The sequence below is a fragment of the Molossus molossus genome, unplaced genomic scaffold (genome assembly GCF_014108415.1).
Source record: "Molossus molossus isolate mMolMol1 unplaced genomic scaffold, mMolMol1.p scaffold_m16_p_16, whole genome shotgun sequence".
Classification (NCBI taxonomy): domain Eukaryota; kingdom Metazoa; phylum Chordata; class Mammalia; order Chiroptera; family Molossidae; genus Molossus; species Molossus molossus.
The window spans coordinates 44,682,094-44,754,182 of record NW_023425351.1 but is presented as its reverse complement, the minus strand read 5'-3'; positions in this window follow the sequence as shown (position 1 = coordinate 44,754,182).

Below are 72,089 nucleotides of genomic sequence, written 5' to 3'. Positions count from 1 at the left end.
ATAATAAAAACAAAATTTAAGTGCATTTATCAGAAGAATACAGCTTGATGAATTTTTACAAAGTGAACACATTGGATAACCAGCACCCAGGTGAAGAAATAAAATATTACCAGCACCCTGGTAGCTCCCTTTATGCCCCTTTTGAGTCACTATCCCTACCCCGAGGGTGATGGTATCCTGACTTCTAACACCAAGCATAGGTGTAATTTTTAATGACTCTGCAACCATTTATGGATAAATCATGTTCTATTTAACCATTCTCCATTCCTTTCATTGGACTGGGCTGATGCTTTAAATAAATACATGAGATGTTTTGGACATATATCTTTGTCTCTCTGTTTTCTTAGAATAGATTGATGCCTAGAGATGGAATTTCCAAGTCAAATGGTGTGAAATTGTTTTTTTGGTTTATCCTCACCTGAAGATATTTTTTCGTTGATTTTTTTTTTTTTTTTTTTAAGATAGAGTGGAAGGGAGGGAGAGAGAGAGATAGAAAAAAATCTATGTGAGAGAGACATATTGATTGGTTGCCTTCTGCATGACCCCGACAAGGGCCTGGGATCAAACCTGCAACCCAGGTATGCATCCTTGACCAGAATTGAACCTGCAACCCTTCAGTCCTTGGGCTGATGCTCTAACCACTGAGACAAAACTGGCCAGGGCTGGTGTGAAATTTTTAAAGGTTCTTAATTCTTATGGGTATCCATATTTCTAGAGATCTCCAAGGGATCACGATGTATAACCACAGTGGAGAATCACTGCATGGATTTATGGAGTGCCTCTGATTTATCCCCTAAGGAGAACACATTGAACCACCACTGAGGGTTGCTTGGACTTGATTTCCCAAAAAATTCTTTATGGCCCTGGCCGGTTTGGCTCAGCGGCTGGAGTGTCGGCCTGCGGACCAGAGAGTCCTGGGTTCGGTTCCCGCTAGGAGCACATACAAAAAAAAAAAAAAAATTCTTTATGGATTGAAAAGATGCAGATGTAGCAGTTGGGATGTCTTTGGCAGCAAGGAAGGTTCACCAATTAGACATCATTTTAACAATATTTCCTTTTCTCCCCAAACAAGAAATCTCAGCTAGATAGTAAACAAAGATTCAAGTTAGGAAGAGAAGGAAGCAAACAATATATATAAAGCATCCCCTTTTAAATCCTTTTTAGCACAACATTCGTATCTAGCCAAGGAGAAGGGGGCATGGAGGGGGAGTGGGAGAGAATCTATGTCTTAGGCCAGTATCTAAGTATTTAGAATTTATTATTTCATTTAATTTGACATACAAGAAATATAGAATAGGTATGACTGTCTCTATTTCACATGAGATCCAAGTCAGAGATTTAAATGAAGTGCCCAGGCCCTGGCTGGTTTGGCTCAGCAGTTAGAGCATCGGCCTGTGGACAGGAGAGTCCCGGGTGTGGTTCCCGCTAAGGGCATGTACCTTGGTTGCAGGTTGTCCCCGGCCCTGGTTGGGGTTGTGTGGGTGGCAACCAATTGATATGTCTTTCTCACATCGATGTTTCTCTCTCTCTCTTCCCCCCTCTCTCCCTCCCACTCTATCTGAAGATAAATGCAAAAAATGTCCTTAGGTGAGGATAAAAAAACAAAACGAAGTGCTCGGGATCACATAGTTAGCCAGCAAGGGACAGGAACTCAACGTAGTGTCAATCCTGATGCTGTGGCACTTACCCTCCCCAGGTTGGTTTAGAGATAGTTGCATCAAATGATCTCAAAAATTTATCTCCCAGCCAGTGTGGCTCAGTGGTTGAGCATCGACCCATGCACCAAGAGGTCTCCAGTTCGATTCTTGGTCAAGGCACATGCCCAGATTGTGGACCCAATCCTCAGTGGGGGGAATGCAGGAGGCGGCCAATCAGTGTTCTCTCTCATCAATGTTTCAATCTCTCTCTCCCTCTCCTTTCCTCTCTCTAAAATCAATAAAGAAAAAATTTTTTAATAAAAAATTTAATGTATCCATCGACCTGAGTGCCGTTTTCAGCAGTGTTATATTAACGGTCCACCAGAAGCAGGACACAAGAACAGGTCTGAAACCAGTGACATTGGCTATGGCTTTAGGAACTAGTCTGTGATTAAGGACAATTTGGCAAAGCTTTGAGATTTAGTCTATTAAGACAGACTATGGACTTTGGGATCCAAAGCTATCTTGTGTGACCCTCCCTGGATTCCAAGCCCCCCAGAGTCCCAAGGACACCTTCTTCCCAGTGGGGAGACTGACAACACACTCAATTGCCGTTAGCCTGCTTCATGATGAAACAGCTGTGTCTAGCCACGGCCCTCTTGAGCTCAGAGCCTTTCCAAGAGTGTTTCTCTCCTCCTGATGCTTCTCAGTCATAGATGCCACCCATTTCTTCTTGCTCAATAGCACTAACAAAGTCTTGTCTGTGTCCAGCCAGGAAATGGAGGATCCTTGTAGCTTAACGAAGATGAGCTTATTCAACATGACTCTGAGGGGCGCCTGCATCTTCCCAGTCTGCCAACAGTGTTTTTCCTGACAGTAAAATGCTTTATGAGATGAGCAAAGTAACTTTGCAGTGAGAAGACATTTTAGAGTGACATTTTTTTTTTTAATTTTCACCCGAGGATATTTTTACATTTATCAGACAGAGTGGAAGGGAGGAAAGGAGGGAGAGACAGAGAGAGACAGAGAGAAACATCGATGTGAGAGAGACACATTCATTGGTTGCCACCCGCACAACACCAACCGGGGCCATTGACGAACCGCAACTGAGGTACGTGCCCTTGGCCGAAATCGAACCCAGGGCTCTTTGGTCCACGGGCCGACGCTCTAACCGCTGAGCAAAACCGGCCAAAGCTAGAGTAACATTTTCATTCTCAACCTTTCCTCAACAAAGTATTTAGTATTTAATAAGCTCTGGGATTAGGAGCTTTCTTCTCCAGAAAGCAATGTTAGCTATAGTCCACCAAGATGACAGTGGTCTAAATGTTGAATAAACCTAGAACATCCAGATCAAATTTCATTAAACATTACCTATTTCTCACACTCCCCACAGCTGTTAGCACAGACTCTTCTCCATAGACAGGGGTGGGGAGAAGAGGTTTTCAGTTGCATTGTGACATTCTTTTAACTTAACGAAGCTGTGGTAATGATCATAACCTGCATGTCTTTTGCCATATGAACAACTATAAACCTACTTTTGCCCACCCCTGTATGTTCACACAGAAATACAAAGGAATCTCCAAACATTTCTGAAGTGAGGTTTTTATGGGCCTTTTTTTTTCCCTGGTATTCACAATTTAAAATTTTTTTTCCCTTTACTGATTTTTTAGAGAGAGAGGAAGTGAAAGGGGGAGAGAGATAGAAACATCGATGAGACAGGACATCGATTGGCCGCCTCCCACATGCCCCCCACTAGGGTTCAGGCCCACAACCTGGGCATGTGTCCTGGCCAGGAATCGAACCAGCGACCTTTTGATGCATACGTCGATGCTCAACCACTGAGCCACACCAGCCGGACTCCAGTATTCACAATTTTAAAGGTGAATACAATTGATGTGGTGACTGGAAATGTCAATTTTGGATTTTAAAAATATGACAGTTTAATTAGCTGAGAAACTGGTTATTAGTCTTAAAAGGAGAAAATTTACTTTATGTTTGCAAAGACAAAAATATTTAAAACAGCACATTTCCGGGCATTACTTTGTCCATGTCGTTTTGCTAAGTGGACTCCATCCGTCACCCTCTCTGCTTGGGTAGGTAATGAGAACAGGAATGGAAGCAGGACCTTGGACTTCCAGTCAGCGGAGGTAATAACGGTGCGGCCAGACTATCCAATACATGTTTAGCCTGGATTTTTCACCATTTACCTTTCAGCAACAGATAGTCCATCTATCCAAAGTCGCCAGTGGTGACGGTGCTCGCTTCACTCATAATGGTTTCCATTTACACATTCCGCTGCGATATATAAACACATGAAGGTCAAGTGGAAAATTAAGGAAACAGCTTCACAACATGATAAAGACATAAAAAAAGCTATGCAACCCTTTTATTTTTTTCTATATTAGTTCTGATTAAGGTTTTGTTTTACCTTTTTCAAGTAAAATTTAGTTCTTTATTTGATTTCCTATTAGTAGTGATATTTAAACACAGAAGAACAAAAAAATACTAATTACTATTTTTTTAGAATATTTTTAGATTATATTTTAGATTAAGAGCCAAGGAAAAGGGCCCTGGCTGGTTTGGCTCAGCGGTTGGAGCGTCGGCCTGTGGTACAGAGAGATCCGGGTTCGGTTCCCGCTAAAGGCATGTACCTCGGTTGCAGTTTGTCCCTGGCCCTGGTTGGTCGTGCGGGTGGCAGCCACTCGATGTGTCCCTTTCACATCGATGTTTCTCTCTCTCTCTTCTTCTCTCTCCCTCCCGCTCTATCTGAACAAAAAAGGGAAAAATGTCCTCGGGTGAGGATAAAAAAAAGAGCCAAGGAAAAGGAATCATCTGGTTTCATGAAAAGAGGGGACCCGTTTACATCGTGGGATGCCTGCTGGCATCTCGTGAGCTTCCCTGGTGAGCCAGGCCTACACCTAGAATAACCACTTTTCTTCTCCCAAAACAGTTGAGTGGAAAACGAAAGGACTATTTAACAAATCCAGTTCATCCTTAACCTGTAAGGGTCGGCCAGCCTGCTAGTTTGTGTTCTCTACAACTGTCCTGCCAGTGTTTTCCCTGTGTTGGTTACTTCCCACTGTGTGACCAGCTAAATGAGGACTGAAGGGGTGTCAGCCCAGCCTTCCCAAGGCCGGCCACCCCTCATTTCCTAACAGGCTCTGGTCTCAGATCTCGGGGCTTTAGGCAGTGGTGTGCTGGTAAATATTTAACAGCATGCTCTCTAAAAATAAATGCTTTGTATTTGCTAATTCCCTGAGTGTAGAAAAACCCACGATGGCCGATTTCAAGCTACGCGCGTGAGGTCACCGAACATGGAATTGGGAAGAGATGTGCAGAGTCAGTTCAGCTAACTGGTATGAGCTGCTCGGGACACATCTGGCTCTAGCTCTGGAGACTGGCTCCCTGGTGACTGTGCTGGAGTTCCACACCTTCTCCTTCTGGTGCTCAGGGAGGTGGAGGAGGCGGATCCATTGTGGACTTGGCCAAGGGAAGTACCCGAGACAGATGGCGAGTCTCATGGGCTGTCGTGCCTTATTTTATAACCTTAATGACTTCTGTCTTCTCCAGAGAAAATAAGAAACCAGTGTCACGAAAAATGTAGCATGTTCAATGTGGTAGAAATTACATTCGAAATCAGACAGGATGAGAACTGGCTTGTCCATTTTGATCTAAATTAAAAAGTAAGAATGATTAAATTGTCACAGGAAATAAAATAAAACCTGGAATCCTACCAAATGTCAAGAAGAGCCAAGGAAAAGGTGTTGGTTAGTTGGAAATAGAGAACTTTATCTTCAAACCTTATCTCAAGTCTATAAGTGGAGTGTGGTGTAGACTTAGGAACCCTGTACATCATACATTCATGTTTTTCACATAAATTACGGCCAAATAGTAAATATTCCTTTTTCCATCAGTAAAAGGTGCATTTATGCTGCTTTGAATGGTGGATTTTCTCTGTTTGGAAGGACAAACTGTAAAATAAGTCTTTATTGTGCTTTCACAGTGTTCAGGGATTGTGTGGAGAAATGACTTTAAAGTGATTTGCTTAATTTCTTAACAATCATAGCAGGACTCATGCTCTCTGATCACTGATCCAATAGAAAGAGTCAGCTTAGGAGTGTGTAAACAATCTCATGATGTTTATGTGTTCAGAGGTATGTTTGAAGTATTTCTTTCAAGTTTTGTTAGCACTACGTATGAGCCATATGATAAAAATCAGTCATAGTAATAATTTTATATGTGAATTAAAGTGGCATTTTCCAGAAAAGTCATTAACCAGACTCATTACCAAATTACTTTGGTTGTATCCAAAAATAAAGTCAGTTTTCCATTAAAAAAGAAAAATCCTCATTAAGTTTATAGAAAAGAGAGTCTCAGTCTCTAAAAGCATTTTTAATTGTCTTTTTTTCCTTTTCTTTTTCTTGTGAAAAATATTATACATTCAGGAGAATATAAAGAAAATATGAGCCGTTTAAGGAGTAATACTAAAGTAAACATTTGTTTACTTACCACCTAGATTAATAAATAGAAACTTACCCAGGATTGCTTGCATGACTATAAGGCTTAGTGCAAAATGAAAATGAGCCCTGTCTAGTTTGGCTCAGCAGTTAGAGCATCGGCCCACAGACCAAAGAGTCTTGGGTTCAATTCCAGTTAAGGGCACGTACCTCAGTTGCAGTTTGTCTCTGCCCTGGTAGAGGTTGTGCGAGAGGGAGGCAATCAATTGGTGTGTTCCTCTCACATTGATGTTTCTCTCTCTCTCTCCCTCACACTCTATCTGGAGATAAATGGAAAAATATCTTCGGGTGAGGATTAACAGAAAAGAAAATGAGAAGCCCCTTATTAAAAAAGCAGAAATAAAGTGCTATTAAATGTACTAAAATATAAAGTTTTTTCCTTCCTTTCATTATTTTCCTCCACTCATGCATACACTTTATTAATCCATCAGGCTTCACTTACAAAACACAAGTTCTTTATTAAGAATTTCAAACCACAACATCAGAGACTATTCTAGACCTACTCTAAGAGAGCTAAAAAATAATTCATCGAAGGATTAAACCGATCCAATCTAGTCAAACTGGCTACCATAACAAAGTCCAATACTCTTTAGAGGTATACAATAAAAACTATCAACAACATGATTCACAATGCTAACCATTCCATTAAAAATTAGTAGACCTATAAAGAGGTAGGAAAATATTACCCATAATCAGGAGAAAAATCAATGAATAAAAACAAACCAAGAAATGACAGAGGTGATGAATTTAGCAGACAAGGATGTTAAAACAACCATTTGTATAGCTCCATGTGCTCAAGAATGAAGAAAACAACAGACATAATGAAAGAAATGAAAGATATTTACAAAATAAAATAAAAATTCCAGAAATTATAAAACATAGAGTATCTAAAATGAAATTTTCATTGGATGGGATTAATAGATTAAATATTATCAAATAAAAGACACTGAACTTGAAGACATAATGATAGAAACAAACTGGAGCACAGAAAGTAAAGTTCAAGACGTATATTGTAAATTCTAAAACAACTACTTAAAAAAAACTCAATAGTGAAGATAAAGTGGAATACTAAAGGCCATTCACATTCAACATTTCTATTTAACATTGTACTAGAATACTCAGCCAGTGCAATAAGGAAGGAAAAAAAAATAAAGTGCTTGCAGATGGGAAATGGAAACACTATGTTTATTCTAAGACAAAATAATTGTGTATGGGGTTGGGGATGGGGACAGTTATTAAGTAAATTTGGAAACAAACTACAATTTATTATAACTATGACATTTTTGCTAATAGTTTTAAGTTTGATAATGTTGTTACATTTTATTAAAGTCCTATCTCTTTTTGGTGCACACTAAAGCACACATGAAAGGATATGATATCTAGAATTTGCTACAAAATATTCTGCATTGCAGGGGTAAAGGTGGAAGAGGGATAAAGAAATGTGTTCAGGTATACATGAAAAGAGAATGATTTGAGTTGAAACTGGGTAATGGGTATATGAATTTTCTTTATTATTGTATATATTGAAATTTTCTATATTTTTTTTAAAAGACAGCATAAGAGAATAAAAAGGGCAAACCACTGAGTGGCAGAAGATAAAAAATGTAAACAACAAAGCATATCCTGAATAATCCAGAATATACACATAGTTCTCACAAATCTATTTAAAAAAAGACAACCCAGTAGCAAACTAGGCAAATACCTTTAACAACACTTCACACACACACACACACACACAAAGGAGAAGAAGAAGAAGAATCAGAAGAAGACATTGAAATGGTCAGCAAACTGCTTCATTAGTAAGGCAAAAATAATTAAAGCACAATGATTACCACAACACACCCATTAAAGTTATTGAAATTAAAAGGACTGATGATATCAAATGTTGGTGAAGATGTGAGCCAATGGGAATGCTCACACACTTCTGGTGAGCATAATATTGATAGAATCACTTTGGAAACTAGTTTGGCATTATCCACTAAAGTTAAATATATGTGCACATTATGACATAGCAAGTCTATTCCCATGAATATTCTAGAGGGAAAAAAAGTATGTTCAATGTGGATCAAAATCTACGAGCAAGAATGTTCATAGGCAGCATTATTCATAATAGCCCCAAACCAGGAAAAATTCAGATATTCATCAGTAGAAAAATAGATAAACCAGTGTAATCATACAATGAAACTCTACACAGTAATGAAAATAGACAAACCACAGTTGAATATACCTTCACATACTTCACAAACATGTCATTAAGCTAAAGAAGCCAGACACAAAGAAATCCTACTGTTTTATTCCATTTACATAAAGATCTAAACCAAGCAAAACAAATCTATGGTTAAGTCAAGGAAGTGGTTACTTTTAGAAAGAGGGAATAAACATTAATTGAGAGGAAGCATAAAATGGGCTTTTGGTTACCAGCATAGTTTCATTTCTTGATATACATGTTAGTTAAATGAGTGTTCACTTTGTGAGAATTTTGTGTTGTATACTTAAATTTTTGCATTTTTCTGCATGTGTGTGTACTTCACATTAAAGGGTTTAAAGAATAGAGGTAGGTCATTCATTCATTAATTTATTCATTGACTCATTCAGTAAATCTTTGTTAAGGGATGGCTACAATATAATTGGTAGCCATTAATGGTTTCTGTTATAAGTTTCTCATGGGGGGGGGGGGGATGGTCTTGCTTTGTTTTTGATCCCATGATGCTGTGCAGAGGGCTACATAAAATGCAAGTATTCTGGAACCATTTTTTTCACTGAACTTGGTTTAGTCTTTCCTCTACCATCACTGGCCGATGAGCTCAATCAAGCCCACTCTGCCTCTCTGGAATGTGGCAACCTTTGGAGTAGCTGATCTGATGTACTCTTCCATTCAGCTTTGAAATTTTAATGAATTCCATCAGCTTTAATTGAACCCATATTATCTATGTTCATTTGCTAAGGATTGGGGCTACAAAACCAAGCAATTTAACAAAACATGGCCCTGCCCTTCATAGCCTTGCCAGCAGCAAAGGGACCATTGTGATGCAGTGAAACAGGGCTTTCGTGGAAGTGCGCCCAGAACCCGAGAGAGCACTGGAGGAGCCTCTACCTGGACTCCCGCAGGGAGGCTGCCGGCGGGGACACCCAGCTGGAAGTGCATGAAGTGCTGCTGCTGGGCTAGAGCGTCCCCAGCCCAGCCAGCAAGGCTTCTTTGAGGCCAGGAAGCAGGAGGAAGCTGCTACCAGACACAGAAGCAGAGGAAAGACAACCCAAGAGAAGGCCCTGCGTGAACAAAACAGTTTCTTATGAATATTTTTCAGCATATTGTGGGAAATCTGTGTGATTGAATGGTGGGGAACAGTGTACAGAAGGGGGTGGGAGTTCAGAGCATGGCAGGGCCAGGGCAGGAAAGACCTCAACTGCCATGAACCAAAACCACAAGTCAATATTTACCCCGCGGGAAAGAGCGCTGTCTCCTCCCACCCCAGCTTCCGGGAGTCACTTGCTGGCTGGGCAAGGCCAAGTGCAAAGAGACTCCTAGTGGAGGTGAAAAGAGTTTGGGAGCACCTGGTTGCTGGTGGCCTAGTAATCTTGCTCCAAAAAGTAAAAATTCCAAGGACTCCTCCAAATTCCAAGAAAAGATCGGCCCACTGGGAATGTGGGTCGTTAGCGATGCAGCTGGGAAGTTAGTTGCACATGGGAAAGCACAATAAACCAAGCTGAGAACGTCACCAGATGCCCTGTCTTCAGGGATTCGGGGAGAGATGCCAGAAGTTCCCCTCTGGGCAAAGATCTGTTGATTCTTATCTGACTCTTCCAGAGGCAACCAGTCGTTTGAAATATCTGAAGGGTTGCTTTGCATTTGGGCTTGGCAGGTGTGGTCATTTGCATATAGGTAAATTTTCATATATAAATGTAAAGAGCTAGCAGGTCTTCAAATTATTCAATATCAGTAAGATTGAAATCTAGCCCTAGCCAGTTTGTCTCAGTGGTTAGAGCATCGGCCTGCAGACCAGAGGGTCCTCGGTTCAGTTGGGCACATATCCCACTAAGGGCACGTATCTCAGTTGCAGTTTGACCCTGGTTGGGGTCGTGTGGGTGACAACCAGTCGATGTGTCTCTCTCACATTGATGTTTCTCTTTTTCTCTTTCCCCTCTCTCCCTCTCTCTCTATCTGAAGATAAACGCAAAAATGTCCTCAGGTGAGGATTTAAAAAAAGGATTTAAATCTAAAGACTATTTAGCACCCATCAGTGTAACCAACTAGTAGGCATCAAGATTTATACCAGAGAACGAAGATTTGCAGTTATTGTAACGGTAGGGGATGCTCTTAGAAATGGAGCTTAGAAAAAATTCAGAGAAATGTATTCAAGCCTTGGCAGACAGCTCCAAACCGGTGGCTCACCCTGCCCCCCCCTGAGGGGAGGGGCATTCGCTCCTAGGCCACGCCCCTGTGCACCTGTCTCATTCTACTCTAGTGGGGCTCTTGGTTGTCACTGATGAGGAGGCTCTACTGGCTTTTAAGGGGGGCAGGGCTAAGAGACATCCTATAATGTGTGGAAGTCCCGCTGGATGAAGGACTGTCCCTCCTCCTGTATGACTTCTGAATGTTGACATAACACTTATAAATCACAACTTGGGGGTGCACAAAAATATTTAAACTATGAGAAAAGTGATGAGAGCCCTGGCCGGTTTGGCTCAGCGGTTGGAGCGTCGACCTGCGGTCCTGAGAGACCTGGGTTCGGTTCCCGCTAAGGGCGCGTGCCTTGGTTGCAGTTTGTCCCTGGCCCTGGTCGGTAGTGCGGGTGGCGGCCACTTGATGTGTTCCTTTTACATCGATGTTTCTCTCTCTCTCTCTGTTCCTCTCTCTCCCTCCCACTCTACCTGAACAAAAAAATGGAAAAATGTCCTCGGGTGAGGATAAAAAAAAAAAAAAGAAAAGTAATGAGGAAGGAAATATAGATCATCACTGAAATACTTAAAAGCTGTAGGAAAATAGAAGCCGATTTCCCAAAGTCCAATTTTGATATTAACTTTTAGGATACCAGTGGGGATTAATGGTGCTCCCTAACTTTGAGGCATTGAGTTGGGGTGTGTGTGTGTGTGTGTGTGTGTGTGTGTGTGTGTGTGATCAGTACACTTTAGGTGCTAAGGGACTTCCGATAAGACAATCTGGTGGACAGGTTTAGTACACGGAGCCTGGTGAGCTGCAGTAGGATTCTCATGGTGGGACATCGACGTGCAAGGAAGTGCCCTGGGCCTAGCCCAGGTTCATAGGGTCAGGGTAAGAGCCTTGAGGGGGGTTAGGGCTCTTCCAGGAGAACTCATAGGGCCCTGTTTTGGGGAAACTGTGTGGCATGAGGCCAACAGGTCCTGAGATGCTGGAGATCTTACCTGGATTGGTGGAGGGCCCTGGGAGTTCGAGGAAAGAGAGAGGTAGGGTGGAGCAAGGTAAGTAGATTTCGTGAGTGGATGAGTATAAAGGCCTGGGAAAATCCTTCAAAATCAGAAATTAAAGCCATGCTCCATTGCTCCTCCACGTTCAGTGATCATCAAGGCGTGGAGGGTGTCGTGGGTGGAGTGGTGGCCTCCAAAAGAAATGCCCATGTCCTGGTACCCGTGAATGTGACCTAATTCTGAAAAGGGGTTTTTCAGATATAATTAAGTTAAAGATCTCAAGGATGAGAGCATCCTGGATTACCTTGGGGGCCCTAAATCCAATGACCTAATAAGAGACAGAAGTGAAGACATGGACACAGGGCAGGAAAAGGCCCTGCGGAGACGGGGACAGTGGAGGCAGAAGATGGAGTGATGCACCCACCCAGCCGCCAAGGGAGCCTGAGAGGCAAGGAGGACTTCTCCACTAGAGCCTTCAGAGAGAGGCAGCATGGCCTTGCTGACACATTGCTTCCGGATTTCTGGCTTCCAGAACCACGAGAAATACATTTGAGGCCACCAAGTTGGTCACAGTGCCACACGAAACAAATACAGTGTGTCTAGGAACCAGACATTCCCAGGGTTCTCTTTGCAGACCAGTGTGGAAACCTGAGCTGTCATCAAAGCCACCAGGTGCTAAAAACACTGTCCTGGGGAAGACAAGGAGAGGTGATGTGGGCAGTGAGGATTCCGCCTGGAGAAGGGCCAGGCTCTAGGGACTACCTGGATTGGAAGGACTCATCCTGAGTCCAGTGGGGTCCACGGGGCCGGGCTCGATCTTGCAACATTGGCTGCGCTGAGCCTCTGCTGGAAGCTGAAAGCGTGGGCCACCTGCAATGCGGGCCTCGGAGAGGACCTTCGTAGGATGGACTGGCAGTGTCCAGGTGAAAGGCGGAGGGCCTTCTTTATAACTGGGCTGAGCTCAGTGGCAGCGATGCCCATGGGGGCTATCTGTAGTCCCAGGCCCTCAAGTTTTCTGTTCTTTTCATCATCTTGTCCCCAGTCTTACTACTCTGCTTTCTGAATTTGCGTGCCTTTAAAAAAAAAAAATTTATTGTTGAAAGTATTACATATGTCCCCTACCTTTTACCCCATTAACCCCTTCCTCCCTGCTCCACCCCCCTCCTACCATCTTCACACTATTGTCTGTGTCCATCGGTTATGCATATATGCATGTAAGTTCTTTGGTTTATCTCATCCCACCCACCTACTCCTTCCCTCTGTGGTCCATCAGTCTGTTCCCTACTTCCATGTTTCTGAATCTGTTTTGATCGTCAGCTTATTTTGTTCAGTATATTCCATAAATAAATGAGATCATGTGGTACTTGTCTTTCTCTGACTGGCTTATTTCACTCCGCATAATATTCTTCAGGTCCCTCCATGTTGTTTGAGTGCCTTTTTGTACCTGCCTCTAACAATTTTTCCTTCTTCCAAATAGCTGTTTTTTAAACTGGTATGTATCAGAAAATTAAGTAGCCAGATTAGACTTATGCCTAAAACAAGAGTAAACAGCTCCTAAGAAAGGAGTTTGGAGTCTCTCTCGGGGATGAGTTACATGAATTGGTGCCAATGTGTCAATGCTTGCGGTAACCATTTTGTTGGTGTAAAAGCCCCTCCCCACCTTGTCTCACAGTCTGAATGGGATCTTTATAGCTGACATTATTGGGTTGGGGATCTCTAAAGAAGTGAGAAGTTGCTGTAGTGCCCATCGTCACTTGAAGAACCTACCCTCCCATTAGGTGACTGTGAGCACTGTGAGCACCTGCCTTCAGGAGCCAGGTGCCCCGAGAGCCCAGCATCTCTAATGCACGAGAACGCTGATCCCACCCCTCAGCGAGGCTCCTGGAAGATCAGCCCCATGTCTAAGCTCGCAAAGGAGCTGCCTGAAGTATCCCTTGCTGTTTATGTGAAGAGACGGGATTCAAGGGATACAGTCATAACCCATCATTTTATCTATTTATTTTCTTTATTGATTTTGGAGGGAGAGGAAGGGAGAGGGAGAGAGAGATAGAAACATCGATAAGAGAGAGAACATCAATTGGCTGCCTCCTGCATGCCCCCCACTGGGGATTGGGCCCACAACCTGGGCATGTGCCTTGACCGGGCATCGAACCCGCATCCTCTTGGTTCATAGGTCGATGCTCAACCACTGAGCCACACCAGCCAGGCCCATTATTTTATTTTAAAATACAGCAATTGATATGGAAATAAAATCACCATTTACTTTCTCTGAGTACATTGAATGTCCCTTGTGACACAATGTCGCCACCTGCTGACCAAAACATCACAAAGCAATTTGTGCATAAAACTGCAGAATGTGTATTGGTTTCCACCTTGACACTAAATACAGATGACAGCAATTCGTGTTCCAATCCAAAATAACTATAATATTTCTCAACTTCACTCAGGTAAGCATCAACTTCAGATTACATTTCCTTTCTTGAGTTTTCCAGAAGTATACTTCCTTTTAAAAAGAGAAACCACGAGGTTGTCTTTTTTTTTTTCTTTTTTAACTTACTCTTGCCTTTACAGTTAATAGATAAGAATTGTAAAAAGAAAATAATAATGTACTCCTTATCTGATGATAAACAGAACTGGAGAAAGCATGGCTCATGGACAATGATTTGCACTGAATAACATATCAACAGAATAAAGTTTACTGCAGTAAGGTTATGCTCTCACAAACATCCATTTTCTTGTTGAAGAGAATCTAGCGCTTTGACCTGAGGAAGCGGATGGCTGAGGGTGTGTGTGCAGGGCCTGTGAGCTGTCCAAGCAGAAAGCCTCAGAGCGGGGACTAGTATGTGGGTCTGCAAAGGAAACATGTTTCATTCAGGAAGCAGAGAAAACTCTTCCTAGTTACCTTTTTCTTGGTAATCTTCACCCAAGGATATTTTTTCATTGAATTTTAGACAGAGTGGAAGAGGGGGATGCCAGGAGAGAGAGAGAAACCTCCATGTGAGAGAGACACATCGATTGGTTGCTTCCCACAGGACCCCGACTGGGGCCTGGGATTAAACCTGCAACCCAGGCACATGCCCTTGAGCTAGAATCAAACCGGTGACCCTTTAGTCCACAGGCCGACGCTCTAACTGCCTAGGCAAACTGACCAGGGCATCTAGTTATCTTTATTTATCTGTTATCCTGACACAAACTGCCTCCTTCTCAAAGTTTTATATTTATTTAATTTAATATGTCCATATAGTGTCTACTAATAGTGTACCAGTTAAGAAAGTGGACTCTAGAGTTAGCCTGATAGGCTCAAAGCTCAGTCCTGAGCAAGCTCCCTACATTGCTGCCTCCGTGAGGTGAAATGAATCAGTCAGGTGACATGAACCAGAGCATGCGACTGCAGGCGGCAGGGGAGCGCAGGGCAAGAGAGAGTGTTCAGAAATGTTGTTTGTTTTGTAGCAGAGGAAATGCCACTCTGAGGTTACCTGGATGAAACAAGTTCCCAAATGAGAATAAACTGATCCATGTAAAGTGCTTACCCTAGTGCCTGGCCCATGCAAAGTACTAAATATATACTAGCTAGCATATTAATAATAGTATTATTATGAATAATACATTGAAATAAAGAATCACTTGCCTGGCTTGTGCTAGATGCACAAAGGCCTGTGGGGAAATTTAAACATACTGCTGTGAAGCTTGTAGACTACATACGTGAAGTGGTCTATTATCACCGGAAGGAATCTTATAGCACCGAATACTTATATGGGGAGGGGGGGCTCAACATTAATGGCTTCAGCTTCCATTTTAAGAAACTAGAAAAAAGAGAGGAAGTAAAACCAAAGTAAATAGAGGGGAAAATATAAAGATAAGAGTAGAAATCAATGAAAGAAGAAAAAAAACCACCAGAAAAATAATAGAGAATAATTGATTAAACATAAAGCTTTAAGAAGATCAATAAAATTGATAAATCTCTAGCTAAACTGATAAGGAAAGCAAAAAGACACAAGTTAATAATATCAGTAATGAGAGAAGGGACATTGCTACAGATTCTGCAGACATTAACAGAATAATAGTGGAATAATACGAACAACTCTTTGTCAATAAATTTAATAACTTAGAAAAAATGAACAAATTCCCTGAAGAACACACACTCACTCAGGAATAAATAAACTGAATATAGCCCTAAATATACTAAAGAAATTGAATTTGTAGTTAAAATCTTTTTTCAAAAAAGCCTCTTGGCCCAGGTGCTACATTAGTAAATGCTATCAAACACTCAAGGAAAAAATAATACAAAATCTACTACTGATTTGAGTAAGGAAGAAGTAGAGAGAGGGGTCCAGGTTACAGGCTGTAGGAAACATCGGCCATTTCTGGCCACCCAGCATCCATTCTCTTTTCTTCTATACAGGAACTCTAGCTTCCTTTGGGGATATTGCATGAGCCCAGCTAATCAGAACAGACATCCAACAAGTGAGGAAGACTATCGGCAGGTAGGCCAGGCAGGATGTAACTCTCGAGGATCCCAGGCATACTACCAGAATAATGTTCACATTAAACATCTTTGAAGACAGAAAAATTAGTAAGTAGTCTGGTTGGTTATAAGATGAGCGTATGGTCTCTGTACTTAAAATGTTCTACTCTATGGAATACTACTCAGCCATAAGAAAAGATGAAATACTGCCATTAACAACATGGACGGACTTTGAGAATATTATGCTAAGCAAAATAAGCCAGACGGAAAAAGCTAAGAACCATATGATTTCATTCAATGTAGGATATAAAGCTGAAACTCGCCCTGGCCGGTTTGGCTCAGCGGTTGGAGCGTCCGCCTGCGGTCCTGAGAGACCCGGGTTCGGTTCCCGCTAAGGGCACGTACCTCGGTTGCAGTTTGTCCCCGGCCCTGGTTGGTCGTGCGGGTGGCAGCCACTCGATGTGTCCCTTTCACATCGATGTTTCCCTCTCTCTCTCTTCCTCTCTCTCCCTCCCACTCTGTCTGTACAAAAAATGGAAAAATGTCCTCGGATGAGGATAAAAAAAAAAAAAAAAAAAGCTGAAACTCATGGACACAGACAATAGTATAGTGGTTACCAGAGGGAAGGGAGTGGGTGGTGGTAAAGGGGCCAAATATACAGAAGATGATTTGACTTTGGGTGCTGGGCACACAATGCAATATACAGATCATGTATCATAGAATTGTACACTCGAACCCCATATAATCTTATTAACCAATGTCACCTCACTAATTTTAATAAAAATGAAATTTCCTGCAAATGATGAAGGTGGATCAGAGTTTGGGTGGCTAATGGCTGCATTTCCTCCTGCCTGTTCATGCTGCTCTCCCCTGTAGGGTGGGGGAAGAAAGATCTGATCATCTGTATCTGGTCATCTATTTTAAGGCAAAAGCATTTCTTATCAGTTAGCAATTAACCTGTTTAAAATGTGGCCATATACACATCAACATATTTACTAGTGTGTTTTAAAATAAACTTCCAATTATCCAGAGTGCTAAATTCTAGGAAGTTCAATTGGGAATAATCAGTAGTCTAATGATGCCCTGAGTAATAAACTACCAAGTAATGAACTGATTGAGAAGACCTCCTGAATCATCAAAGAAAGATCCACGAATATCCTGGGTGGTTCTAGGGTTAAGCACACTTTGTGGTAGGTTTATTTGAACGTTGGTCGTCATTGATGCCATTTTGGTAACTTTCACTTAACCTGAAGGAACAATTCACCAGGAACCCCATTTCTCAGTCATTAAAAGAAATGGGAGTTTTCCATGATGTGGCTAATGAAAATTAAATTACCACAAGCAACCATGAACCCGTAAATAGCTAAATGGCTAAAATTATGTGCAAAAAACTTTATGGCTCTGTACTTACTTGCTGGGCATATTATGCATGCATTTATAGCTTCCTATGTCCTAAGAATATTTTTAAGAGATGAATAAGAGTTTCCTTACAAAGAAAGGTCTTTGACTAATCCAAATGGCAAAACAAAAACAGGAAACAGAAAGATTTGTCTTTAAGTTTGGAACAGTCTTGAAGCGCAGTTAAAGAAAACCAAAGTGCCCTGGCCTGTTTGGCTCAGCGGTTAGAGTGCTGGCCTTCGGTCCAGAGAGACCCGGGTTCGGTTCCCACTAAGGGCACGTACATCGGTTGCAGTTTGTCCTCGGCCCTGGTTGGGTCGTGCGGGTGACAGCCACTCGATGTGTCCCTTTCACGTCGATGTTTCTCTCCCTCTCTCTCCCTCCCACTCTATCTGAACAAAAAAAATAAAAAAAGGGACAATGTCCTCAGGTGAGGATTAAAAATAATAAAATAAAATCTTGTGGAGCCCTAAAAGTGTTATTTAAAAAAGAAAAACAGAAAGAAAGAAAACCATAATCTCAGTTGATGGCATTTTCATGCCTTTAAGTGAAAATTAAAGTAAATAAAGAAGGAAAACTCTGAGTAACCCTTCTCTGGTTGGGGCTGCTTCCTGCAGTCTGAGTGGAGACGGGGGAAGGAAGAAGTCGATGGCCTGCGAGACCCTTCTCTACTTCCGAGTCACTGAGCTTGGGGAGGAGGGTGGCAGAAACGGCCTCCGACAGCCGGGGTGGAAGCAGGTTCCAACAAGGAAGATCGCTAGGGACAGGCAGCGGCACTGAGTGGTCCCTGGAATGGAGATCCCTTCACTTGGAGGAGCGACATCTGCCTTCCCAGATCCAACTGTCCTTTCATTCATTTTAGAAGATTTGCAAGAAGATATTGAGGCCTGAAGAGACTTGGGGTCGAATAGAAAACCCAGATCGACAATCAGAGACTGCAACCCTCCAAAGAGCTATTGCAATCTATTTCACAGGAAGCCTTTAAGAATTGCAAGTAAATTTTTTTTCTTATTTTCAGCACAAGGAACATAGAAAGGAGAAGATAGAAGGTACAAGGTAGAGGTTTCCGGAGGTCCCTTGGAATTTGAATTCCTTTGCAGCCCCAGTTTATTTATTTCAGCTGATAACAGATCTCCCCTAAGCACCAGGCCTTGACCCAGCTGGGCTGCATTTGATTCTGGAACAAACCCAGTCTGTGAGTCATTCTCATGACCACTTGACCAAACAAGCTGGCCACATAGTCATAAGCATAAAATTTAGGATTGCAAAGTAAATCTGAACCATTTATGGAATGGGTCTGGAGGGCAGGACCTCTAGATCTGAAGTCTGGCTCACATGTTATGGCTACAAAGTTTCCTTCCTTTCTGCTTTTAGAAACTATCCCACCGCCACCACCTGTCACCACTTTTATTCTTTCCTCCTGGCCTCAGAATGCCAGCCTCTCTCTTGCTATGTGCCCCAGCCACCCAAAGGGGCTGAGAAAGCTCCATTGTTACGAAGGGAGAAGGGAAACTGGGAAACAACTGGCCATCTGCCTGTCACATTGAGTTCTTTTGAGTGCTTCAATGTCTGTCTGTGGAGACGCACCATTTTTAGTCTCTTTGGCATCCCCAGAATCTAGCCCAGTGCTTGGCACATAGTAGGTGCTCAGTAAATGCTTGCCAAAAGATTATCACAGAAGAGAATCACAGCACAAAATTTTCAGTGTACACTCTGTGAGGATAAAAATAAAATGTCTGTGTACGAGTAGTGCATTGAGGATACTTATTACCTGTATTCTAATCTTACAGTCCAGATGATTTCTATTTCGTTAAGGGTGGAAAATTCATATTAGAGCAATAGACAAAAGATGGGAAACAAAAAGACTAATGGACCTAGAGTTGAGCTTAATCTCACTTTCCCGAGTTCTGATTTCACCCTCCTCACTTACTCAAGAACGTATTCGTAATCCCAGAAGCATTAGAAGGAAGCTTGTCTTTCCTTTGCCACCAGAGAGTAACAGGCACGGTTTTCTTCCTGTCCCAGGTGAAGGGTGGCACTAATGAGGAAAGGGACAGGGCTGCCTTAGAGTTGTCCCAAGCTGAGCTGAGTTTTCATGCTCTGCGCAGACTGTGGCTAATGGCCGTGGGTCTGTGGAGAAGGGGACAGGAACTCCTAGGCACCTCCAGTGCTATGTGTATCTTTGTAGGATTAAAAACACACTAAAATACTTTTTTAAAAAACATTTTCTTTTTCTTTATTGACTTTTAGAGAGAGAAGAAGGGAGAGGGAGAGTCAGAAACATTGATGAGAGAGAATATCGATTGGCCGCCTCCTGCATGCCCCCCACTGGGGATCTGGCCCACAGCCTGGGCATGTGTCCTGACTGGGAATGGAACCGGCCACCTCCTGGTGCATGGGTTGATGCTCAAACACTGAGCCACACCGGCTGGGCCTGAAATAATTTTTTTTAAAGGAACCCAAGAGGATTGAGAAGAGGCATGACATCGGCCACTGTAACGGTCACCAGCTGGAAGATCAGCAGTTTGACAAAGGAAAGGCCAAGTGTCAAAGACCCACATTCCAAGTGTAGAAAGAACAAGAGGGACCCATGAAGGAGGAAGAGAGGTGGGGTGGAGGAGCCAAAAGCTTGGGTGATGAAGAATTCAGGTGGTGAAACCAAGCATTCTAGTCTTACAGTGATTTCAGATACCATCCAAACATCAAGACAGCTGGCCAACCAAATATGGCTTGGGACAAAGGGCCATTTTTGAAACTAGGATTGAAAGACCTGAAAATATGTATGGTTGTCATACCTGGGCTTGACATGAGATGGTCACCTGGATGGCAGAGCCTGAGAACCAAGACATATAAGACGAAGGCTCCTATTGCAATTTGCTGACGTCACTCCGTGATGGTTGGCGATCTCAGAACACACTGTTTCCGAGGTTTCCATTCCAGCTACTGGGGAGCTTGACTAACAGACAACACTGAGCACTCTGGTGGTGACTGAAACTTGAGTCACAGTAAAAATAATAATAAAATAAAAACAAAAAGCTCTGATTTCAGAAACATCATCTGAGACAAGAAATCTGTTTGATGTCTGGACACACTCATCTCTCTCCAATCAAACCACAATGTATAACAAAGTGTTTTCTCTGTGTTTTATAACAACTGTTCAAAGATAGAACCATCCAGGAGATCAAAGCTGCAAGAACAAATATTAATTTTACATATTTCTTTTAAAAAGAAATGTGCTTCTCAGAATGATTCCCTAAGGAAATAATTATCCAAGAGGTAATTATTGGATAATTACCCCAAACCATGTAGTCTGCGACTGAGGGGGGCCAGGGAAAATCAGGGAGCTGCCACTCAAGAAGGGGTATTGAATACTGGACTGGCAGGAACAGTGGGTGTGTTTGCAGGATTTGTATTAACTCATTATGACCAGGTATAGACCACCCCTGAGAGACAAATTGGAAGGGCATCTGGGTCTAGAAGAGCAGCCCAATAGACAAATCAACTAGTGACAGTTTGTAAAGGGCTCTCATGGCCGTCAGATCTAATAAGAAATACAAAACACTGAAATCTTACTGGCAGTTACTATTTAAGGATTTACTTGTTAAGTTGCTAAGGAAGTGGCAGAAACAGATGGGACGTACTACTTAGGAGATGAAATCTTAAGAGTTCCTGGGGGTTATGGGGCCCCATTTCCATCCCTCCCTCACTCCATCTGGACTTCGATGTGGGCTGTGGCAAAAATACCACCACTTCCTGCAGAACTGTGAGTTTAAAATATGGCAATTTCATGTAGCTACACTGATGATATTCCTCAGCCGGTGTCTTAGATGTCAGATCTGTCTGAGAATGTTGCTTTCATTTCCTTTCATGGTGCCTGGCAGGTAAATATCTATTAAATAAATAGAAGGAAGTACGAATTAGTAACCAAGTAAGTGGAGTCTATTAAGCATCTATATACACCAAATTCCGGGTTAGACACTTTCTCATGTAATATGATTTTTAAAAATATGTCTTTTTTATACCTGCTCCTAGCAGTAACTAAACCTGGGACTCTCTGGTCCGCAGGCCAATGTTTCAACCGCTGAGCCAAACCGGCCAGGGCTAAAAATATGTTTTTATTGATTTTGAGAGAGAGAGAGAGAACCATCAGCTGCCTCTTGCATATCTCCTACTGGGGACTAAACCTGCAACCTGGGCATGTGCCCTGACAGGGAATTGAACCAGTGACCTCTTGGTGCATGGGTTGATGCTCAATCACCGAGCCACACAAGCCGGGCATATGTAACTTAATTTAATCTTAATCCTTAACTGATGATCAGGGAGGTGTCTTCAAGAAACTTAGCTCTGGTTTGGAAGACAAAGAATAATGGAGGAAAGTTAAATAATAAAAACAACAAGGTACAACAATACAAAGGATTCATTCATTCATTTAATAAGCAATATATCAAGGACCTGTTATGTTTCAGGCACTGTCCCATGTGCTGGAGAAATAATGGTGAGGACCTTACATTCTTCTGAGAGAGACAACCAACAAACAGAATAAACATAGAAAATACGTATTGAGAAGTTAGATGGTGAAAAGTGCTGTGGAGAATTCAGAGCCACCTAGAGTATGAGTCCACATGAACTGCCATGAAGAGGAAGAGGAAGAGATGAACTGGGATTCCCACGGAGAAGGACTTGAGTTTGGTCTTGAAGCATGAAAAACATTTAATTGGAAAGAGAGAACTTGTTGACCATCTAGACATTTATTGGGCACCTACTGTCTGCCAGGCATTTCAGTAATAAGTTAACACTTACTAACTATATACCAGGCAAAGTTCTAATTGCTTTGTATATTTTACTTCATTTCACTCCCAATTCAAAGATGAGGAATTAAACTATAGAAATGAAGAACCTCATAGTCACAAGGTTAGTAGCAGAACTGGGATTTGAACCTAGGCAGTTGGTTCCAGACAACCACGGGGCAGCAAACCATGGCCCATGGGCCAATCTGTCCTGCTGTCTGTCTGTGAAAATGAATTTTACTGGAAGATAGCTGTGCCCATTTGCATCATCTATGGCTGCTTCTGTGCTACATTGGAAGAGAGACCATATGTCCCATAAAGCCTAAAATATGTACTATCTGGTCCCTTACAGAAAAAAAAAATTGTTCCCATGGACTAGGGCACTAGAGAGACAAAGGTAAGTTAAATAAACATTGCCCTCAAGAAAATCGCAGCCTAGTGAAAGTAAGGATCTTCTGCAATGCAGCCTGCTCTCACTGAGTAATATAAAAATAATAATTAACAAAACAACAATGCCCCAATAATGGCAAAACAATAATTGTAGCAAATATTAATTAAGGGCTCATTGTTGTAGGCACAGGCCATACTCTTTTACACACACAAAGTCACCGAATCCTCCCAACGATCCTGAGAAATATGTGCTATGATTATTCTCACTGTAAACAGGAGGAAAGCGAAGTACCGAGAGGTTTACAGCATTTCCCGCCGCGCTAGGATCGCATGGCCCAGCCAGGCCTCTGGATGGGAAAAGAATATGCAAGGGGCTACGAGACAAGCACCAAACGAAGGCAGTGTAGGCTGCAGCTGCCACAAAAACTGATTAGGGCTTTTTCATTTTCCTGGTCGATTATATTTAATCGCGCTGGGATCGCATGGCCCAGCCAGGGCATTTCTTTTCTTAAGGTACCCCATAGTTAGAAATCTACTCGGACAGTCGTTAGCAGTAAATATCCCTGAGAAGTACCCTACTTCCTCATCAAGTCTCAATGGTTCATGAAAGGGAGTCTAAGCAGAGTCTCAGGAAGAAGAATGCTGACAGCTCTGAAGTCGTTGTTGGCAAACATTTTGCTTTGGAATAGCCACTGACATCAGTAGGTGCTCAACACATGCATCTGGAATGGGATTCTATTTCTACAGCACAAGACTCACTTCCTGCACCACTTCAGATGGCTCAGATTGTTCCTGTATTGCTTCAAAATGTGGAGGATCAAAGAAGCTAATTGCTAGGTGACGGGAGACTAGACTTTGGATGGTGAGCATATAATGGAGTATACAGATGTTGTATTATAAAATATACCTGACATTTATATAATGTTAGTAATTAATGTTACCCCAATAAATTTCATAAAACAAAGTAGAAATTTAAAAAAAAAAAGACACTAATTTCTGTTCAAGTGCCAGGTACTATGTTAGGTGCTTGTTAGGTGCTTTAAATACCCAGCACATTACCAGGCTTTATACAAATTTTTAAAATATGAGGATTTCCGCTTCCAGGCAGATTTATTGTCCTGCCTTAAACAACTGAAAAAAAAAGACAAAATAAATGAAACAATGTCTTTAAGACATTCAACGATAGTAAATATAGGACAGTGACCACTGAGAGAAGGAGAACGAATGTGATGAGTTTTATGAGTGCCCTTGCTCAGGATCTGGGAAAAGTTTATAGGCTGCAGTGTACGAAGGTGTCTCCAAACAAAGTCTAGTGGTCTTGCTGAGTTGAGAAGACCATATTCAGAGTACAGGGAGGCAAAAATGGCTATAATTTTCAGGGATAATACTGAAGAAGACAGAGATGCAGAGAGAGATAGAGAAAAGATAATATGTTAGAGTGCTGAAGAGGGATCCCCTTGAATCTTTATATATGTGTAAGGAAACCACCAAGGATAGGGAAAGAATAACTGGGCAAAGGTGGATGGAATAATTCCAAGAGTTCATAAAGTGACACTAGAACAGTTTGTGTACACTAGCCTGAGTGGGAAAGCTTCCTGGTACATGGAGCAATGGGTAGTAATCAGAGGGTCTTGCTTCATCATGGAGCCAAATAAGTCCTAGATTAAAGACTGTTCTGAGCACCCTTTCCTAGCAAAGCTTAAAACCAAGCATTGTAAGGACCAAGTAACAACATCCCAGAACAAAGCCCAACAATAGCTAAAGAATATTTTACAATACCCAGCATCTAACAAATGTAAAATTCACAGTGTCTAGCATCTAATAAAAAGTTACCATGCTTGGAAATAAGCAGGAACATACAATGCATAATTAGGAGGGAAAAAAACAATAAAATGAAACAGAAATGACACAGGTGGTAGAATTGAATTAGCATATATGAATAAGTAAGTATTATAAATGTAATATATATTTTTATTTATTTATTTTAATTTTTTTTTTCCTTATTGATTTTAGAGGGAGAGGAAGGGAGAGGGAGAGAGAAACATCCATGAGAGGACTTCCGGTCAAGATGGCGGCATACGTAAACGCGGTATCGTGTCCTCCCACAACCTCATCAAAGTTACAACTAAACTACAGAACAACCATCATTCAGAACCGCCTGAAATCAAGCTGAATGGGAGTCCTACAACTACGGAATTAAAGCAGCAGCCACATCCAGACTGGTGGGAGGTGGGAGGCTGATGGGCTGGTCCCACACCCACGTGTGGCGGATAAAAATCAGGAGGACACCTCGGCTGGGAAGGTCCTTCCTGAAGACTGAGGGGTCCCCATCCCACACCAGGTGCCCCTCTCAGGGTTCCAGTGCCAGGAAGAGAATCCCCATAACTTCTGGCTGGAAAACCAGTGGGAACTGAGGCTCAGGGAGGCTGAGGCGGCTGGAGCCCCAGGCAGCTCCTTAAAGGGCCCTTGCACGGACTTATAGGACTCACTCCCTCTAAGCTTGGAGGGGAGGCAGCTCGAGGGGCACCAGAGACATACAGGGAAGAACTGAGCTGTTTGGCACTGGAGCGAGGGCTGGAGAGGGGGCTTTCTCCGGGACAAATGTGCTGTCAGAGGCCTTTGTTCCTTTGGTGAGCCCGTCCCTGGGGCGGCAGACAGTCGCCATATCAGGGACTCCAGCAACCTGGCTCACACTGGTAGACCCACCCTGGTGATACCCTGAGACCCTGCCCCGCCCAACTTTCAGGCCCACCCAAGCTGTTGCCACTTGCTTAACCATAGGATTGGCCTGTCTTGAATCCTGCTTCAGGTTTTCCTAAATTCTTTCAAACAAGCAGCATCTGATCTCAGCTAGCCCCATACTTCTCATTAAGTAATACATAGAAATAAACACAGGGAAGCAGCCAAAATAATGAGACAAAAAAAAAAAAAAAAAAAAAACAGGTCCCAAATGAAAGAACAGAACAAACTCCAGGAAAAGAATTAAGCAAATGGAGATAAGCAACCTAACAGATGCTGAGTTCAAAACACTGCTTATAAGGATGCTCAATGAACTTAGTGAGAACCTCAGCGAACTTAGTGAGGGCCTCAAGAGCATAAAAAAGGACCAGTCAGAAATGATGGATGCACAGTCAGAAATGAAGGAGGCACTAACTGAAATAAAGAATAATTTACACAGATTCAATAGTAGAGTAAGTAAAGCCAAGAAGCAAACCATCGATTTGGAATATAAGAAAACAAAAAACACCCAATCAGAAGAGCAAAAAAAAAAAAAAAAAAAAAGAATTAAAAAAAATGAGGATAGCATAAGGAGCCTCTGGGACAACTTTAAGCATGCCAACATTCGCATCTTGGGGGTGCCAGAAGGAGAAGAGCTAGAACAAGAAATTGAAAACCTGTTTGAAACAATAGTGGCAGAAAACTTCCCTAACCTGGTGAAGGAAACAGACATACAAGTCCAAGAAGCACAGAGAGTCCCGAACAAGATGAACCCCAAGAGGTTCACACCAAGACACATCATCATCAAAATGCAAAAGATTCAAGACAAAGAGAAAATCTTAAGAGCAGCAAGAGAAAGGCAGCTAGTTACCTACAAGGGAGTTCCCATAAGGCTGTCAGCTGATTTCTCAAAAGAAACTTTGCAGGCCAGAAGGGAGTGGCAAGAAATATTCAGAGTGATGAAAAGCAAGAACCTACAACTAAGGTTACTCTATCCTGCAAAGCTGTCATTTAGAATCGATGGACATATAAAGACTTTCCCAGACAAGAAAAAGTTAAAGGAGTTCATCACCACCAAACCGTTATTATATGAAATGATGAAGAGTCTTTCTGAAGAAAAAAATAAAATATATGAACAAACAAAATGGCAATGAATCTATCAACAATGGAATCTACAAACAAAATGAACAGGCAGAACAGAAACATTCTCATAGATACAGAGAACATTTTGTTGGTTGCCAGATGGGAGGGGGGTTGGGAGAATGGGTGAAAAGGGTGAAGGGATTAAGAAGTACAAATTCATTGCTTGACAAACCTCAAAGGGAAAGGGGTTGGGGGTGGGAAGAAATAAACCAAAGAACTTATATTCATAACCAATGGACACAGACAATAGTGTGGGAAAAGGCGAGAAGGGGGCTGGAGTGGGGAGGAAGGGGTCAATGAAAGAAAAATGATGAACATCTGTAATACATTCAACAATAAAAATAAGTTAAAAAAAAGAAAAAGAAACATCGATGAGAGAGAACATCAATTGGCCACCTCCTGCATGACCCCCACTGGGGATTTGGCCCACAACCTGGGCATGTGCCCTGACCGGGAATCAAACCAGCGACCTCTTGGTGCATGGGTCGACACTCAACCACTGAGCCACACTGGCCAGACTGTAATCTATATTTTTAAAAAGTTAGAATGAAATGTGAACATGGTAATGAAAGAAATAGACGATATATTGAGGACCCTAGCAGAACTTCTACAGATAAAAAATACATTTTCTGAAAAGAAAATTATACTGGGTGAGATTAACCACAGATTAGATACTGAAGACAATATTAGTGAACTTAAAACCAGTGGATCAGAAACTTTATAAAATGAAACACAGAGAGAAATAAGACCGAAAGTATGTAAGAACAGAGTGTCCATAACCTATATAGCAATATAAAGTGGCCTAATATATGAAACAACAGCCTTCTTCAGACAATGAATGACAGCGATCCCTGTGAGACAGGAAACTAATAAGGTAAGTCCCACAAACACTCCATCTTTTCCCTTGAGAGAGTTTGCAAACCATGGTGCCAGGAAAGGCATTCCAGATGGAGCCCAATGGACTCCATGAATGAGGAGCTGATACCAAACCAAAGACATTATAAGAAAAGCACAAACTAATATCTCTTGTAAACATAGATGCCAAAATACTTAACTAATCAAATACAGTAATATATATCTTAACCAAGTAGAGTTTTTTCCAAGAATAAAAAATTGGTTTAAAAATAAAAACTCAGCCCTGGCCAGTTTGGCTCAGCGGTTGGAGCGTCGGCCTGCGGTCCAGAGAGACCTGGGTTTGGTTCCCTCTAAGGGCACGTACTTCGGTTGCAGTTTGTCCCCGGCCCTGGTTGGTCGTGCGGGTGGCAGCCACTCGATGTGTCCCTTCACGTCGATGTTTCTCTCTCTCTCCCTTCCTCTCTCTCCCTCCCACTCTATCTGTACAAAAATGGAAAAATATCCTCGGGTGAGGATAAAAAAAAATAAAATAAAAAAATAAAAATAAAAATAAAAAGTCATTGTAATTCACCATATTAATTTATTAAAAATAAATTTAAAAACCACAGAATCGTATCAACAAATAAACTAAAATTATGTGACAAAATTTGACAATTCATGATTTTAAGAAAACTAGGAATAGATAGAAATTTTTTCAACTTAATAATGAGCATCTATGAAAAGAATTATGGCAAATCATACTTAATAGTGAAAGACTATTATGCCTAAGATTAGGAAGAAGTCAAGGATGTTTTTTCATCACTGCTATTCAACCTTGTATTTGAGGTGCTAGTCAGTTCAATAAGGCAAGAAAAAGAAATAGCATACTAATTAAATATGAAAAAGGAAAACTGTCTTTACTCACAGAAGATATATTGTTGATATAAAAATTTCTAATGAATCTAGAAAATAGTTACTAGTTAATAAGTTTAGCAAGTTCACAAGATACAATGTCAATATGGAAAAACCTCTTGTATTTTAAATACAATCATAAATTGCTCTGGCTGGTTTGGCTCAGCAGTTAAGTGTGTCAGCCTTCAGACCAAAGAATCATGGGATTGATTCTGGTCAAGGGCATGTACCTCAGTTGAGGTTTGATCCCCAGCCCTGGTCAGGGTTGTGTGAGAGGCAACCAATCAATGTGTGACACATTGATGTTTTTCTCTCTCTCTCCTTTCCTCCTGCCAATTCTATCTGAAAATCAATGGAAAAATATCCTTGGGTGAGGATTAATAAATAAATACAAACATTAATTGAAATTGTAAAAATATCATTTACAATAATATATTAAATTCTTTTATGTAAATCTACAAACTATTTGCAAGACATGTACACTATAAAACATAACTGATAGAAATTAAAGAAGGATAGATATGACATGTTCATGGATCTGAAGACTCAATATTGTTAAGATGTCAGTTCTCTCTACATTGATATATATAGGTTCAACAAAATTTCAATTAAAATCCTAGGGGGCATTTTGTAGAAATTAACAAGCTGGTTCTAGAATATACATGAAAATACAAAGGACCTAGAATATGCAAAGCAATTTTAAAAAAGAACAACATTTTTAAATTATACTACCTGATTTCAAGACTTGGTATAAAGCTACAGCTATCAAGAGAGAGTGGTGTTGATGTAAAGATAGGCATATAGATCAATAGACTAGCAAGAATAGACTAGCAAGTTCAGAAATATTCTTACACATATATGGCCAGTGGGTTTTTGACAAAGCAGCCAAGGCAATTCAAGGGGAAAAGAATAATCTTTTCAACAAATGGTACCAGAGCAGTTGGTTATTCATATGTAAGAAAATGAATCTTGACCCTCATCTCACAGCATATATAAAAATTAACTCTGACTGGATCATAAACCTAAGGATAAGAGCTAAATCTATAAAACTTTTAGAAAAGAATGCAGGAGAAAATCATAGTGACTTGGGTTGGGGAAACATTTCTTAAATAGGACACAAGAAGCATGAACAACAAAGAAAAAATTAATAAATTGAACTTCATGAAATTGATAACTTTGGTTTGTCAAAGGACACTATTAAAATATGAAAAGACAAGCCACAGAAAGGGAGAAAATATTTTCAAATCCCATATCTGATAAAAGGCTGTATCCAGAATATATGAAGAACTCTTACCACTCAGTATTAAGAAAACAAAGAATTCAATTTTTTAATGGGCAAAATATTTGAGTAGACTGTACACTACAGTAGATAAATAAATGGCCCCTGAGCACATAAAAAGTGTTATCAGAAAAAATGAAAACTAAAACTACAATAAATTACCACTACAAACTCATTAGAACGGATAAAAAATTTAAAGATGCATAATACCAAATGTTGGCAAAGATGTGAAGCAACTGGCACTCTCATACATTGCTGGTGGGAATGTAAAATGGTACAGCCTTTTGAAAAACAGATCGGAAGTTTTTTATAAAGTTAAACTTATACTTGCTATATGTCCAGCACTTTTACTCCCAGGTATTTACCCCAGAGAAATGAAAGCATATGTCTGCCCAAAGACTTACACACAAATGCTTGCAATGGCTTTGTTCATAATAGCCAAAATCTGGAACCAACCTAAATGTCCACAACTGTTGAACAGGCAAATACATTGCAGACTATCCATAAAATAGAAGACTAGTTAGCAAGAGAATGGAATACATCCTTGATAATAGCAACAATGTGGATGAATTTCAAAAGCATCGTCAAAGTGAAAAAACATAGACATAAAGATCATAATACAATATAGTTCCGCATGTATGAAATTCTAGAAACAGCAAAATTATAACAATAGAAAACAGATTATTAGTTTCCAGGGGCCAGTTGTGGAGGGAGAAGACTAAGGGGCTTGAGGAAACTTTCTGTGGTATTAAAACGTTCAGATCTTTATTGTGGTGGTTACACAATTATATACATAATTAAAAACAACAACAACAACCTCGTTCAAGTGAACACTTAAAATTGGTGAGTTTTTATTGTATGTAAATTATGCCTTAAAAAAAACTGACCTTGCCCCCAAAATGAAGCACTTATCATCCTCAATTCACAGAGGAGGAGACTGAGTCTTATAAAAAGGTAAGGAAAATGCCTAAGTCACAGGCACAGCAGGTAGCAGAAACAGAATTCAAACCCAGGTGCTTGAGTTCACAGCTCATCTTCTCCCTTCTACATCTTGTTTCCTTCCTTGCTGTCCATTCCATAAGTAATTTTAAAAGAACCTGAAAACTAGCAGAATAAGACTTGTATTATGAAGGTTCCTCACTCAAGAATGAATGGTAGTCTTCCTCATCTAATCTTACTTCGAAGCCCTACCCTCACTGGTTCCTCTCACAGGTGATTGCTTTGTCCAGGGCATGAGTGTCCTGCCTAGGGGACAAGTGTGTTTCTCCAAGGCCTGTCCTTATCCAGGAATCCCACAAGCCCTGCCCTGCCCACACTGCCTGGCCCTCCACCTCCTTCCTCAAAAAAAATGTCGTTGCTTTTCTTATCTCCAGATGTAGATTTACCCCATCTTCAGCACTTCCTCTTGGTATTTACCAAACTCTTCATTATTTAGTGCTTATTTATCTTATTCTTTTGCTCCTTATGAGCCTTGTCACCAACAGGCGTTTCCAGTCCCTAACCTGACCGTGAGCTTCGTGGACCACCGCTCATTAAGTTTGTGTGTTCCCCCAGAGCACCCAAGACAGCATTTCTGACACTGCAGGTGCTCCAACTGGGATCTGAATCTTCGCTCGATTCAGTTCACGCGAGCAAACCCTTGCTTGTAAGGTGCCTGTTCTGTCTCCTGTGTGGTGGTGACACCCACAGAAATGACTGCAATGAGGTCCTAATACTCAGGGCTTCACAGTGCGGCAGAGCAGACGGGCCTTAAGGATGAGATGACCCACCAGTGCGATGGAAACAGTAACAGAAATATGAGCTGGGCCCTGGCCAGCACAGTGGGCGGCGCTCTCACTCCCTGGGTCGGTGGGGGTGGAATGGGGTGGGGGCTGGAGATCTGGGCAGTCTCCACAGGGGAGCTGCCCCTTGTGTTGAGTTTGAAGGATGGAGAGGAGATGTTAAATGCCCTGGGGAGTGATGCACAAGCGAGCACATGTGTTTAGGGAAGCGGTGTTTGGCATTGTGGGGTATGGAGTGTAAAGGCAGAGGGCAGGACTTGAGGTCTAGGAGGGAGCAGGAGCCAGGCAAGACAGGCTTCTTATTGCAAGAATCGGAGCACAAAGCAGCTGGGAGCCAGGCATGGTGCCAACAGAGAGGCCACTTGGACCCAAGTACAGGAGGTAATGAGGACAAGAGCACTTCCTGGGCTTCGACTCTTAGGCCCTGTTGCCACCACTTGACAGGCATTAGGTCACTTAATCCTCAGAGCCTTGTCAGGTAGTAAGCCCGTTCATATGCCCACTTTACAGCTGAGACACTGAGGCCTAGCGAGGTAAGTAATATGCTCACGATATGTTTTCAGGAGATGAACCCAGGAAGTCTGACTCAAGAGCCCAACGTTAACCATGTTGCTACTCTTATCCCAGAAACACGGATGGACTTCAGTTTTTAAATTTCCTCCAAATAGCACTAGGCCTATCAGAGGGAACAGATACACTGTAGGTAAAAATCTAGAATACGGGGCGTAGCCCAGCCAGAGTGGCTCAACGCCCTGGGCACTGAAAGGTTGCTGGTTCAGTTCCGGGTCAAGGTACATGCCTAGGTTGTGGGTTCATATGGAAGGCACCTGATGTTTCTCTTTCACATCAATGTTTCTCTTTCTGTCTCCCTCTCCCTCCCAATCTCTCTCTCCCCTCCCCCTTCCTGTCTCTAAGCATGTCCTTGGGTTAGAATTAAAAACTAATAAAAATAAATAAATAAAACAAGGGAGATAAACCACATTCAAATACCAAGAGAGGGTAGTCCTCCTAGGAAAATAGCAAGACGTTTACAAGTTTACAGATCTCAGTCTCGAGAAGAACAGGGTTACTCTCTGTATAAGACTATCACTCACAAACACAATGAAGTGAAAATCCATTGACCCGTGAATGCAATACTGCGTAGTTTATGCCTCCTGGATGGGTTTTCAAGCATGTTGGGTGAGATGTAGCATCTTTTTGTGTTGCAGCTGAGTTTTGGCTGAGGAGACCCCAGCCATCTCCCCCTTGCCTGTTCCCAGATGTGCCAGGACAGAGAAGACCCTCGTGAGTCCTGACACCCTTCCTTTTGACCACTGGCATCCTGCCGTTCACAGAACAATGTCCAACTTCCTTACCTTGGCCTCCAAAGCCACCCCAAACTACCTTCCCAAATCATTTGTCACCACTTACCTCCTCCACATGACCCACAGTCCTTGAGACTTGACTTGTATATTCCTAGACCTGGGTTTTATTCCCGGCGCTGCCTTGGCCCGGAAGCACCTGCCCGCCTCCTCCCCAGCTATCTCATAAAACAAAATTCAACGCATCCTTCAAGGCTTAAGTCCAGGACAAACTGGTCGTTCCTAGGAGAAGCAACCTCTCTTGGTGCATTCAGTACTTATTGGCATCACTCCTCACTGCCCCCCACCAAGGGCAGGACCAGTCATGTACAGGCTTGTGTGCCCCCGAGAGACCAGAACTGGGCCCGGGCACAGATCAGGTACTCATTTAGTATTTGTTGAACACTGAAGAATTTACCTATTATTTTCATTGCCTCCAATTCCCAAGACTCTCAAACTCAGCAATCTCAAACAAGAATCTGTTATATCCTAAAAAGACACACGAAAAGGGTATTTCACAGCTTCTCTCCATGACTTGGTCTAGAATCTAAGAACTTGCTGTTGGGAAATTCTTCTTGATGGTTAATTCAGTTCCTCCAGCCACACTGTAAGCAGATTTCCTCATTGTTGTGAGCACTTCAGGACTTTGGAGAACAGCTGGCCCACGACCGGCATCATGGTTCTTGGTAGACCTCAGAACTCTGTTACAACATGATTTGCTGTGACACAGGGTAGTGTGGTGTTTCCTGAACAGAACCCCATGAAGTGTAAGCCCCCAGGGTGTGACAAGCCCACACATGTTAGTCCGATCTACCTAATCAAGGCCTGCCCTTCATTTGAAGATTATTTAAAGCAATTTTCTCTCCTGGTTAAAAAAAAAAAATCTCAGTTCTTCTGAGGATTATTTCTGACCTTGTCCAATATTTTCAAGTTTAAATAGAAAACAATGATCTTGTAATGGTCTAAGAGAAGCTTCTAAATATATGAAATCCTGTATGTACATATGTGCGTGATATGTACATGTGGTGTGATGTGTATGTGATGTGGTGTGTGTGTGTGTGTGTGTGTGAGAGAGAGAGAAAGAGTTTTGAGAGAGAGAGATTATGAGCTTTCATTCTGCAGATCAGGTTACAGTATAAAAATACCAGCCCAGTCCAACGTTTAATGAACATAAGGTAAGCATTTGAAAACCCACTTACGCACTTGGAATAGCTCTTTTAACAGCTGGTCATTTTAGCTGAAGGAAATTGATCAAAGACCACAAATTAGACCTTTATGTGGTCACCGTCTCCTCAGATTGGCCTCAGAGCAACAGATGCTGAAACAGAGCTCGAGTTCGGCATTCTTTTTTTACTCTTTAGAGTTATTTGAAGATTCTTAGGTTTGACTTTTCCGGCACAGACCCAGAGATTGTTCACTGTTTGGATCAATCCTAAAAGAGGAGTGGGGTTTGGTTTTGCATTCGTGCATTAGTCGAAATCTCAGTCACTGTCTTCATTCACACCCCCGCACACCCACGCACACCCGTTCACACTCACATCCGTGATGATGTACACCCAAACGAGAGGTGTCCAGCGTGAGGCTTGCCTGCTGCTCTTTTCCAAGAGCTGCTTCGAAGCAACCCTCCAGGATCTTAGACGAAGACACCCAGTTTTATCCAGCAGATGGCGCTGTGCACCGCGCTCTGCAGGGCGATGTAAAGGCGATTTTGAGGGACTTCACCAACCACCTAACACGAGGGTGACCTCCACCCCAAGTCTCCAGTCTGATATATTCTTCTCTATTCTGCAACCTGGCAGACAGTATTCATCCACCACAAGCCTGTGAATAGATCATATCATGTAGAAAAACTGCGTCCTTTTCATGCATTCATTCAGCAACCATTCAGAGCGTCCTCTGCGCCAGGCGCAGTTCTCGGAGCTGGGGATATGATAGTGAGCAAAACAGATGACTGAGTGATGTCCATAACCATGCAGAACTACCTAATTAAGCAGTTAGACAATACAAACACACAGATAACTCTATCATGTAGTGCCAGCTATCAGTAGGTACTCAGAAGAAAAGATAAGCAGACTTTTAGTGGGTTGGTCGAAAAAAGACTTTTAGGGTAGGCAACAGGTGAGCAGAGGCCTGAATGATGCTAAGTAGGTGATTCCAACTTCAAGTGCACCTTGGAATCACTGGGGAGCGTTCACATTGGCGCGGGGGCCCACGCCTGGGCGTGCTTACTTAACTGGTGGGGGTGATGTCTGGGCACTGGGGTTTTAACTCCCAGGTGGTCCTCAGGTGCACCCAAGGTTGAGTACCATTAACTCTGAATATCTAAGCAAGAAAGCATGTGCCTTGGCAGGGAATGAAGTGCTGAATGAAAAGTGCTGGTGCTATTCAGAAGAGCAAAAAGGTGTCAGGGGCTCTTTTTGCTGCCGCCTGACATTTGGCTGACTGCAGCCTGGAGCCCCTGGGCCCCCCAGGGTTTGGGCCCAAGCTGAGCTCACTCAACAAGCCAGAAAACACCCCACACTGCCAGGCCTCCCGACTGGTGAGCATCTCAGTTCTCTGAAGAGCAGGGGAAACCTGGACACTGCCCTGTGCTACCCCCATGTGTGTTCATTCCACTGGCCTGCATGGGAGCAGGGGCTACCCTACCATCTCTCTGTCTTAGGAAAGGGAGCGCCCTTTTTTTTTTGCTCTTAGATGACAACTCCCAGCTGCTTCTCCCATACCCCCACCTCTTCTGACCTGGTGCCTGATCCCTCTGCCCCTCCCCCTCCTGCTCTGGAGCTCATCAGGCATCTTTAAAGAACAGGGGATCTTAGAATTAAATTGTGGAACTGATGAGTGGGCACAGCTGTGCTCTTGGAGTCTGATGGATTCCAGCTGCCGACCCCGATTCTCTCAACCTTGGGATACATGGGACTCATCTCCACTGGTGCCCAACAGACAGGTGAGGACAGATGCTGCTTGGCTGCCCATGAGCATTTCCTGTTTGTCCCTCGGACAAGCTGGAGATTGTGGTGCCCTCTTCTGACATGCTGAGCGGGAGCAGCTCGCCACCTCCACCTTCCTCGGGCGTCTGCCCTAGGGCAGGCGTTTGCTCTCAGACACTGAAATGCCCAAGGAAGCCGGTCTGAGGGTCTAGGCTGGACAGGCATGCTAAGAAGAGATGACCCTCTGTCGTGAGATCACCACGCCCTTTGTCCTGGAACCCAGGACACGGTTCTCTTTCTCTTTACTTTTAATCTGGAAAATTCAAAACATACACAACAGTAGAAAGAATAGTAAAGCAAAACCCCATGGACCCCAACATCCAGTTGCAACAGGTTACAGATCTTATGTCATCTCTTGTCCTAACACTGGGAGGTAGGGATGAAGAATTTAAAGTGTGTTTCAGATGTGTCATTTTACCCAAAAATATGTCAGAGGGACATCTTTAACTGACAGGACATTTTTAAAAAAACATAACTACCATGCCTTTATCATCTAATACCATATTAGTTCATATTCATATCTCCTGCTGTCTCAAAGATCGGTTATCTTAAACTGAGATCAAATTGTCCTTTGATACAGGCAAATAGCTTATTAATTTTCCATTTAACCCACTTCAATTCCCCAGGCATTCTTGCTGGGCTAGGGGCACGCAGTTAGGTGGGGACATTTCCCTTTGACATTGACCTGAGAGATTTAGTGAAAGGCACTTGGGACCCGGACGCTTGAATCCGGGATCTGCTCCTTCATGATTTAGTGTGGGATCCAGGTGAGCCTTCCTTCCCAGTCTGTTTTATTATTACTATTTTTCTAAAATATTTTATTAATCTGAGTTCTTTTTTTTTTAATCCTCACCTGAGGACATTTTTCAATATTTTGTTTAGATAGAGTGGGAGGGAGAGAGAGAGAGAGAGAGAGAGAAACAACGACGTGAAAGGGACACATCAAGTGGTTGCCACCCCCACGACCCAACCAGGGCCGGGGACAAACCACAACCGAGGTACATGCCCTTAGCGGGAACCGAACCCAGGTCTCTCTGGACCACAGGCCGACGCTCTAACCGCTGAGCCAAACCAGCCAGGGCTTCCCAGTCTGTTTTAGCGGAAGACAAGCTTACTTGCTATGAGCCTTAAAATTCACAGAGAGTGGTATACTCTGTGGTCCATGAAAATACTCTTTGAAAGCAAATAAACATTAGTACACAATCTTCAATAGTATTTCTCTGTTAAAAGAGAGAGAGACAGAGAGAAAGATTAGCTGAGCTCTGTTCTCTGGGGTAAACCATCCAGATACATAATTCTTAAGAAATGCATTGTTATGTTCATTGGCCTTCTTAAAAGAGATACTGCTCACCAAGTTAAACCACTCTTTCTAGTTTAGAAGTGTCAATAAAAGCAAAATTCACTGTTCTTCCCACCCTTAGGCATTAGAAGATGGTTAGTTTTCATTCTTTTCCCTGGAAGCATCAAATAGTGTTAACAGAGATTTAGTTGGAGGCAGGATGCTGAATTGCAATTTATCTCTGGGCAGAAATTTTGTTCCATAATATTATTTATGAGGTTGACCTTTTGGTTGATATATAGCCAATGATATGCTGTAGGCAATTTCTTAGCTGTACTTTAGGGGAGTGTATTAGTTTTTTATTGCTACTGTGACAAATTACCATAAACTTAGTGGCTGAAAACAACACACATTTATTGTCTTACCGTTCTGGAGATTGGAAGTCCACAATGAGTCTTCTAGGATGAAAATCAAGATGCTGGCAGGGCTGGTTCTTTCTGGAGGCTCCGGTGAAGTCTGTTCCTTCCTCCAGCCTCTAGAGGCCACCTGCATTCCTTGGCTTGTGGCCCCTCCCGGGCATCACTCAGACTTCTCGCTCTGTCCTCACATCTCCCGCTCGCTCATCTCCGGCCACCCTATTATGAGGACTCTTGTGGTTATAGGGGGCAAGACAATCTCTCCATCTCAAAATCTTTCATTTAAATACATCTGCAAAGTCTCTTTTGCCAGATAAGGTAACAGTCACAGGTTCCAGGAATTAGGATTCAGATGTCTTGTGGGAGGAAGAAAGTGCTGTTGGAAATCCAGGCCTCGCAAACCACCTTAGAACTGTCTCCTGCTTTGAAGTCTTCCTGCAGGTGGTCAGTGAAAAGTCACATACACTGTGCTCTGGGAAATCCAGAGCTGGTCATCGGTCAGACGGTAGGCATTTGTGGACTCCAAAGTAGATAACATATTCTTTTCTCCCCTGTGGATGGAAACTTCTCAAAATTATGAGCATCCACTCATAAATATCTATTGTTATTGTCATCAAGTAGTATCAGCTTGGGCCTGCCTTGTTTAAATGGGGTGGTACAAGCATTAGGTAAATGTGCACCCCCCCCCCCGACTCTGGGTAGGCTCTGTGACTGCTTTTTTTTTTTTATCCTCACCCAAGGACATTTTTTTCATTTTTTGTTCAGGTAGAGTGGGAGGGAGAGAGAGGAACAGAGAGAGAGAGAGAGAGAAACATCGATGTGAAGGGACACATCGAGTGGTTGCGACCCGCACGACTGACCAGGGCCGGGGACAAACTGCAACCGAGGTACATGCCCTTAGCAAGAACCGAACCCAGGTCTCTCAGGACCGCAGGCCAACGCTCTAACCGCTGAGCCAAACCGGCCAGGGCTCTGTGACTGCTTTGACCAGGCCCAGTCCTTGAGTATCAGGCAGCTTTCACTTCCTGTCTCAGAACACTGGCTCCGGGGGCTCCGGTCCTGACATAAGAAATCCAAGTACCTCGCTGGAGAGACCACAGGAGAGGCCTGAAGATCACTGGGAGAAAAATAAGGCACAGCTGAGCCCAGCCTTTCACCTGCTCCTACCCAGGCACCAGGTGTGTGAGCAAGCTGGCTTCGGCCCTCCAGACTGCCCAGCTGAGTTCCACCGAACGGCTCAGTCCACACCACCGGGAGCCAAAGGATCAACCTGCCAAATCCTCCCTGAATTCCTGATGCACAGAACTGTGCGGTATCAGAAAGTGGCTGTCTCAGAGGTTAAACCTCTGAGCTTGGGGTTAGTCTGTCATGCAGCACAGATCACCGCAACAGGATTTGGTGACACCACATACATTGTCCATAGGCTCTGAGGGGAGAAACTGAGGGGCAGCCACCCCTGTATCCCAATCCACAGAATCATCAGGTAGTGTTGGTTTGGGTCTTCCCTCTCTGCGTGAACTGTTAGGTTGGCTCCTCTCTAAAGTACGGAGCGTGGACCTGGGAGTCACAGAGTTGTCTGGGGTGACAACAGGAATAAGAGCTCTGTGGTCTGAGAAAGTCCATTCCAATGTGATTGGTAGTTGGTAGTTATAGTAACAGTACGACAGGAGAAGTTAAACGGAGGGTCATTCTCTGCTCGTTTTCATATTATCTCCAAGTACGGGTGTTGATAACAGGTTTAAAGTATTTTATTTTTCATCCTAAGTCATTTTCAGCATCTAAGAGGGAAAAAGGACAAAGCAAAAGGAAAACAAATTATATTTTCTCCTCCCAGAGAGTCGCTCGCTAATGTGTTATGTAACCGTGGGTTACGTAACTGTGGACAAACGTAGCCTCTTCCTGCCCTGAGCTGCCCCTCCTCCCTCCTGCCTCCTCCCATCCGTGTGCCGTTCTCCGTGCGCCTCCACGATGGTGGAAGAAAGATGTCATTCCGTGCATTTCACTTGCGTCCATGACTACCTACTTCAATCAGTTGTCTTCGGAAAGTTTGATCAAGCCTCATCCAAACAGTGATTAAAGAGCTGGCGTGGGCGAGGTGCCTCTCCAGGGAAGACGGTTCGTGAAATCTAGGGGTGAACGGAGCCCAGACAGCAGCAGCAATGCCTCGCTGCAAAGCTGCCTTTGAAGACGTTGCGTGTTTCATCTGCCCATGTCAGGTCTGTAAAAGATTAGAAGTTGGTATTCGAGGGCTGTCAGAAACCAGACCAGTGCGGCCTCTGGGATCCGAGGCCTCCGGTCACAAAATAGGGGCATCCGCTCTCAGGCTACTGAGCCAGAAAGGCTCACGTCTCTTTCTTGGAGAGTAAGGTTCCTGGACCGAATGTCCAGTTTTGAATTTTAAAAGCGGTTTGGAATTGTCCGTATCGTTTTAGCCCTGTGAAAGGCTTTGCTTGTTGTTCACTAGTCGACCTTGACCAAAGCTGACAAGACGTTTGGTTTGCAAACAATACAAGTCAGGCCGGTCCCGGCTCAGCCTCCAGCGGGACCACAGCTTGGAGGACAGAAGGGTCAGTGCAGCCGGGGGCGTTCGCTGTCCTGTGTCTGAGCCTTCACCTTCTCACTGCGGAGTCGCCGTAAACACGGGTAACGTGGCTCTTCCGAGGTCAGGGCGGCGCGTTGTGAAAGGAACCAACTGCGCCCTGGGCCAGAGCCTGCGGCCAGAGCCTGAACTCCAACCTGTCCCGTGGCTGGAGAGAGGGAAAATGGCCAGCGCTGTGTTCCCTGGCTGATCTCTATTTGTTTACACTGAGAAAGGAATAGAAGGAATAGATGTGTTCCTTTCCCCCAGCAAAGGTGAACTTTCTCAAGACCAAATTCACGGACACCCAGTGCTTACCCTCCTGAACACAGGCAGCAACAGTGAGGTGCCCCAGAGGGAGACACAGGTGTTACCCTACAAACCAGCACTGAGCAGGTGAGGGCGGAGCAGTGGGGTCCAGACTCACATGATGGGCCCAGAAGAAGCCTGGAGAGGCAGGACAGCGCAGAGGTCAAAAGGGGAGGATTAGTACAGGCCCTCTTGGCTGGCCATTTGTGTGTGCCTTTGGCACATCTTCTGACCTCTCACTGGGAGATGTCGTCTGCCCTGCTGGGTGGTTTGAGGATTTCAGCTAATAGCACAGGGAGAGAGGGAGGCGAAGGAGCTGCCGCATGCAAGAACCCAGTGGGCTGAAGTCATTCATAGGGAGTAATCCCAGCTTGGAGGTGAGGATGGGGTTCTGCATAAAGCTGAGGGCCTCCGCTGGGATTGCTCTGGGATCCAGGAGCGGGTAGTAAGAGTAGTCCCCAGTCTCTGCAGCATCATTAACCTTCTCAGCTGTGCAACAGAGCAGGCAAGACTAGGGACACCAGGTCCGAGCTGGGCCGACACCCGCTCTAGGTTGTGCCTACCCTCAGTTCTTAAATGCTCGTATAAACCTAGCAATGCTGAATTCCAGGTGGTGTTGCTTTTCCCCTCTGGCAAGATTTCACCCATTAATCAAATTTCACCAAAGTTGGACTTTAAATGAGTATTTAAAAAGAGAATTAAGTGACAGGTCTTTATTTCCCATTTCTCTCTGCAGCTGTTTTTCCAAGGCACCAGCTCCCCAAAATAAACCCCATCTTTCTCTTTGAACCAAAATTTCTCTTGACAGACAGAATATGCACAAACCGTGACCTTTCTGGATTTGAAGAATTCTTTGGCTACAGTAGCTCTCAGCTCACAGGTGCTGCATAGAGTTATTTGATGTCGAGAAGGCCAAAGAAGAGAAATGTATCTCTGTTCGTGTGTGTGGTGTCTCTGAACCCATTCTTCCCATTAACAACACATCACATCTAGTGTGTGTGTAATTTCAGGAGCTTGTAGGATTTCAGAACATGTTTTGAATCCTGTATTTCAGCACGAGACTGTGCAGTGGCCTCAGAGGGTAAGCAAGCAAACAACTTGGCCTCACCTTTCTTGTTCTCACAAAGTCTAGTGTAGTCAAGAAGGCAAAGGGCAAATCATAGAACTTATCTTTGCAACAAGGCCTTTTTCCCCAAATGCTCTCATGAGAGCGTCGTGGCCGCCTGGTGAGTCGCAGGAGTCAGGTGTGGTGTGAACACAGACGCTGTGGAAACAGCCAGAGTGGTCGAGGGCCCTGCACACGCCACCCCTGACGGAGACAGGGGAGCGCCGGCGCCTGGGTCTCCTGTTTCATACCTCTTACTAATGAAAGTTTTACAAATAATTGTTTTTTATTTTCATGGGGGAAAAAATGAGAAAATTAGAGAACAAAATCACCCTGAGTTCTACCACTCAAACCACAATTATGTCTTAACATCGTGATATTGTTTTTTAGGTCAAAAGTGAAATTTTTGACCCAGAAAACAGATGACGTCTCTAAGCTCACATGGTAGTGGATGCCTGCACTTAGCCCCCTTGTAATAACTGGACTGTCACCCAGACCCCCAGCTGCATTTGGGGAGACAGGTGGCTGCCCACACAGTGTGGACTGAGTGGCACCAAAAGAGGGCCATTGGTACCCACTCCCTCCTTCTGCGGCCATCATTAACTCACTTCTTAGGAGAAGTAACCATGTCTCCAGAAGGCAGATTCCTATCAAGTGCACCTGGCCTCCTGGGATGAGTAACTCATTAGCGCCGGTTCACAGACCTGACTTTCTCAGAATAACTGGCTCAGAACAAGGCTCCGATGGACAGGGGTGTAGGAAGGGTAACTGTTAAAAGTAGCATTAGGTGTCTTTTCAAAACTATAAAGGGGTGAAGGTCTCTCTGGTAGAAGCGGGAAGGATGGTCAAAGCTCATTCTGCTGCTGCTGCCATAATTGCCACCGCTGCCACCCTGAGATGTGGCAGAGCACACTGTCCAAAGGCGGCGCTACCTCTGCCAGCCCACTGGCTCTTCTCACAACGTGCCCCGCCCACTGACGGGCGGGTCTGTTCTCCCTCCTCCTGAATGGAGGCACATGCCTAGGACTGTTCTGGGCACTGGAGAATGGGGCCAGTGACGCTGTGTCCCTTCCGAAGCTGGATGACGAGAAGGTGACAGCTTCACCGGGTGCTCGCTCTTCCCTCTTCCTCCCTTCCCCAACTTGCTCAACGTTCGCTGTTGGGATCCAGCCACCTCGTAGTGAGGAAGCCCAAACTAATTCAAGTGAAGAGACCACACAAGAAACCGAGTCCCTCAGTCAACAGCCAGCATCCACCACCAGACGTGTGAATCAATGAGCCTCTGGAAGGCCGCGCCCCCAGCCTCCAAGGCGTCCAGCTGAGACCCAGATATTGCGGAGCAGACACAGCAAGCCACCCGCACTCTGCCCTGACCGAATTCCTGACCATGATACAGAGCTGTTTTATGCCATTAAGTTTAGGGGTAATTGTTATGCAGCCATAGTTCCGGGACATGTACACCCAATGACATCTAACCAAGAAAATCATGTGCTCACTTTGTGAAAACATATCAGTCACCCTCGACTCTCCTGCTATAAACCCTGCAATCTAAGAGCCAAGATGAACACCTGCCCAAGCTCACCTCCCTGTGTCTTTGAGTTTCTTCTTTCCATACCGGTGAAGTCAGAGGTGTTTAAGCTGAGGTTATCCAGGGACCATATGGGAAGGGGGCAAACTCTCACTATAGGATCCACCCTTTCTCTATACTCTTCCAGAGTCTCATCAGTGGAAAGAAGGTGGAGGTTGGTAGAAATAAGACACGTAGGTCTTTATGAAGGTTAACACATCAGGGGTTAAGGTGCATGGTCTTTGGACACATACTCCCAAGAGTGTGTACTGCCAAGTCTAATATTTTTAACCTAACTAATAGTAGTGCATACTTAAATTTTTAAAAATCCAAATCATGCAGTGAGTGGGAAGTAAACATCCTCCTATCCCCTCTTCCCATGCCCGGCACTAAGCACTATTAACACCCTGGAGCTACTGCCTGGCCTGGAATCACAGCTTTGCAGGGGGCTAGCTGTGTGACTTTGGCCCCAGTTCCCTCATCTGCAAAATGGAGATAACTTAGCTCATAGGTTTTCTGTAAGAATTACGTGAGTTAATATACACGAAGCACTTAGAATAGTGTCTGACACGTACAAAGTCTCAATATGGAATAGGCATTACTAGTACCACTGCATCATCGTCATCATCATGACTAATAGTGTTTTCTGTAGCTGCAACGGGCTCAGGAAATGGAAAGTGTTGGAAGGAACCTAAAATTAGGGAGGAGGCTCTCAGACCAAAGGGTGGCATATCTGGGCACAGTGGCCACGTGGAAGGTACTGAACACCCTCAACTCCATCCTCATTCCAGACCATTCGAGGGGCCTGAGCCTCTGCTGGGTGTCCCAAATCATATTTCTTAGTATATTGTAGAGAAAGAGGGACGTCTAAAATGTTGATATAAGAAAGTAAGCAAAAAGTGACCTAGTTCTGACCAAAAACAAACATACAAAACAACTCTGACTCCAAAAAACAAAAAACGTGATGAAAATCAGCTTGAATAAGAGGGGAAATTGATCATCTCACCTAACCAGAAGTAGAGGGAGGGAGAATCAGGGTAATTAACTCTGAGACTCACAGTGGCATTTACACACAGGAGCTTTTTCATAAGAAACACTTTTCCAGAGTGTACCCCTTTCGCCCAGATTTTATCTTCCATCTCATTGGCCAGTTATGGCACATGACCATGCCTCAACCAATTGCTGGCAAGGGGAGTGAGATTGCCATGCTTCTCTTAGACTAATCAGCATTCACCTGAAGGCTAGTCCAAATGGGTGGGCCTGGGAGGACAGGGAAGACAGGTGTGCCGCAGTAAGCAACTGATGACTTCCCTTTCTTGTTCCAAAAACTCCCTTCAGTGACACCTGCAATTTAACAATATAATAATCAATAGGATTAAGTGTTGAGGATGGAGCAAAAAAACAAAAACCAAGGATGCATAAAAGGAAGCCTGAAATACAATCAGGTACAAAAAATTCATGGCATCGTGTAGGCTTGCTAAGGGTGAGCCTTGAACATGGGTTTAATAGTCAGTGCAAGGAGATTTAGCCAGAGGCTGCATGGCGGCTTGTGGGCCAAATGTGTTCCGTGGGTATGTTCTGTTTGGGACTTTCCAGTATTTTGTTTTTGTTTATTTTTTTATTTATTTGTTTATTTTTCAGTTGTTTGGTTGCCAACCTTAAAAAATTGGGATATTTCATTTTGTTTGGAAGTATTTCTAGCTTACTTTTGGGAGAAAAAAAATCAGCCTGCTTTCCCACCAGGTGGCAATCGGTTGGAGCTGATGAGGTTGAGCTCGCTGAAGCACACACTGCTCCCCACGAGCTCGCCAGCCCACGCTCCTCGTGCTACCTCATTGCCCCAAGGGCCTTTGAATGCATGAGCCTGGGGTTAGTTTACCAAGTCCCTAGACTAGAAGCCAACCAATTCCTCAGGACAACATGGGTGTCCCATCCTAAGCCTGGAGCTCAAAAATATGACCACTTTGGGGTGTAATGAACACCCATCTTACCCTCACTGTAGACCCCTAGAAGACTCGCACAGGCTGATTTCCTATTAAGGTTTTTCACACAAACCAGGGGTCAAAGATAGAGGGAGAGGGCATGTAGGCAGATGGAGAGAGGGGTATAGAGTCTTCCACCACTTAGGGATAACTTTCGAGAGAAAGTTCCAAAGACGCTCTCCACTTGGAGATGCCTGGACTTCGTACCAAAGAAGCCTGTGTCCCAACTGCTATGAGATGAAAGAGAAGAGGAAAGGGTTTGGAATTAAGGATGAGATCTGGAGAACGATTCTCACTCTGAGACCAATTTTACAACCTGTCACTGTTTTGCAGCTCCGGTGTCTCACTCCACAGATAAAGAGGTCTTGCATTGAAAGAGTTCTTTCTGCCTCTGAGTCAGCCTTTCATGGCGCCATGTCTTCCGGTCCAGAAATGTCCACCAACTCCAACGAGGGATAAAGAAATTCATCTGAGAAATGTTGTCACGTTACTTTACCTGTGACACTTTCTCCAGAATCAGGTAAAGAGGTCTCCGAGCAGATGAGCACACAGACGGAGCTTATCTGACTTCCTGTCCATGGACGCCCACACACTCAGGCTCTTCGGAAAGGTCAGATAATGAGAGTGACTCAGGAAGCCAAGAATGTGAATTATGTGACATGCAGCCGGATCTAGCCCATGTATGGTTATTGTTCAACCCACCACAGCAAGCCTGAAAATGAGAGGCCAGCTTGCTTTTAAAAAGAGAGTTTTGTAATACATTTGTGTTTGTGAAATAACATTCATTCAGTTTTCTGGAGAGAGAGACCAAAACAGAGGAACCGAGACAGAGATTCAGAGGTTAGACCCAACCAGCAAACTTTTGACTCCCTGCCACACGTCCACCAGCACATACTACACTCCCACTTACCCACAATCTTCACCTATTGGGTCTTCAGCAGAATGATGAGAACAAAAATCAGTTTACCAAGATGTGAGCTAAAGCAATTGGCAATCCATTGTTACATGGTATGTTTCACTGAGCTCCGTAACTGCAGAACGGTGAGCACAGGAGCCATCCCCACGGTGTGGCAAGGGGAGACAGCTGCTGTCCACCTGGATGGAGGGCCAGGGCTGAGCTGCTGCTGGGACCCAGTGGTCTAAGGAGAGGAAAGAGCAGGGAAGTTCAAAGAAGAGCTGGAGCTAGTGTGGCCAGACTCATTTTGACAAGATTTTGCCGGACTAGAGCTTTTTGGGGAAAGTACACAGTGTGGTGAGATAGCAGAGTGATGAAGAGCTAGGGCTCTGGAGGGACACGACCTGGCCTTGAAACTTTGCCCTGTGTGATCTTGGACCACCGATTTAACCACTCTTTGCCTCAGTTTTCCTATCTGTGAAATGGGTATGATAATAGCCCCTTAGAGGAAAGGAATAACAAAGGATTTGCTGTGGAGGCAAGATGAAACTGTATGGGTAAATCCGGACCTAGGGCTTGACACAAAGTGCTCAGATAATGTTAGTTTATTCCTGTTTCCAGCCCAGACTCCTCATCTCTGAAATGGACTTGAGTATGTATAAAAATATGCCTGAAACGAACATGTAAAATACAAAGTTTATACCTGGTTACAGCCAGTAAAAACAAGAAGTCAAATGAGAAAATATCCCTGACAGAGTTTAATAAAATATAGAACACTACACAAATTTCAGAATCCACTAAAGCGATTTCAAAGAAGCTTGGTATTTTTCAGCAGAGGGGAAAAATCAAGTCAGAAAGTACTTACTACATTCTGACCATGTGCCTAGAACTATAGGGGAAAAGATATAATGATAATTACATAATCAGTACCCTTTGCATACCAAGTACTTTATTCCATTCAATCTTTCAAGCTGGACATCTCCATTTTTAAAATGAGGAAATTGAGACGCAGATTAAGCAACTCGGCCAAGGTCCCACGATCAATAAACACCTGAGCTGGGACCAGAACATGTTCTGTCTGATGACGGCGGTGAAGATGACAGTATTTACCGAGTGTTTTCTGAGAGTCAGGCAATGTGCTGACCTCTCCCTGCGTCCCTTACTCTCCATACGATGCTATGGGACAGGCACTATTGCCCATTTTGCAAATAGGGAAAAATTAAGTAACAAGCCCAAAGTTTCATAATCACATGCAGGAAGAGCCAGACGTCGACTCCAGGCCAGGTGACCCAACGCTCTTACCGGTCCCTGTTCTGTGTGCTTCCTTAGTCTCAACGGCAAGAAAAGGGACTGGCCGTAACACACAATTCTGCGCAGTCCCGAAGTTCTCAGTTCCTGCGGACACCCTGACCTCGCCCTTTATGCAGAAGAGATTTCGATTTTTTTCTCTTCACTACAAGTGGTTATTAGCAAACATTCTCTCCTAGAAAAAATGTGTTCAGTGTTCTTCGGAAGAAGAATGTTCTCAACCTCTCGTGACGACCAAAGAAACTCAAGGTCGTGGGAAACACTGTCTCTAAGAACATTTGTCTTAACAGAGAAGAGGAGGTATGACGTTGGCTTGGGTTTTGAAGGACCGAGAGAACACGAGGGATTTTGCTTGAACTAATCACCAGACCCGCGAGCATCCCGAGCAGGGCAAGCCTGGTGGCTGGTGCCCGCGAGTCCCAGATGCGAGTCCCGCCAGGCGGTTCTCCCCCAGACGGCACCTGCTTCCGTGAGTCGTGACTCCAGCCGCACAGCTTTGTTCCCGAGAAACGAGAAACAGCAGGAAAGGACCGTCAGAAGCCAGAGCTTTCACCCTCCCTCTCCCTCAACTCTTCTCCCGCTCCACCTCCAACCTTTGATTGTCACAATTCAAAATACTTGTTAACTCCGTTAAGCGTGGGCAAGAGAAAGGTATGCTTTTTCTCCAGGAACGTGCTGATGCACTAGTCACAAGCCACATGTGGCTGATTTAGTGTAAATTAGCCCTAAAATGTGCACGTCCGCCCGGGTGTGCGGGCCGCGTTCTCAGTGCTCCGCAGCCGCCTGTGGCCAGCGACCCTCGGGAGGAATGTGCAGACCTAGAACATTTCCGTCATCGCAGGAGGTTCTGCTGGACGGTGCTGGTCCACAAGCTCCACTCTGCGGAGCCTGAAAGACCTGCGGTCTGTTTTAGTTTGGGTTTCCCCAGAAGCAGCTTGGGGGCACGGACGCAAGTGTGAGTAGTTTATTTGGGAAGTGCAGGGCGCACCGGCAGGGAGATGGGCAGGCAGTGTAACCTGTAAAGAAATTGAGATGGTGTGAAACACACGTCTCAGAATCACCCCTCCCAGAGACAGGGAGCGGGCTATTTGCACACCACTCCTGCAGGCTTACCGGGCTGTGGGTTTCCCAGCACCTCGGACCCACCTGTAGGTGGGCAGAGACTTCCGGAGTTGGGTTGGGTGGTCCGGGGAAACCCTCAGGTTCGGAGGCAGAGACAGGGAGTGGAAGGTCGTGGGAGCACCCCCAGAAGTCTGAGAGATATGGGTGCTGCACAACACTGACCATTGCAGGCTTAGGGGTCACCTTCCCCCCAGAATTTTGCCTAGAACATATGTCCATGACCTTGACTTTATGTCACTCTATAAAGAGTGATCCAGCCATGACGGCTGGAAATGCTGAAGGATGTCGAGGGAGAGGAGAGGGGAGAGAAAGGACCTCAAGGGCGCTTAGACACTGATTCTACCTTGTCTGGACAACCAACTGATGGCGCAAGGATGCGGCGCACCATCCTTGGGTGCTGGGCTCTGCCACGGAGGTTAGAAGGCTGGTCAAACAGCGAGGTGGCCGGGGTGCCCGCTCATGTGCTGCCGCTCCCTGGAGGGCGAGTGCCAAGCTCTGCACCTACCAGTAAGAGCAGAGGCCCTGGAAGTGGGGTGCACACCCTAGTGTTGGTTTGAACTGTGTCTCCCAAAACGATGCTGAAGTTCATGCACACTTACGGACTGGCTATTCTTCCTTCCCTGTCCCATGATCCTCACTCTCTCACTCCTGCTTCCTTGGATCACCTCCCAAATGAACTATTTACATCCAGATTCTTGTCTCAGGTTCTGCTTCTAGGGGAGCCCAAATTAAGACAAACAGCAGGAGCAAAGGTGCAACAGCAAGGGCCTGCACGGTTTGGAACAAGGACTCAGAAGATACTAGGGGCCAGTTTGTTTGACTGGTGTGTAAAGGTGCTCAGCAGGTGGTGGAGTTTGGAGTGGTTGCCAGCGGCCAGATCACAGAGGCAACCATATGCCAGGTGAAGAACGTGTAGGTGAAGGGGAGCCACTGAGAAGCCAACAGAGTCACAGGAGAGCTGTGAAGGGAGCTGACCTGCTCAGAGATGCCTCTAAAAAAGATTGTCATGCCCCGGCTGGTGTGGCTCAGTGGCTGAGTGTCGACCAGTGCACCAGGAGGTTGCCGGTTCGGGATCCTGGTCAGGGCACATGCCCAGGTTGTGGGCCAGGTCCCCAATGGGGGGCACGCAGGAGGCGGCCAATCGATGTTCTCGCTCATCCATGTTTCCATCTCCCTCACCCTTTCCCTTTCTCCCTCTCTCAAACAATAAAAAATAATTTAAAAAACAACAACAAGATTGTCCTGCTAGCTGTTTGGAGGGAGAACGTGACAGGGGCAAGACTGGCAGCATCGAGATTCCTGGCAGGCCGCTGCAGCGGTCCCGACGAGGGGTAAGGATAACCTGAGCTAGCAAGCGAGCCGTGAGGATGAGAATCGGGATGGAGTCCAACACATTTCGGAAGTTCATAGAGGGTGACTACTTCATCTGCTCTCCCGACACAGAAAGTCTTACATCCCGGGAAATATCTCAGTCCCAGGAAATCTGGGACAGTGGGTGTCTTCGTCCATTCAGGCTGCTGTGACAAAGTACCACAGCCGGAGTGGCTTACAAACAACAGAATTTATTCCTCACAGCTCCGGACACTGGGAAGCCTAGATCAGGGTGCTAGCATGATTGGGCGAGGGCCCCCTGCCAGTCACAGACTTCTTGTATCCCCTCCCAAAGGCCCCACTTCCAAATACCATCGCATTGCAGATTAGGATTTTAATATGTGAATATGGGGGGAACACAAACATTCAAACCATAGCAGTTGGTCACCCTAAACTCAGCATACGTGACTGAATGGTGGAAGTGGATTCGGGAAGAGGGAGGGCGAGTCAAGGACCTATTTCAGACGTGGGTTACTGTGGGGGCTGCCATCTCTTGAGAAAAAGAACATAAGCGAGTCTGGTTTTGAAGATAAAATGATGCAGTCGATCTGAGCCAGATGGCGTTGGAGGTGTACAAAGGTACAAACGGGCAGCAGCATTCGGGATTTATCAGGGGCAGGGAACCATGAGAGTCACTGAGATCACCCTGAGAAAGCAACACTTTGATCTTCTGTGATCAGAAATCCTTCTTGATGAGCAATTTGTTTTCCTTTGATCAAAACAACAATTTCTCTGGAATACTGATATTAAAATTCTAAACCTTGCCTGAAGTGCTCCTGAGGGCCACTCTGGCTCTCAGTAAGCAGTACCCCACGAGTGTTTAGGATTTGTTCATCCTTGCAGTCATTTGCAGCCTAGTAGGGGACAGGGATCTGACACAGGGAAGGGTTGACGGCAACTCCCGGTAAAGTTGCAGATGCAGGTCTTCCTTCCAGGGAGAGGCCACCGTGGGTGGAGGGATGGTGCCCGCCACTGGAGAGTGGGATGGAGCACACACCTGGGAGGAGGGAGGGAGAGAGGCTCCAAAAGCAGGAGGACTTGGAGAAAATGAATGGAAAATATTGGGCACCAGGCTTGGCGGACACATCACCATTCCAGTCCTCCTTCATTGACTTGCCCAGGATAGACTTTGGTGGCCCTGGATAAACCCCCGTGTCCATCGTTGTAGTTTCTCTATAGTAACTGCTCACGTTGTATAACAACATCATTTTATCTTCAACAACATCATTTGGCTTTCTGAGGGTCCCCGAACCAGCCAGGGTAATACTCACCATCACCACTGTTAATATAGTTGATCACTTTCTGCTTGACTCTCTTCCAAACACTTTACACTTATTAACCTATTTGGTCCTCATAGTAACCTGTTAAATGAGGACTTTCACTATTATCTTCATTTGTACTAATGAGGACATTGAAGCACTGGGCAATTAGGCAACTTGCCAAAGTCACTTAGCTGGTAAGAGGCAGAGCTGGTGTGCAACCAACATGACTCCACTGAACAGGACGCAGGGAGCACGTGCCAGCAAGAACAGCTCCAGCACACCTGCGCGCACGCACGTACACACACACACACACACACACACACACACACACACACGCGCGCACACACACGGCCAGCCAGAGGTGAGAGCAGCCAGCAGGTGGCTCCCGTCCCCAGCACCCGCCCCACTGCCCTGCCTGGAGCTGATGCCCAGTCCCCGGCCTTCTTCAGCTTCTTTCAGTAACTTCCTGGGCTTTTCATTCACACCACATTTTAAACTACTGAGTGAACAGATTAGTATGCTTCACCCTTCGCCTTCAGAACGCACAGTCCTTTTCAGAGTTACTAACTTGGGCGAGGTGCTTTGGACCTGGGTTTGACACACAGTATTGTGTGTGTTTCTGGTTCCTTCACTTCTTCTGGTCTCCCTGGCTTTCCTTGTCTACAAGCGGGGTGTTAATTTGATTGGTGATTTTCAGCATCAACAGAGGGGTATCACAATCAGGGGTGTAGGGATTCAGGACTTTTTCCAAATGTGTGATCTAGGCTATTCTTGCTCACATTTATCGAAATCTATCTGTCCTGTGTTGCCTTCCCTGCCTTCTGGATGACAAAACAAACCTGGCAGGTTTACCCCCACCCCTGAGGTTCCAAGTGTGGCCTCTCCACCCCACACCCAGTCGGAGTCACTGCTGTCGAGGTCTCCTGCTGACGGGAGTGTGTCGCAACTCTTTCGAGTGTGGGTGGAGAAGATTGAATCACGCACTGTTCCAGATGGTCTGCTGGACCCATGGCAGTGCTCATGTTCCACGAGACGATGGTTTCTGCAAAAGGCTAGTGTGAATAGTGAAGTCACTCCCTGGGACTTATGCTGCAGAGCAAAGGAAGGGAGAATTAGCCTTAACATGGTGGAAGGGGTGAGGGGTTGGGGGTCATGTCATGAGTCAGAAATACTTTGCGTAGTAGAGCCATCTGGATGAGTCTCTGCAGAGGAGGGCTGTCCATTTACCTGACTCCCTTCACACCACTGATAAATCTGTCCCTCCTGTTCTCCACTGCTGTGGGTAAAATCAACCTAAGCATTTGTTGAGTGTCTCCTGATCCTAGAATCAGGCTGGATGGGGAGCAAGGAGAGAGAAGGCAGAACCCAGGTAAGCTTCAGGCCCTGCTCTCAGTCCAGCCTCATCACTTCCACACAACTCATGAGGGAAAGAAAAGCTTGAGGAATGAACAGAAAACCAGGCTTCGTGCTCATTTACTCGCTTGCAAGGATGTGTCAGGTGCAGGGATGACGGACGAGCACACGTGAAGTCTGACGGTTCATTAACAGGAGTGAGGACCAAAGCTGTGGTCAATTCTGCCCGAGCCCAAGCCACTTCTGACTTGCCCGGGCCTGATAGTCCACCCTGGTGCAGTGGCCCAGGTGATGATCCACTTCTGAGGGGGAGGGGAGGGGGTTTGGAAAGCTGTCCTCTGACCTAAGCTCCTCCAACTCCCCTGGAAACGCAGAATCTGGGCTTTCATCCCCACAAAAATATAAACATACCAGATTCCTGCTTCTGCTTAAATTATATTTCTGCACAATTTCCTAACACAACAGGGTTTTGCTATCACCATAGTAACCCCTGCATGTGAACAGCAGAGTGCACAGAGAGAAGGATGAAAATGCAGAGAAAACCAAGCTTCAGAAGGCTGCACAGAGCAAGGGGCAGCCAGGCTGGGCCAGCAGCCTCAGGCCTGGCCTGCAGGAGGGCCCGGGGTCTCACCCAGCCTGATAGGGGTCTCCACCCAGCCTGTTGGGCCTTGAGGTTGGAGACAGTCTGTGCTTTCTTTTGCAGCTGTATTTGCCCATCTGTTACAGTATCTGGAGGCCCAAGAACAGGGACATTGCCCTGATTTTTGGTTGACATGAAGACTTTCTACCTCTTTCTCTTTTTCTTTCTTTCCTGTTTTTTTCCTCAGGAGATCTGGGGGAAGATACTTTTGTTTTCAGATGGTGTCATTCTGTGGCACACTTTGAAAGAGCCAGGACGCAAACAAAGCTGGATACACAGGGGAATGAAATGAAAGACCCAGAAGAAATGCCCAAAGCTGGAAGCACTGGTCCCCTTCAGTGTGCTCGATCCTTTGGTCGTCCCCTCCAGGTCACAAGTTCATGGGTACAAAGAAGCCTCCATTCAGAACAACAGTGACAAGAGCAACGAACAGGAGTTAGGCTGTTACAGAGTCCGCTCTCCATGAAACGTGCTGTAGCGACAGGAAGTGGGATGGCCTGCAGACTGAGCCAGCGGAAGTGCGTGAAGACAACAGCATATCTGACGTCCGGCAGGTGAACTGCTTTCCACAGGGCCTGGATCTGCGATATCAGGATTCCACTCTAAAAAATGGAGTGGGCCCCGGCCGGGTGGCTCAGTTAGTTGGAGTGTCATCCCGTACACCAAAAGGCTGCAGGTTCAATTCCCCATCAGGGCACATACCTAGGTTGTGGGTTTGGTCCCCAGTGAGGGCATGTACAGTAAGCAACCGATCGATGTTTTTCTCTCACACTGATGTTTCTTACACACACACTCTCTCTCTTCCTAAGCTCTCTCTAAATATCAGTTTAAAAAAAAAAAAATTATATCCTCCAGTGAGGATTAAAAAACAATGCAATGAAATGTTGTTCCCAGGGGCATCTGCATTAAAGAGGCCATGGGCTTCCTCCTCTAGGTCAAGTTTGTAAGAGAGATTCCGATTCCTAAGACCGGAATCATCACTGAACTTTTAGAGACCATTGCCTAAAAGTCCATGTGCACGTGTGTGTGTGTTGCTCACATACACATACAGAAACTTTCAAAAGGCTTAAATCTGTAAACTATAGAGTTGGTGACACTTCACATTTTAAACTCCAACATGCATTCTTCTAGACATCAGGACAGGAAGTACGGAAGGTACTTCAGCTCCAGCAAGAGCAAACCACAGAGCCCGGTCCCTCCAAGCCTTTGCACGGGCTGTGCCCCCCACCCCTCTCCACACTCCGTTTGCTAACAGTGTACCCATCGGTGTAGCTCTGGACATCCTCTCATGCAGAAAACTTTCTCTGGCACCCCAGGCGTGCTTAGCAGCTGATTCTAAAAGAAGTTTTCTGAGAATACGTGACATTTCCTGCTCGCAATTTGACTGAACTGCCACCAGGGCTTGGAGGTTCCTCTGCTAGGTCTTGGCAGACAGTGCAGAGCGGGAAAGCATCAGCTGCAAAAGCAATACCTCAGTCGTCTCTTGTCAAACACTTACCGCGGGCAGGGGCTCCGCCACGGGCTAGGTGATTTCATAGTATCTCACTCGATTCTCTCATAGGTGCGCCCAGATTACAGATAGGAAACAGGCTCAGGGAGGGTACAAAGTCTTCCCAGCTTGGGGGTGGAGTGTTCAGCACAGTGACTGCAGTTCACTATACTGTATTTACACTTACATTTGAAAGTTGGTAAAAGAGCAGATCTTAAAGTTCTCATCACAAGAACAAAAATCTATAACTATATGTGGTGATGGATGTTAAGTAGATGTATTGTGGTGAGCATTTTGCCAGACACAAATGTTTGAATTGTGATGTTGTACAGCTGAAACTAATATAATCTTATGTGTCCATTATACCTCAATTGTAAAAACGAGGTCAGTACTCGTATTTAAATTGTAGCAGTGTAACAGTAGATGAAATAAAGTTGTATCATTTATAAAAATGTCTTAAGCCAAACAACTGTCAAATGGCAAAGCAGGGGTTTAAACCCAGAACTTGGGCCACGCCCCTGGTCCTGACCACGGTGTGAAGTCGCTTTTGTTACATGTTCACCAGGCTGGCTGTCATGCTTCCTCAGTCTGCGCGTGTGGACAAAGATCCTAAATCAAAGACATGTGGCCATTTTGTGCCAATAGTTTCCTGCCTCCTTTGTAAGCCTTGGTCAAAATCCTGGCAGCAACGATTCAAGAGCGAAATTCTACAGAAGCGATGTCAGGGCGTCTGGCCCGTGCAGAGGCCTGGGCAACTGGCCCAGGGAAGGTGTGCGCTTTGAACGGGTAAGTCAGCATTCCTAGTTCAAGCTCCTGAGAGTCCCAGTCAAAGTTTGTGCAAGTCCTTAAGGCTAGAAGCTCTCCCTGGGTTTAACTCACACACAGTCTCTTCTTTCTGATTTTTGAGGTTTAAAACTACTCTTGTCTTATGCAAAGTTGAGGTTTAAAACTACTCTTCTTATGAAGAAGGCTGATCTGAAACTGTCAGATACCAGCAGTCACCAAGAGCGAAGCCAGGGGGCGCTGTCTAAAGCACCAGATGTGTAGAGACAGCTTTTTCCTATTGACCAAATGGAGGACCATCATTCTGACATCCTTTCCTCTTCCTCATATCACACCCCACACCCCACACCCGTCACACACAACCTGGTGAGGTGATAGCCAGAGGCAATACAGCCTAGTGGTTCAGAGCAAGCCTTTGAGTAGATTTTCATTCTCTGCTTGCTACCTGTGTGAGCCCCAGTGTGTCTCAGATTCCTCCCCTGTAACGTGGAACACCAGTGCTCCCCTTGTACCAACGTTGAAGGGAGAAAATAAAATCATGTATATACATTATTTAGCAGCAGGACCTAGAACCCAGTGAATGCTATGGCTTGGTAAATAAATCGGTGGACTTCAGATTAGCCAAGGAGGGATGTCTCTTTTATTCAGATTTCTTTGATTCACTTCAAATTCCCTTTTGACAATAAAGTTCCTACTCTAGAATATGACTGTATTTTCCTAGAGGTAGGAAGCACACAGAGGTGAAGTCCCGAAGAATGCAGAGAGCAGGGGGAAAGGAGGATGGTAGGGAGAGCAGTCAGACTTCCGGGTGGTCCCCAGTTCCCAGGCCCAGCATACATGCCTCGTCTAATCTCCTTCTCTTCTGTGAGCAGGACTTGGGACTAGGACTCCATCTTAGCTGACTGGCAGAGAAGATTTGTTCTTCCCTCAAAGAGGAAAGCAAACTGCCATTCTGAGGACTGCCTGCAGCGGCCCTGTGGCTAGGGCCTGAGGGAGGCCCCTCAGAGCTGAGAATCACCTGGCTGACAGCTGGCAAGAAAGTGGAAACTTCAGTCCTCCAACCCTAAGAACTGAATTCTGCCAACAAATGGAATGAGCTTGGAAGAAGATCATGAGCTCCAGGTGAGACCACAAACCTGGCTGACGTTTTGATCTCAGCCTGATGAGACCCTGAGCAGACAGCCCAGCTACGCCCTGCCTGGACCTCTCTCTTTAAAAATATAAGAAGCATTTGGCAGACATCCCAGAGCCTTGAAAAGAAACGAGCAAGCGGTCACCTCAGCTGTGTATCTAAGATAAGGAGAAGGCAGCTGTAAAGGAGGTTGTGATAAAAAGTGGATCAAGAACCAAATCAAGATGTTAATGGGAAAGGCACGGGGACAGGCCAGGTGGTAATGGAGAGTGGGTAGGATATGATGGATGATTCAGTGACAGGTGGTTTCACTAAGTAAATATAGTCTAGTTCTGGATATTTCAAATCAATCCCCTCTCCCTCTTGTCCCCGTGTTTCTTTCACAGTAAGAAATTGTTTATAAATTCTGTTAAGTCCCTCTCCTTCCTTCCCCTCCCCAGCGAGTGGAGAGAGGTTGAAGCGTGCCCTCTCCAGGAGCATTTGCATATCCGTAGGAAGGTATGGACAGTCTTAAGGTCTTCAGGATCCAACAGAATGAAATGACTCACGGTGGGTTTTAGGCATGACGTGGAATAGAGGACACCGTTTGGGGACAGTAAGCTTTCGGGAGATGCTCCCAGTCCCCATGTTGATGGTTGTGCTTGTCAGGATTGGCCGTCCCGGATTATAGAATGCGGGCAGCACAAGACCTTCCATTTCTCACCCTGACCTCAGAGGAAGTGCTGGGCTCCAGAGGTTAAAGTGATTTGTTCGAGGCTCTTCAGCACCATAGAGACAGGGCCTGGTCTGGAATTGGGCACTCTGACCCTGTAGCAGGGCCACACAGTGTCACAGTCACCAGTGTGGATGGATGTGGCCAGAATCCAAGAAGGCATCATGAGTCTCACGGAGGAGAGAAACAGGCAATTATGGTCTCCTGCTAGGCTGGCAGCAGCGAGAGGCCCCTGCGGGAGCCTGACGGAAGGCCCAGCACCGAGTGAAGACCTGCGGGGAGGAAAGCAGCCAGACCAGGAGGCCTGGGACAGAAAGACCTACTGAGAGCCCCACGGGGCCGCACCCACATTATGCTCCACCCACACTGAGCTCCTGGGCTCCTCATGGGCTCCCCTGCCTCCAGTCTTTAGTCTAGCCCCATGTTGCTGCCAGAGGGATTTTTCTACAATAAAAGTCGGACCACATCACCCCCCAAAACCCTTCAGCGGTTCCCCACTGCCCACAGGTTGGCAACTCTGCGAAGTCTGCAAAGCTCTGGCTCCATTACTTGGGACCACTTTGGGCACATACAGAACATCTGACGAACAGAAGCTCAGCGAGCAGACAGTCTCTGATTTTACACGCAAGACTAGAAGTGGGCACGCAGAGCTGGAGCACTGGCTCCTCATCCGGACTCTTCTCTTTCCAACTGTCCACTTCGCCCTCCTTAGCACGTGGGTTTGCCGCCCCGGGGTTGGGGGCTGCAGGCTGCAACTCTGCATCACGTCTTGTCCCAAGCGGGAGCGACAGTTCCTGACCAGCAGCCGTGACTGTCTCCGCGAGGACAAAGCATGTTTGTGCTGCAAACCCCCAGCCGATGAGCCTCTGTGTCGTTGGCCAGAGTCAGCACATGGTCACTCTAAGCTGCAAAGGAGATGGTACAATTCTGCATTTAACTTTTCCAACCTTGGAAAACTGTCCAGGGAGAAGGTGCTGGGAAGGCCTGTTGGGCTGGTCTGGCAACACTGAAGCCACACTGGCTTTTCGAGCTCCTTGGTGCCACTTGCTCCCTTGCCAGCCTTGCTGGGGTAGACTCAGGGTGCCCAGAGTACAGTGGCCTCCCGTGGATTCTCAGTTGGGAATATCCTCACCACCTCAGCAGCCTGGCAAATCCCTACTCCTCCCTCGCGGCTCAGCTCATTGCACCTCCTCTGCGCCAACCCAGATTCCACCCTGAACAACCTGCTCCGCAGCCTCAACTGTGACGCCAGACTTCCCTCCACCTGCAGACGGCGAGCTCTTCTGGGGCAGGTGTTGAGTCTATTCTTATTCTCCCAGATCTCAGCCCTGAAGTCTTAACCACACCTCCTTTCTTTTTTCTTTTGTATATGCCCCTAGCGGGAACCGAACCCTGGACTCTCTGGTCTGCAGGCCGACGCTCCAACTGCTGAGTCAAACTGGCCAGGGCCCTCCTTTCTTTTTTCCACATCCCGTGTCTGACCCATAGCAGCTCCTGTCAGCTCTACCTTCAAAATCTGTGCACACTCGACTGTTTCTCTCCATCTCCACCGCCCTCCACCTGCTCCTCACCACCTTCCCCTCTCACTGTGTCCCTGCTTCTTGCCTTCCCCCACCCCATCTAGTCAGTTGTTACCACATCAAATCATGTCACTCCTCTGTCCTAAAGCCTCAAATGGCTCCCCGTTTCACTCAGAGTTGAAGTCAAAGTTCTTTTCGTGTCTTATGAGGTGATCTGCCTTCACTGCTTATTTCTCTATGATTTCATCTCCTACAACTGCCCCTTCACAAGTGCAGCCACAGACAGGTTGCTGACTCCTGACTGATCTTACCCAGCACTGCTCTGCCTCAGGGCCTTTGCATAGCTATTCCCCTGTCTGGACAGCTCTGCCCCAGATATCTATGTGGCATGCTCCTCACCTCCCGCGGGCTTCATTCGTGTCGTCGTTGCAGTCAGGCCTTCCCTAACCACACGCTATAAAATTGCAGTGCCCAACCTTCCTTTTTCAGCTTTGTTTTTCTTCAGGTTTACCTGCCATGGTATTAATTTATATATGTAACTTGTTCATTTGTCTCCACCACCCTCCTCGTAGATTATAAATTCCATGAAGACTGTTTTGTTCCCTGCTACACCATTGGCACCTGGAACATATAATATCTCAACAAATATTGATAATTGAAAAATTAAATAAATAGATCTTTGTGTTCCCAGAATAATGCCTGGCCCATAGCAAAAGGTCAGTCCATGTGTGGAACTCATGAACAAATATGACTGGCTGACCTCAGAAGCAGAGGATGACTGTGCCGTGCAGAGGATGACTGTGCCGTGCAAAGGCTCTGTAAGAGGTTGGCCTGAGGACAGAGTGTCTGGGACCAGGGGTGACAGCTTTGGGAGCAGAGTGTGGGGCAGGCGAGGGCTGGGAGAGAGGGAGAGAGGGACAGTCAAGCCTTTCATTGCTTCCGGGATTATGTTCAATTAACCCCCAAAAGGCAACTCAATTCTGTTTTCTTTTTCATCCTTCAAGTTCAAGTTCTATTAGCAAAAGCTGCTGCCCACAGCATGAATCTTGATTTAGAGGGAAGGAGGAGGGCCGTGTTTGTACAGATGAAGGAAAAATACCAGAATCAGAGGCCTGACTGACGTTGCTGGTTGGGCAGCAGAACAAAGGTCCATTGGGCTGGTGTGTAGCCTGGCCAAAGATAATCTGGGAAGGACAAAACAGGAAAAGAAAGGCCCTGGTGCAGTGCCCCAAACGTGCTCACTTCTGCAAAGCGAGCTGTGTTTGTGACCCATTTTAACTGCAGCTGGTTGTATGTGCCAGATGGAATCGGGGCAAATCTGGTGGCTGTTTTTGGAATTCGAGTCAACCTGGATGTGTTTGTTACCAGGCTTCTCTCCGGTGTGTGGTTTCTCCAGCAACAGAAACTCTGGTCATTCATTCTCTGGACCCCAGAAGAGACTGAGTCTTGCCTGCTCAAAGGGGGAACACACAACACCAGACGCAGAGAAGATGCAATTATCCTTTTACAATGTGACCGTACACACTGTGAGTTTCTGAATATTTGTGTAACTAAGTTTCACACAGGGCACCTGTCTCCAAAGTGGGAAGAAACGTAAGCTCCTGATCGTGTGGCCACAAATGACACTAGACGTGGGGATTGGTACTTTATCATTTTAAAGAATAAATGTGTGTTTAGGGTGGGAATGCACTATTGAGATTTAGCTTCATAACTTTTGTTATGGATCTGAGTTTTCATTCTGCTTATTTTTTTTTTAATAGTCACCTGCAGAGAAAGTGCACATCCCAGTTTTAAAAAGCTATTGTATGACTGTATGTCCATCCCCTTCAAAACTGTAAAACACTTATTAAATCTTTTTTTTATTTTTGATTGGTAAAACAAAATTTATTCCCTTGTGTTACAGAAAGAACATGATAGGATGTTTTATTTTGCTTTTTAAATTTTTTTTCTATTTTTTTTATTAACTTCTTTTTGTTATAGATGTTTCTCCTTTCCCCCCACTTACTAAATCTTAAGAATGTTTCCCACTAGAACTGAATTTTGTCTTTATTATTATTTTTATTATTATTATTATTTTTATCCTCACCCGAGGACATTTTTCCATTTTTTGTTCAGGTAGAGTGGGAGGGAGAGAGAACAGAGAGAGAGAGAGAAACATCGATGTGAAAGGAACACATCGAGTGGCTGCCACCCGCACGACCCAACCAGGGCCGGGGACAAACTGCAACCGAGGTACATGCCCTTAGGGGGAACCGAACCTGGGTCTCTCTGTACCGCAGGCCGACGCTCTAACCGCTGAGCCAAACCGGCCAGGGCTGTCTTTATTATTTTTAAAGACCAGTTTTGTAAATGTATCATCCCAGTTTACATTTTGTAAATTTGTATTTAAATGAAAGGCAGACTTGTAGGGTGTATGTTTTCTACGCAACCACTGCTAAGCCATGTGTTTTCAGACATTTTAGAGGGGTGGGGAGATTTAAAAAAAAAAAATGTGACTCAAGACTTCCACAGCTTCAAATGAGAAAACATTTTTATTAAATGTAGAAAATAGTTCATATTTCAAAAATCAAAAAAAGTGTTTTCCTGCAAAATAATCTAGATACAGACAAACCTTCACTTTGTTGATGTTGTTTGCTTCGTGTTGTATTTGAGGGTAAACGGTTTTAGGAGCAGCAGAAAACGGGAGCACTCAAGTACAGAAGCCTGTGTTCATATTTGTATAATTATAATTTTATAAGCAGTACAAAAATGTAATCAAATTGTGCTGCAATTAGGTTTTTATTAATTTTAAAATCTTTAAGAAGTGATACGGCTTCTGTGCTGCCCTGTTTCTGGCTTAACAAAATGAATACTAAAATTTCACAGTGATCATAAAACAAAGTTCTTGGCACATTGCGGGCACCAGATTTTCTTATCAGGAGAGCTCTGCTGGTAAAGAATTCACCATCTCGCCCTGGCCGGTTTGGCTCAGCGGTTAGAGCGTCGACCTGCGGTCTGGAGAGACCCGGGTTCGGTTCCCGCTAAGGGCATGTACCTCGGTTGCAGTTTGTCCCCGGCCCTGGTTGGTCGTGCGGGTGGCAGCCACTCGATGTGTCCCTTCACGTCGATGTTTCTCACTCTCTCTCCCTTCCTCTCTCTCCCTCCCATTCTATCTGTACCAAAAATGGAAAAAATATCCTCGGGTGAGGATAAAAAAAAAAAAAAAAAAAAAAAAAAAAAAGAATTCACCATCTCATTCTTAGACATGCTGTGCATTTGCCTGGATACTAACTCCTTCTGAGACTTCCTTGAAAGAAAACCAGAAAAGAAAAAAAAAACTGAAAACCAGGTTAAAATTTCCTTTAAAGTCCTTTGAAAATGAATCCTGACATAAATCAAAGATCACTTTTTGTTTCCAATTGGAACTGTTGACTTTACTAATTTCCTACTATGAATTTTTTAAAAAGGTATAATTAACAACCAGAATTCTACGGCTCCTCTTAAATATTAATTCTGCCAGTTTTCTTAGAAGCCTGGTCAGTAATCAGTTTTTATTGAACTTGATTTCAATATTCACAAAAGGATAAATAGAAGCTGTTTATAAACCACTTTCATCGTCTTGAAAGAACAACACATGAATACTTTTTAAAGTAGGCATGGCCATATACCTCACAGCCTCACCAATACAGCCATAACCATCCCAACCTTTCTGAAATAATCCTGATTCAACTAATTTGATTTTCCCACTGTTGGTTAAATGTATAGACAAAGAAGATTTAAGTTTTATAAACTGTCATTCTCATAAAACCAAATTCAGAAATTATCAAAAACCCTTGGCAAGATCACATTTTGTTTTTCAGTTTGGACAATATTGTCAGTGTAATCGTGAGCTTTTATTGAGAATCACATGACTCAAGCTGATGGAATCGTATTAATTCCTTCCAGTTTCTCTGAGAATGCCAAGCAAAAGGAGTTCGCAGAATCTCCTTTGCAGTGGCTGGCGCGTTCACTTGGGGCAGGACGATTCCCCGGGTCATGGGGTCAGTTAAAGCAATGGGGAGAGGAGGCCCTCAGGCCTCAGGACACGGGCATCAGGTCCAGCCCAGGCTCCAAGTTAACGAGTGAGCTGCCAAAGTCTCTGTTTGTTCACTTGTGAAATGGGCCAGATAATACTTTCCTTCTCCTTGAATTTTTGCAGGATCTCATGAGATCTCTATAAACATGCCCTAGGAGCCACCCAGGACTATTGGTTGTGAACCAAGATGGGGGCCCGGCATCCTGGACCTGAGAAAACTGCACAGGGGAGCAGGGCTGAGAGGCCACAGCCAGAGAAGAGCCTGGGCCTCGGCACCTTCCTCGGATGCGGGAGAAGAGCTGGGGATGAGTGAAGTGGGCTGAGGCACCAAAGGACCATGAGCCTGAGGGCCTGGCGCCTCTGCCCAGACCCGAGTACCTGGAGTGATCTATGTGTGTCTCTTAAACTACAAGCTTGACCCTTGGCCACACGTGTAGGAACAGCGCGACTGAAATGCGGACGGGGTTCCGGGAGAGGTACAGGTTACTTGGACATAGTGGTGATGAGTCTAAATGAGGCAAAACTGAAGTATTCATAGTTTCCTTTTTCTGTTTTCCATGTGGTTAAATTTTTATGATTTTTGTATACTGTTGCAAATATATGTAATTGGGCCTTTTACTTCCTAATTTATAGCACTGGCTTAATTCTTTGCACCGCTCTAGCAAATTTCCAAAAAGCTAAAGAGAGGAATGTCCCCTTCACACTTACATCCCCCCAGGCTATGTTCCCCTGCCCACTCCCAATGCCATGTTTAAGTGCCATATACTTTCTTTAAGACATACTTTATTCCCCTTCTATGATAAGCATCTGAGACAGGAAAGCTCTCTACACATGTACTACTTTGTCCCCAGAACTTGCTTCTCCAGTTTGACTGGCTGGCTCATCACTGACCACTGCCCTCCCCTCCCTCTTAAATCCCTGTTGTCTCACAACAGAAGGACAGGTTCTCTGACTGTCCCCAAGTATGTCATTCTCAGCCTTACTTCCACTTTATATTTTATAGAACAAACAATAAATGTGGTTTCATCTTTGTTTGGTTTATATCTGTTTTCCAATGTGAATTTAGAAGAACACGAGTCCTATGAGATGCTTCTCACCAACAGAGCTCAAAATCCAATTTAGAAAATGTTGCGCACCATAACTCCCCTTAGGGAGTCACAGAGTATACTTTCATTTCGAGGCTCTGGGAGGTCTTACAACTTAAATTTTGTTTAGCCCACCTTTTCTCATATTTTACTAGCCAGAGATTGTTTTTAATGCTATGTTCACTCTTCAGAACAAGCACTTCATAGAGCAGGCTTTGAGAAAAATGCTGATTTAAAGTAGAGTGGAGCATGACCAGTACATTTTAAGCAAATCTTTGACTCTGTTATTGGTATAAGAATGCAACTTCAAATGATTTGAAGCCGATTAGGAATGTTCTTTTACCTTCTGCTTTGATGAAAGCAGATGCTTTTTTATGTGCAAATGGATAGGAATCTATCATTTTCATTCTTTTTCTTAAACCCCACAGCTCCGTGTTCTCCATGCAACAATCGTGCAGAAGACCAACTAGATGAGCACTAAGACGTGCCCCTGGCTTTGCTCTAAGGGAATATGCATGAGAAAAGCAGGAACGGGTCTAGTAGCTAAAAATATGCAACCGAGGTTGAATGCAGCTCGGAGACAGTGGTTAAATCTATAGTGCCGGCATCGGGACTGTTAATAGAGGTGGCGTGGTCTCCTACATCATTGCTTTCCTCTCTCCAAAGTTCAGAGGACTACAGAGCCAAGGGAATGGAGGGACAAGGTTCTTCAAGACAGGTGTCACAAAGGATGTCTTTTCCCTTCCTGTCCCCAGAGTGAAGACATTCTTAATGGCTATGTTTGGAACGTTGTATGTGCCAGGTATGGGGTAAGTAGTTTAATATACATTATCTCATTTAATCCACACAAAGGCCCTAAGAATATCATTTATTGCCATTTTGCAAATGAGGAAACTGAGATTTAGAAGCAGGCCTAAGGCCATAAATGTAGTAAACTGGCAGAGTCCCTGTATCCCTTTACCAGGAAGCCACATGGTCACACGTCACCTTGGCAGTCCAGCCAGCTCACCCCACTTTGTCGCAGGGTGGCATGGGAGTGTGGCAGGTGTGTCCAAGGCCGCAGGTCCACAGCCTGATAAGGCTGATCTGTGGTAACTGACTTGGGACTGGGCCCGGAGTCTGGGAGAACACTGAAAGCCAGCTAGTTGTCTCTAGAGATTCACAACAGTTTTCCAAGTATCCTAATAAGTGCTAAGGGGAGAAAAATGCATTTGTCTCTGTTACACCGACTCACATTTTCATGTTGTAGTAGCATAAAAATAAATTACATTTTCAATTGGTGAGGGTCTTTAAATTTAATAAAAATATAAGGAGAGAGGAAAAAACTGGTCTTTATTGGGCTAACAACTGGATAATAACTATTATTAAGTATAAAGTAGAAACCTTAATAACATTTTTTTTAATCCTCACCCAAGGATATTTCTTCATTTTTGTTCAGATAGAGTGGGAGAGAGAAAGAGGAAGAGAGGAGGAGAGAGAGAAACATCAATGTGAGAGACACACATCGACTGGCTGCCTCTTGCACGACCCCAACCAGGGCCAGGGATGGACCGCAACCGAGGTACGTGCCCTTGACTGGAATCGAACCTGTGACTCTTTGGTCCACGGGCTGACACTCCAACTGCTAAGCAAATTGGCCAGGGAAACCTTAATACCTTTTGGATATTTTTATGAACCAGGCAATTTTCATAAGGATGAGATGAAAGAAGTTCTGGACCATCTCCAGCCGTCTTGAGTGAGGGAAGGATGCTTAGGTTGAGTTGGGGGTGTGCCTAGAGGTGGAAAAGATAACTGAGAGGATAAAACCTTGGGAAGCATTATCTCCGGGCTATTTCTTCACTTTCAACTGCTGTGATAGAGCCAGGGCTGAGTCATTCTAAAAAGAGCACGCGCTTCACTTACATACCCATCTGTTTAACTTGCCTACCACCTAACTTTGCTTGTTAGTATATTGTTAACTGTGCAGATGTCTGACACCCCCACTTTTTCATACTTCCACATTTGACTTACATAAGCAATGGTAAATGTGAGGGTCTGAAATCAGACTGATCCAAGTTCCAGTGCTGGCTTTGCATGTGACTTTGGATAAACTACTTCAATTCTATGAGCCTGTTTTGTTACCTGTAAAATGGGGATAATAATAGTCCCTTTCTCAAAAAGTTATTCTCAAAAAGAATAATGCATCTAAACTTCTTAGTGCAATGTCTGGCACATAGGAAGTACTCAAAACATGAAGGTTTCCCTTCTTAAGGAAAAAACTCTTTTATAATAAAAATTTAAAAACTATTTATAAAGTATTTTATGCATATTAACTTTTTAATTTAAATTTATTGGGATGACATTGGTTAAAAAATTATGCAGGTTTCAAGTATACAATTCTATGATACACCATCTGTATATTGCATTGTGTGCCCACCATCCAAAGTCTAGCCTCCTTCTGTCACCATATATTTGACCCCCTTTACCACTTCCCCACCCCCTTCCTTGTGGTTACCACTCTACTGTTCTCTGTCTATGAGTTTTTGTTCGCTTGCCTTTCTTGTCTTACCTAGTTTCGCCTCTTCTGGATATCTACCTGAAAATTTGAAAACATTTATTCACACCCCTATGTTCATTGCAGCATTATTCACTGTGGCCAAGACATGAAAATAACCAGTCTCCTTCAATCAACGATTGGATAAAGAAGATGAAACACGTATATAAAATGGAATACTATTCAGCCATAAGAAAAGATGAAATACGAGTGGATCTTGAGAACGTCATGCTAAGAGAAATAAGTCAGACAGAAAAAGTCAAGAACCCTGTGGTTTCACTCATATGTGGGATTTATGCATAGTATCTGAATCCTAATATAGAGCCTTGCAATTAGGAGACAGGTTTCTGAGAAGATATGGACATTCTTTTACAATTATGGTAAAAAAAGTAATTGATTAATCTTTCTGGGAGGCAATATGATAACAGGGATCAAAGATATAACGTCTGCCCTGGCCAGTTTGGCTGAGCAGATAGACTGTCAGCCTGTGGTCCCGAGAGACCCAGGTTTGGTTCCCACTAAGGGCGCGTACCTTGGTTGCAGTTTGTCCCCCGCCCTGGTTGGGTCGTGCGGGTGACAACCACTCAATGTGTCCCTTTCACGTCGATGTTTCTCTCTCTCTCTCTCTCTCTCTCTCTCTCTCTCTCTCTCTCTCTCTCTCTCCCCCCCCCTTCCTCCCTCCCTCCCACTCTATCTGAACAAAAAATGGAAAAATGTACTCTGGTGAGGAAAAAAAAAGACATTACTTCTGACCCCATAGGACATGTATGCAGAGATGTATATGCAAAAAGATCCATCAAAATCTTGCTAATAATACTGAAATTTTAGAAGCAACCCAAATGTCTAATAAATGGTTAATAAATTTTACATCCATACAACATGAATGAGGAACCTTTTAGTTGCAAGTTATATATCATAGCTCATGCTAGCTTAAGTAAAAAAGTGGATTTACTGGAGTAACAGGAGGGCCAGGCCTACCTCAGATGCTCTGTAAAGCCTTCTCTGACCCACCAGACAGGATGAAATCACTCCTCTCTGTGCTGCAAGAGCAGAATTTTTGTGTTTTTCTATTCCTAATGCCTAAAATAGGGCCCAATCCAAGCTATGAGTTAAGCAAATGAATCAATCATTGATTTTATGTGAGGGGGTCAGAAAGAAGCAGTGTGGTCTATTAGAAAGAAACCTGAAGGCATAGTCTCAATATAGGGCCTACCTCCACTGCTTACTAGCTGTGTTACCACCCATTTGTGATAAAAATCCAGCACCCATTTGTGATAAAAACTCTCAGCAAAGTGGGAATAGAGGGAACATATAATAATAATAAATAATAATAAAACATATAATAATGCCAACAAAATAAAGGCCATAATATGAAAAACTCACAGCTAACATCATACTCAATGGGGAAAAATTAAAAGCATTTCCCTCAAGATTAGGAAGAAGACAGGGATGTCTTCTTTCACCACTCTTATTCAACGTAGAACTATAAGTCCTAGCCACAGCAATCAGACAAGAAGAAGAAATAAAAGGCTTCCAAAATGGAATGAAAAAAGTAAAACTGTCATTATTTGTAAATGACATAATACTGTAATGGAGGACACTAAAGATTTAAAACCCAAAAACTTCTGGAGCCCTGGCTAGGTCACTCAGTCGGTTGGAACTTCGTCCCATACACCAAAGGGTTGCAGGTTCAATTTCCAATCGGGACATATGTCTGGGTTGCAGGTTCAACCCCTGGACAAGGTGCATGTGGGAGGTAACTGATCAATGTTTCTCTCTCACGTCATTGTTTCTCTCTCTCTCTCTCCTTCTCCTTCTTCTCTCTCTAAAAATCAATTTTAAAAAAACATATTCTTAGGTGAGTATTTAAAAAAAACTGCTGGAGTTGATAAATAAATTCAGTAAAGTAGCAAGATACAAAATAAATATACAGAAATAAGTTGCATTTTTATACACCAATAATAAACTATCAGAAAGGGAATGTAAGAAAATAATCTCATTTATAATTGCATCAGAAAACAAAAAAATCTATGAACAAATTTAACCAAGGAGGTAAAATACCTGTACTTGGAAAATTATAAGACACTGAAGAATATTAAGAAGGTACAAATAAGTGGAAGCATATACCATGCTCATGAATAAAAAGAATTAACATTGTTAAAATGTCCATACTACCCAAAGCAATCTATAGATTCAACACAATTCTTATCAAAATACCAATGGCATATTTCACAGAACTAGAACAAATAATCCAAAAATTTACATGAAACCACAAAAGACCCCTAATAGCCACAACAATCTTGAGAAAAAAGAACAAAGTGGAGGAATCATGCTACCTGATATCAAACGATACTACTCGCATAAAAACAGACATAGATCAATGGAACAGAATAGAGAGACCAGAAATAAACCCACATCCATATGGTCAATTAATGTTTGACAAAGAAGGAAAGAACATACAATGGGGTAAAGACAGTCTATTTAATAAATGGTGTTGGGAAAATTGGACAGATACATGCACAAAAGTGAAACTAGACCACCTTCTTACATCATATACAAGAATAAATTCAAAATGGATTAAAGACTTAAATGTAAGACTCAAAACCCTAAAACTCCTAGAAGAAACATAGGCAGTAAAATCTCAGACATTTTTCTTGGTAATATTTTCTCTGACATATTTCACTGAGAAAGGGCAACAAAAGAAAAAATAAACAAATGGAACTACATCAAACTAAAAAGTTTTTTTCACATCAAAGGAAACCATCTACAAAATAAAAAGCCAACCCACTGAATCGGAGAACATATTCACCAATGATACATCTACTAAGGGGTTAATATCCAAAATGTATAAAGAACTCATACAACTCAATGCCAAAAAAAATCCAATTTAAAAATGGGCAAAGGATCTAAATAGATACTTCTCCAAAGAGGACATACAGATAAATGGCCAATAGACATGAAAATATGCTCATTGTCACTAATCATCAGAGAAATGAAAATTAAAACCATATAAATGAAATATTACCTCACACCTATCAGAATGGCTGTCATCAGTAAATCAACAAACAAGTATTGGCGAGGATGTGGAAAAAAGGGAACCTTGTGCACTGTTGGTGGGAATGCTGATTGGTGCAGCCAATTGGTGGAAAACAGTATGGAGGTTCCTCAAAAAGTTAAAGTATCTTTTGACCCAGTGATTCTGGGTATATATCCAAAGAAAACCAAAGTACTAATTTGGAAGAATATATGTACCCCAAGGTTCACTGCATTATTTACAATAGCCAATCTATGGAAGCAACCAAGTGTACATCAATAGATGAGTGGATAAAAAAGTGATGGTAGCCCTGGCCGGTTTGGCTCAGCAGTTAAAGCGTCGGCCTGCAGTCCTGAGAGACCCGGGTTCGGTTCCCGCTAAAGGCATGTACCTCGGTTGCAGTTTGTCCCCGGCTCTGGTCAGTCATGCGGGTGGCAGCCACTCGATGTGTTCCTTTCACATCGATGTTTCTCTCTCTCTCTCTCTGTTCCTCTCTCTCCCTCCCACTCTACCTGAACAAAAAATGGAAAAATGTCCTCGGGTGAGGATTAAAAAAAAAAAAAAAAGTGATGGTACATAAATACAATGGAATATTACTTGGCCATTAAAAAAAAACTTTCTATTTGCAACAGCGTGGATATACCTGGACAGTATTATGCTAAGTGAAATAAGCCAGTCAGAGAAAGATAAATACCATATTGTTTCAAGTATATGTGGAATCTAATGAACAAAAGAAACAAAATAAAACTGACTCAGATACAGAGAACAGAGTAGGTTGAGAGACTGAGCGAAAAAGGTAAAGGGATTGAGAAGTACAGATTGGCAGTTACAAAATAGTCACAGGGATATAAAGTACAGCATAGGAAATATAGTCAATAATATTGTAATAACTATATATGGTGCCAGTTGGGTACTGAAAATATCAGAGAGAACACTTTGTAAAGTGTATGATTATCTAACCACTATACTGCACACCTGAAACTAGCAGACAGTAATATTGAATGTAAATTGTAATTTAAAATTTTTTTAAATAAAAATTATATTAAAAAAATTACTTGAACATATTATTTCTCCAATTATCAAAGTAAATGAATTAAATGGCATCTTTCAATTCCCCCTGTCACCTGAAGATTTTAGCCTATTTTTACTCCCATATTCTTCCTTTACCTACTTGCACATTTATATGAAAATAAACTAGGATGGTAGATGTTTCCTAAGATAACATTCTTTCCCCCAATTCATGAAAAAAAACACTTATCCTACATATCAGGCACTACACAAGTTCTGAGACCCCAAAATGACAGAAACAGAGATTTGTATAGAAAATAGCACGGTGTGGTGGAAAGTTTTGCCTAAGGGGTGTGATCAAGAGCCCGGCCATGGAAACAAAGAGAGGGGCTCCAGGGCTGATGAAAGAGGGTCAGTTCCCAAATCACTGGTATATGAAGCTGGAAGGTTGCTGCAGGTGTAGAGTCTTTCTTCAAGTGGGCAGACCTTGCAGGGATGCTGGTCTTCTGGTTACTCCCGGCAGCTGGAACAATAGCAGACCCTTTGATAGAACAGCCAGACTTCTGACTCTTTCATGCACTAGGGAAGTCTCCTGAGGCTCTGGAATATTGTCAAGAGACCTGGTGAGGGAAAGTGTGGACCTCCTGCTAACTGAGGCCTGGGGAGCCTCGGGGGTGGACCTCTGTACCCCACTCAATGCAAGAGGGTTTGGGGTGAGTCACTGTACTTAGCAGAGTAGAGCAGGAGCCCTGGTTTACATTAGAAAATTTTGTTTCACAGGTGAGAACAGGCACCTCAATTTCCCCAAAGTCTGCCTCAAGGTCAAGCTATAACCGGGGCAAAGGCAGAGTGGGCTGGCAGGTGTGTCTAAGGCACCCACTTTAGCTCCATTGCCTCCAGTCTGGATGTCTATTGTTTTCTAGTGTCTTCAGCTTCCAAAATCCCAGACCCCTGAAGCCCTGGAGTTATGGCATTCTAGCTCCTACCACACCATCAAGCAAGGTAGGGAAGTAGCCAGGCTTCAAACACACAGCACCTGGCTTCAGGTGCTCCATCCTGACCCCAGCACATCTTCTTTTCTGATTTGCCCATTGTCCTAGCTCAACATCTAATTCTTTTAATTAAATTCACTTTTTTTTCCATTTACAGTTGACATTCAACATTATTTTATATTAGTTTCAGACGATCATGTACTTTGCAAGGTAATTTCTCCAATGTTTCAAGCACCCAATATGTGGCAGGCAGTGGGGATACTGCAGCAAGCAAAACAGACGAAGATTCTTGCCTATGTGGAGTTTATAAGCTACAGGGAATAAGTTGGACAGGGGATGGATTTGAGAGCTATTTAGGACCTAGACTGGATACGGAGGGTGAAGGAGAGAGGAGTGGATTCTCAGGCATCAGTGTGGGAGATGAGGGCAATGGTTGGGCCATACAGAGACAGACAGGCAAACCGGACACAGAGTTGTTCAGTTTGGGACACATGGGAACCTATGGAGGAACTAAATGGCAGATGGAGTAGGTGACTGAAGCATGGCAGGGATGTGAAGATAAACATTTTGGTGTTATTCTGTCCTGTGCAGTTCAGCAAGTATTTACTGAGTGATGATTATATGCGATTCGGAGGCACCAGGAGATATAATGACAAATAAAACATGGTTTAGTGGAGAAGGCAAAAACATTTACTGTGGCAAATTGTTTAATAGAGAAAATGCAGGGTCTGTCTCACACAGACTTGGAGGACAAAGAAATGGGACATAGACTGTGGTTGAAACCATGAGACTGAATCAAAGGGAGAAAAGTGATAAGCCTAGGCAAAGGACAAAATCCTGGGAAATAGTAGCGTTCACTAGGGTGCTTAACAGCAAGGGGATAAGCATATGAGAAAGAGTAGGTGATACTGGAGACAAAGAAGAGGAGGAGGAAAAGGGGGACCAGGGAGAAGAAGAGAAAACAAGTTGCCTTTTGTCATTGACCAAGGA